Consider the following 72,089-nt stretch of genomic DNA (forward strand, 5'->3'; position numbering starts at 1 on the left):
CCTCCCGGTTGGTAGTAGAGATCCCAGTCCAAAACACTATAGAACAAATTGCTGTTTTCTATTTACATTTGGCTAGAGATTAAAAACAAAACACAAATAAAGACAAGGGCCACCCACTTGGTTTATACGATAGACAGTGAATAGCTGCGAAACCTCGCTGTACTTCGTACTGTGTAGACCCACTCTCTAGGCAGGTTGTAGTGAGGGAACTGTGAGGAAGCCAACCAAAGCTCCTCTTAACTTTGTTGTTGTCGTTGTGTGCCATAGAGTCGATTCCGACTCATGGCGACTGTGTAGGACAGAGTAGAGCCGTCCCATGGGATTTCCAAGGCCGTAAATCTTTACCAAAGCAGACTGCCACATCTAGTTCCCTCAGAGCGACTGATGGGTTCAGATAACAGAACTTTCAGTTAGCAGCCGACGACTTTAAGCACACTGCAACCGGGGCTCCTCTCTTAACTTTAGGTTTTCTTAACGTACATGGTTCATGGGGCTGGTTAAAGTATACAGGCGTGATGACTACAGGCATAATACGCTCATTCAACAATATAAAAAGTTGTCATTCTTAAAGTAGCTATTGCTTCTATATTCCCTACATTTTAGAAGGAATTAAAATATTCCATGAAGCCTGGATTAACTGAAAACCAACAAGCCAGGCCATCAATTTCTTGGAATTCTTACTACATTCTGCTTTTTTTTTTTTTTTAAATAGGTATATACATACTTTTTAATCTTTTTTTTATTGTACTTTGGATGAAGGGTCACAGAACAAACTAGCTTCTTGTTAAACAATTAGTACACACATTGTTTTGTGACATTGGTTGCCAACCCCACGACATGTCAACACTCTCCCCTTCTTGACCTTGGGTTCCCTGTTGCCAGCTTTCCTGTCCCCTCCTGCCTCCTCATCCTGGCCCCTTGGCTGGTGTGCCCATTTAGTCTTATTTTTTTTTTTACGGGTCTGTCTAATCTTTGGCTGAGGGGTGAACCTCAGGAAAGGCTTCATTAAAGAGTTAAAAGGGTATCGGGGGGCCATACTCCCGGGTTTTCTCCAGTTTCTGTCAGACCAGTAAGTCTGGTCTTTTTGTTTTGGGGAGTTAAATTTTGTTCTACATTTTTTTCCAGCTCTGTCCAGGACCCTCTACTGTGCTCCCTGTCAGAGCAGTCAGTGGTGGTAGCCGGGCACCATCTAGTCATGTTGGACTCAGTCTGGTGGAGGCTGTGGTAGTTGTGGTCCATTAGTCATTCAGACTAATCTTTCCCTTATGTCTTTGATTTTCTGCATTCACCCTTGCTCCGAATGGGGTGAGACCAGTAGAGTATCTTAGATGGCCGCTCACATGCATTTAAGACCCCAGATGCTACTCACCAAAGTAGAATGTAGAACGTTTTCTTCATAAACTACACTATGCCAATTGAGCTAGATGGTCCCCGAGACCATGGTCCCCACAGCCCTCAGCCCAGCAATTCGGTCTCTCAGAGAGTTCGGATGTGTCTATGGAGTTCCTGTAACCCTGCCTTGGACAAGTAGTGCTGGCTTCCCCAGTATTGTTTATACACTCTGCTTTTAAGTAAACAGCTGTGATAAGAAAGCTCTCATTTAGGGCAGTTGCGACTTCAGCATGTACCTGACAAAAAGGGTGACCATATTTCCTTCCCCTATGCTCTTTGAGTTTCTTTCTCACCAAGTACAAGGGAAAGAGGTCAGGGGTTGAAACCACGTAGATGTGAATTCAATTCCCAGTGATATCACTGCTGGTTGCACAAACTTGTTTCATATTTAATCTTACCAAGACTCCGTTTTTATGTGAAAGTACAATGCCTGCTTCCTAAAGTTACTTTGACAATTACAGTAGAGTTGCATTTTCAGTTGGAGTGGGGAAACTAGGTTATAAAGTCAGCACAATTAGTCATATTTTCCTTGAAAGTTCACTAAATTGTCCATAAAGTACACCGCAGACCACCACCATCTAACAGAAATATGAGAGGCACTTAGGTAATTTAGAATGTTCTATTTACCATGTTACCAACACAAAAAGAAAACAGGTGACATTAATTTTAATATTTTTTATTTAACCCAATATAGCCAAAATATTATTACTTGAGTATGTAACCAGCATAAAAAATCATTAATGAAATAGTATTATGGGTTGAATTGTGTCCCCAAATAGATATGTTGAAGTCCTAACCCCTGGTGCCTGTGAATATGACCTTATTTGGAAATAGGGTCTTTGCAGATGTAGTCAAATTAACGTGAGGTCATGATGGATTTGAGTGGGCCCTAAATCCAATATGACTGGTGCCCTTATAAGGAGGGAGAAGAGACACAGAGACAGAGAGAGGGAGAACGCCACGTGAAGAGAGACACAGAGACAGGAGTGATGCATCTACAAGGCAAGGAACGCCAAGGAAATATCCTCCCCTAGAGCCTTCAGAGAGAACACAGCCCTGCTGACACTTTGGTTTTAGATTTCCAGCCTCCGAAACTGTGAGACAATAAATTTCTTTGTTTTAAGCTACCAAGTTTGTGGTACTTTGTTATGTCACCCCTAGGAAACATACAGGTATTTTACTTTTGGTTGTCGTTGTTCTAAGTCTTCAAAATCCAGTGTGTCTTTTATACCTACAGCACATCTCACTGTGGACTGGTCACAGGTAGCAGGTGGCTGCAGTATCGGACAGTGCAGCTCTGGACCACCTTTGTACCTACAGGAGGCAGACATACCACGTCTCTATAAGGTGAACTACTTGGAATATCAAATCCTGCTTTTCACACCAAGTTGTGTGGAAATCAGAAAAAAAATATTTTCAGTTCTGCTCCCCGCAGTTCCACTTCAGTTCTGAAACCAGCTGCACAGGCAGTACTTCGTCCTCTGACCCAAACCACCCAGAGCTAGCTCAGACCTCATAAGCTAAAGAACATAGTCCTCCAGGCTGACAAGAAGCCCCCAAACACCCTCATTTATGAGCTGACTACAAATTTTGGAGTTTTCTCACTACCCCTTAAGGATGCCAGGTATAAGCTCAGGGGTCCCCTGGGCACTGCTCACTTCTGACCCGCTAACTACAAATTTTGGGCCTCCCTCTACCCCCTCGGGATAATTGCTGTAAATTTAGGCACCCCCATGGTTCCCCTACTTCTGATCTGCTGGCTACTACTACTCCTTTGGGTTCAGTAATTCACTACAACAGTTGATTCATGGAACTCAGGAAACCACCATACTTACGATTATAGTTTTATTATAGGAAAATGGATACAAATGCAGAGACAGATAGGGATGTCTGGAAGGGCTCCCAGTGTTTAACTTCTGTGTCCCAAAAAGGACCCTTACCCTCTCACGTCTATCACCAACCAGGAAGACCAGGGAGCTTCCATGTCCAGAAACTTTAATGGGGCCTCATTACTTAGGCATGATTGATTGAACTCAACTTTCAGCCCCACTTCCCTAAGGTCAGGATGATATCACCTGTTCTGGCCAGCCCCCACCCAAGAGGTACGTTATTCTTATAAGCCCTCAGGTGTGGTCTGAAGGCCTCATCAAAGATACTTCTACCACTGGGGACAAGGACAAAGCCTCAATTCTTTGGGTAAAGTTAAATCCTTTGCCACATCATGACTCAGCCAGATTTTCCTCCAGTGTTGAAACAGGTCCCCATTTCTTCAGATGAACACCTAGTTGAAGTAGATGGTTTGCATTATGGTCCAGTTTGAAAAATTATCTTTAAACACCAGTATTGTTCGTTGTAGCAAGTTGCATTCACTTTGGTGAGGTACGGCTGGATGTGACAGGGCAGGGCAAGGCAAAGTCTCCTGGTTGTCTCACCCACCTGCAGACCACTGGGACTTGAATGCTGGGATGCTTAGCAAGTGTTCTGAAATCATAAGTTAAATGCACCTATAACGTGACTCTGCTTTGGGTGTGGACAAAATTTCAATTCAAGAGACAATTTCTTGATCTCCTAAGATATGGCAAAAAACGTAAAGATGTCTGCCCAAGTTCAAACCCTGACATAGTTAGTTAGCTTGATTTCTCTAAGCCTCAGTTTCCTCGTCTGCAAAACAAAATAAGAATAGTTCTCCTTTCCCAGGCTTGTTTTTGAAAATTAAATAAGATAATCCTTACAAAGCACAGGGCAGAAAACACGCTTAATTCACTTTCCCATTCTCTTCACAGTGATTAGCACTGGGTAGCTCAGTAAATCCAGCACCCATCTGTCAGTTTGTTGTACTCCAATGGCTTGCATGCTGCTATGATGCCGGAAGCTTTGCTACCAGGATTTCAAATAACAACAGGGTCACCCATGATGGATAGGTTTCAGTGGGGCATCCAGACTAAAACAGACTGGGAAGAAAGGCTGGGTAATCTACTTCCACAAACTAGTTAATGAAAACCCTGTGTACCACAGAATATTGTTCAATATAGTGCTAGAAGATGAGTCCCCTAAGTTGGAAGACTCTCAAAATACACAACGGCCACAACAATGGACTTGAGCATACCAACGATCATGAAGATGGTTCAGGACTGGGCAACATTTCTCTTGTACATCAGGTAGCCATGAGTCAGAGCCCACCTGACTGCAACTAACGGCAACAGCGCAATAAATATTTGGTGCTAATGAGAGTGTTAAATAGGGTTGATCCAGCTTGGGTATTCTGAGGGGATGAAGTCGAGCTCTAGGGCCCATGACTTCTCACCTCATCCAACCACTACCACCACCGACTTTGAGCTCACATTGCTCTCTCTAGGCCTTTCAGTGAAAAAGCAGAGGAGGGAAGGTAGCTAAAGCCCTGAACATCTTCATATGAACGGGTTTCATTCACTGAAGTAGCCCCAAGAATCGGAGGCACTCAAGTGGTGGGATGGGGGCCCAGAGTCTGAGGAAAGGGCCAGCCTGGCTTATACATTTCTTCACCTGCCACTCTTAGCCCCAGAATACTTGGATATTTTGCCTTTCCAAAGAGGACAGGAGTAGTTTCATCCCTGTGGACAGGCTAAGAAAAATAGAAATATTCGTGTGTCAACAAGGTCCCAAATGGATGAGAGGTTATGGTGACTTTGGATGACTTTCTAATCTATTTGTCAAAGTGTTTTCCTTCCAAGAAATGAGAAGGCTTAAAGAATAATTCCTCACACACAAAACAAATTAACAACAAAGAGGAAGACATTTAACCTGGGGTGAAAGCATTTTATGGAGCATTTGACAAATAAAGGAAGAATAAAGTTCAGGCCTGTAGGTTCTTGCCAAGGACTTGCTGAGCTGAGCTGAGTGGGGCGAGGCTGAAATTCTGTGACACCGGCCGTGTGCACACCTGTGGGTTCCGCGAGTAGGCAGCTAGCTTATTGTTTCTTATTATTCTGGTGATCCCTTTAAGAGCAATCCCAAGAAATGAGATGCCAAACAAAGGGAACGTTTTGTCAGAAGAGACAGGATCTTCTTCCTGCCCTCTGCCTCTCCATGAGCAGCAGAATGGGAACCTTCACATCTGGTGTGAAGGAGTAATCCCTCTAGGTCAAGGCTTCTCCACCTTGACGCTATTGATTTGGGGCGGAATAATTCTTTGTTGTGGGGCTGTCCTGTGCATTGTAGGATGTTAAGCAGCATCCCCAGCCTCCACCCACTAGATGCCAGTGGTACCTCTGTCCTTTGCCTCTGATGACAACCGAAAATGTCTCCATATGTTGCCAAGTTTAACCTGGGAAGCAAAATCATCCTCAGATGGGAACCACTGGCCTAGGACTGGGCCACCCTCTGGAGCACCCTGCCATTTTGCCCTACTTCTGAACTGACCTGGTCAAGGAAAACTTTCTGCTTTCCCATCCAGATGGGAAAAATCACTTATCTAAACCCTGGATCTCCCCTACATCTCTTTTTTTTTTTTTCAGTTCCAACCAAAGGACAGTTCAATTTAGCAAAGCAATAAGAAGTATAAAATGTAGCCTGACAATGTGGTTTTAAAGCCAGATTTGGCCTTCCCAGCTTCAAAGATCATGAAACCTCTCATTTGTACCCCACAAAGCAGCAATTTCTCACAAGGATATGTTCCTCTGACTCTCTTTTAAAAGTCAAGTACAGCTTGGTAACCACAGAGTACAGAAAATATAGGCTTTCTGCAAGAAGCAATTATCAAAATCCAAAGACTAGAAAAATGAGCATGTCAAATCGTGTCAGTTACAACACATAAGACAACTGGATTTCTTCACTTGTAAGCAATGGAATGATCTGGGTTTCTTTTTTTGCTGTCTTTGATTATTTCTTAGAGGTATAACTCAAGGTTTCTAAAACTGTTGACTCTGGGTTAGTGATATTTTCATTTAAAAACAAAAAGGTCCAGGTTTAGCATTTGGGCTTTGGCTTTAAATTTTCACCAATCATTACATCCATAATTAGACTTTGTGCTGGAATGCACCAAAAGCTGTGTTCTGGATCAGTTACAGGGTCTGCAGAAGCCATGAGAATACAGAACACTTCAGCAATGGTAAGATTTTTCTGGGCTGGCACAGGAAAACTCAGTTCATGGAATATAAATCAGCAACCCTACATTCTCATTTCCAACCATCACTTGGAGCATGATGATACAAGTAAGCTGTAGGAACGTCAAGCCAAAAACCGAGGTTCGTTCACCAAAAGGAAGCTAAACCTTCAATTCTGTGGTCACTGCCACCTAGGGATAGAATTACACAAGCTAATGTCATCTTTCTACTAAAGAAGGAGAAAAAGAGATCATCATGGCCAAAGTCCATGTGAATTAACCATGTTAAGTTTAATGCCAAGGCTAATATCAAATTCCTAAGAGTGTTCATAGTCAGAAGTTTAAAAATGAAACATTAAGCAGCCGATAACATTAACATGTTTAAATTTATTAAACATCCGTTTCAAAAAGTATCTTCTCAAAACCATGCTTCCCGTGTTATCAAAGGAATTTTTGCTTAAATAGATCAACTGTATTATACTGCTCACACACAGCAATTTTTAAGAAGAGTTCAAACTATTTGGCAAACTATTGATTCTCCTCATTGGGCCTCAAGGAATCAACATTAGCATATTTAACTGAAGGCAGACACAAATTGTTTTATTAGAAAGATCAAACAAGATATGTATTCAGAAAGGTGGGTGGGGGTTGGTATGGGTTTTCCAATGTGAATACAAATTCCTAAAAAGTAAGTTAGACATTTAGAACTAGAGGAGGTCATAAACGGGTCATGTCAAGTCTTTCAGATCATTAATGTCCAGCTACAATTTCACTATGGCACAAATATGCTAAGAAGAGAAGAGAGTGCTGAAATGAACAGTTTATTACCAAAACCATCTATGTTAAAACATCCTTGGACTTGGGCGCTCTTCCCTCACTTTACTTTCTTACCCCTAACCAGGGTCATTCATTTCCTCTACCCAACCTGACATAAACTCGTGTTATGCTTATACGTAACTTCCATATGTGAACCACAAAAACATATGGGCAGTTTCTTAAAAGTTAAACATAAATTTGCCATATAACCCAGCAATTCCACTCCCAGGTATGTACCCAAGAAAAATTAAAACATATGTCCACCTAAGACACGTAAGTGAATGTTCATGGCAGCATTATTCTTAACAGCCAAAAAGTGGAAGCAATTCAAATGTCCATTTACTAATGGATAGGTAAATAAATATTGTCCAGCCATACGACGGAATATTATCCAACCATAAAAAGGGACAATGATACATGCTACCACATGGAATGAACCTTGTAATGAATTGAATTGTGTCCCCCAAAAGTATGTGTCAACTTGGTTAGGCCAGGGGTGGTTGTCCTCCATTTTGTGATTTTCCTGTGTGTTATAAATTATAATCTCTGCCTGTGGTTGAAAGAGGATTAGGGTGGCATGTAACACCCTTGTTCAGGTCACAACCCTCATCCAATGTAAAGGGAGTTTCCCTGAGGTGTGGCCTATACCATCTCTTATCTTACAAGAGATAAAAGGAAAGGGAAGCAAGCAGAGAGGTGAGGACCTCGCACCACCAAGAAAGAAGCACCAGGAGCAGGGCGTGTCTTTTGGACTCAGGGTTCCTGCATGGAGAAGATCTTAGTCGAGGGAAAGATTGATGAGAAAGGCCTTCCTCCAGAGCTGACAGAGAAAGAAAGCCTTCCCCTGGAGCTGACGCCCTGAATTTGGACTTCCATCTTACTGACTGTGAGAAAATAAATTTCTCTTTGTTAAAGCCATCCACTTGTGTTATTTGTGTTATAGCAGCACTAGATAACTAAGACAAACCTCAAAAACATAATGCTAAGTGAAAGAAGTCAGACACAAAAGGCACCATATTGTCTGATTCCATTTATATGAAATGTCCGAAAAATATTGGTTCAAGTATAAATGATTTTTCCCAAAATATAAATAATTCATTTCTGTATTTCCTTGTGGACCCCTGGTGGCGCAGTGATTAAGAGCTATGGCTCTAACCAAAAGGTCAGCAGTTCGAATCCACCAGCTCCTTCTTGGAATCCCTATGGGGCAGTTCTACTCTGTGCTAAAGGGTCACTATGAGTCGGAATCGACTTCCCAGCAACGGGTTTGGTTTTGATTTTATCTCTTCATGCTTAAGTTTAGCAGCATGCCAAACACCAATTTTTTTTTTACTTCTTAAAATAGATCATTTCCTTGTACCAAAATGAAAACTACAAATATATTTACCAGTATCTACCAAACAAAATAGAACTAACTATGCCACATTGAGGTCCAATATGAAACTCCAAATGTTGCAACAAAAAATACCAGTGAACTCTTTTTAAAGAGATAATGGGACCATTAACTGCTGCTTTCTAAAGTGTTTGCTCTGCATTCTCTAACTACCGCTCCTTGAACTTCTCAACTTGGGGCCTCTCTTCAATGGTGTTAAGAAGCAAGGGGAACTTAAACATTTCAAACTCTCCCTGAATTATCAAAGAGCCAAAAATAAATCCCAAATTGCTTTTTAAGTGTGAAAGGTGGTTTTTTTCCACTCAGGGTTTGAAAAATGGCTGCAGAGATTGTACTCAGATTTTCCAAACCATAAATCTCTTTCAAGTTCGGACTAGGCATGTACATTTTTAGCCCCAAAGAATATTTTTGTAGAAAAGATATGGCTGAAGGAATCAGGGAGTTATGAATACCATTTTCGTGTCACCTTGGTGGTAGAGCTGGTTGTTGGAAACCAGCAATGCTAATACAAGGTCGTTACCAAAGAAACAAACAATAACAACAACAATAAAAACTTAGAAAAATGTATACAATCCAATCAAAACAATATACTCTAAGAGCCATAAAAATGTTCATGTCCTTTGGAGTCAGTGATCCTGTTCTTAGGAATTTATCCTAAAGAAAAACAAACTACTGCCATATAAGATTTATAACAGTAAGAGACTGGAGGCAACCTAAATATGCAACCATAGGGGTTGGTTAATTAAATTAGGGTTCATCCTTCTGATGGAAAATTATGTTTCCAAAGAAACTAACAATGAAAGCTCTATAGACACAAAAATATATAATAATTATGTGAGCAAACGTATATATACGAAAAGCATATGAATAAGGACTAGGAAGGACTACACAAAAGTGCAAATCGTTATGCTAGCATGGTGGGCCTATCATTGTTTCTCTAAGTTCCACAAACAGTTAAGTGCTCGACTACCACCTGAAAGGTTGGCAGTTTGAAACCACCCAGAGGACCCTCGGAAGACAGGCCTAGTGATCTACTTCTGAAAGGTTACAGCCTTGAAAACCCTGTGGAGCGGTTCTATTCTACACAAGTGGGTTGCCGTGAGTTGGAATCGACTCAGCAGCAACTACAACAAACAGCCATCAGAGACTCTCCCTACCCCCAGTCCAAAGACAGGAAGAGGAAATGCTGTGCTTTAACTGAGAGTCAAAATAAGACTCCATTATAAATCTGTCGTCATTGCTGTTGTTAGCTGCTATCAGCTCAGCCTCAGATTCATGGCAATTCCACGCCCAACTGAATCAGGCTATTGTGATCCATTGGGTTTTCACTGGCTGATTTTTTGGAAGTAGATCTCCAGGCCTTTCTACCTAGTTTGTGATGGTTAAGGTTGTATGTCAGCTTGGCTGGGCCATGATTCTCGGTGGTTTGGCAGTTACGTAATGATACAGTTTGGCAGTTATATAATGAGGTATTTTTGGCAGTTATGTAATGATGTAGTTATCCTCCGTTTTGTGATATAGTGTAATCATCTCCATGATGTGATCTGATGTAATCAGTCAATCAGTTCTAAGAGGAGTTTCCTTGGGGGTGTGGCCTGCATCCAATACATATGGACGTTCTGGCAAAGCTCACTGGCTTTTGTTCTTAGCCATCTAGTGCTGCTGTAACAGAACTACCACGGATGGATGGCTTTAACAAACAGAAGTTTATTCTCCATCAGTCTTCCCCTGGACTAGGAGCTTCTCCATGCAGGAACCCTAGGTCAAAATGACACACTCAGCTGCCAGTACTGCTTTTGTGGTAGTATGAAGTCGCCCTGTCTCTCTGCCTGTTTCTCTCTTTCATATCCCAAAAGAAATTGGCTTGAGATACAATCCAATCCTATAGATTGAGTCCTGCCTCATTAACATAACTGCCTTCTATCCCGCCTCATTAACATCATAGAGGCAGGATTTACAACACATAGGAAAATCACAACAGATGACAAGATGGTGGACAATCACACAATACGGGGAATCATGGCCTAGCCAAATTGATACACATATTTTTTGGGGGACACAATTCAATCCATGACACTCACTCTGGATCCTGCATGTGGCCCACCATCATCTGACCTCTGGTTCTTGAGAACTGAGCCAGCAGCCTACCATCTCACTCACCAGTCTTGGATTCATCAGCCTCTGCAGCCCATGAGCCAGCAGCCTGCCATCTGACTTGCATATCTTGGGTTCATCAGCCCTTACAGCTACATGAGTCAGGAGAACCCTCTAGACTAAGCCTGACCCACAGACTTGGGACTTGCCAGACTCTACAACCACATGAGCCATTTCCTCGAGATAAACCTCACTCTCTGTCTATATACATATGTATGTATAAATGTGTACACATATATATACATGTATATACACATATACATATATACACATACACATATTTATACATGTACACACACACACACACACATACACGTGCTTCACTGGTTTTGCTTCTCTAGAGAACCCAGCCTAAGACAAAGTCCACCATAGCCTGGAAGCTTTGTCGAAAACTGTTCAGCATCATAACAACATGCCAGCTTCCACTGACACATGGGTGGTGGCTGCACGTGATGTGCATTGGCTGGGAATCAAACCCAAGTCTCCGGCATGGAAGGAGAGAATTCTACCACTGAGCCACAATTGCCCTAGCATTATAAACTTAGAGAATAATTTTCTCTCCTTTCCAAACTCCATGCTCGTAATGCTAATTTTTCTCATTAAATTTCCACTCTACATCTTGGGAAGAAATCGTATGGGGAGGAAGATCAGAAGCCCCTGGATGTGACACTCTTCCCTTGTCTGCTGAGCCTCACGTGTTAACTCACCCATTGCCAGGCCGACTGGTCTCGGAGGTATCACCAGGCACTCCCTAAGAACAACCTGTGAGTGGGTAAGCATGGACTGGCGTGGTGGGCAGAGAGTCCATCATGCAGAATCCGGAGACCTTTGTCCTACACAGAACAAGGAGGTCTACTTACATCTCTGTTCTGTGTGGTGTCACCTACCACAGAGTAGGTGTCCAGTGAATATTTGTTGAATGAGGTGGGGAGGGGAAAGAGGGAAGAAGAAAGGGAGTAAAGGCAAGAGGGGATGGAGGAGAGAGGGAAGGAGCAGTGACCCACCCTTGGGTCCTGGAACGGCATCCTCTCAGACCAGTTGCTCAGATCCCTCTGTGATGTTCATATAAATTAAAATAAAAGCAAAGTTATCAAAGTTCTCAATTCACAGAGCCCTGGCCTCTTTACATATGAATGTTTTATTCGTAGTTTAAATGCTCATTATAGACTGAATTGTGTTTCTCAAAAACATGTGTTGAAATTCTGGCCCCTGTACCTGTGGAGGTGATCCTATTTGGAAATGGAGTTTTTCTTCTGTTATGTTAATGAGGTCATAGCAGTGCAGGGTGAGTCCTACACCTCATCACTTCTGAGTTAGTAAAAGACCAGAATAGACACAGAGACACACACAGGGGGACAGACACCTACAAACACCAGAAATCTTCCAGAGACCAAAACCAAGAGAGAGGCTCACAGAAGGACTCGTTCTGAGCTTTCAGCCTCCAGAACTGTGAGAAATTAAATTTCTGTTCTTTAAAGCCACCCACTAGCAGTTATTTCTGCTATGGCAGCACTAGGTAAGTAGACATTTGTTAAGAAATAATTTTTGCCATTCCATTTCTCATCCCGGGCTCCCCTGAATTGCATACCTGAAGACATTGAAGATGTTGCTAGTTATGATCTCCAGCGAATTCCAAATTTTATACTTACAAGTGATTTACTGATTCAGTATAAAGTCACAGTAATTACTTTCTCCACTTTCCATATAAACATCTATCCCCCCAAAAAGAGGAAAACCCGTTCTTTGCCTTCAAGTCGATTCCTACTCATAGCGAACTTATAGGACAGAGTAGAACTGCCCCGCTGGGGTTTCCAAGATGCAGCTGGTGGATTTGAACTGCTGACCTTTTGGTTAGCAGCCAGGCTATTAACCACCACGCCACCAAGGCTCCCAAAACATCTATAGTAAAGTATAATATACCCTTAGTTTTCTCCAGCATGAGATTCATCTTTGCTCTCCAACAGACAAGACCACCTTCTCAGTGTCTTTTTGGCTGAACCCTTTGAATCAGTAATATCTTAAAGAATTCTCACATTTGAAGACATAGAATAGCTCATGTTTGACTTACTATTTAATTTTCCACCCCAAATTTTTGAGGATGCTAATCCTGTAATTCAGCCCCAGTTACAAATTTTTGGTATTTAAAAAACACACAAAATCATTGCCCTTATGAAGTCTGTTTATAACAGTAATAACAAAGGGCCTAATGTTAGCACAACGTTTTACATAATTGGTTTAAATCAGCAAAATGCATTCAAAGCATGCTGACCTATTGGTTTAACACATTTTTGCTGAAATGGATAATTTCTTAGATGATTAAACTGCCTGATTGTTTTACCATCCTATAGCCAGCCTACCAATAGGTACACACGAGTTGAGCCCCAGAAGGGCAGCATTCCTGGTGGGTCTGAGGAGAAAAGGAGGATAATTAAGCCCCCACTGGATGCTCAGATTTAAGCGCTTCCACAGGGGTAAAATAAATAAATAAAAACTCTGCATTTTTCATTCTCTGTATTTTCGCTCTCAGGGAAGACCGTATTCTGAGATTCAGACCTAAGAAAGAGAGCCAAGAGTCAGTCTCCTTTGCAGGAGACTAGTGTAGACCAAATTAGACTTGGTATTTTCTAAGGTCACATTGTTGTTAGTTATAGTTGAATCTGCTCCAGCTCATGGCGACCACATGTACAACAGAAGGAAGCTTTGCCCAGCCCTGTGCCATTTTCATGATCGTTGGTATGTTCAAGCCCATTGCTGTGGCCACTGTGTATTATGAATGCCTTTCAACCTAGAAGGCTTATCTTTCAGCACTATATTGTGATCCATTGGGTTTTCACTGACTAATTTTTGGAAGTGGATCACCGTATCTGTCTTCCTAGCCTGTCTTACTCTGGAAGTTCTACTGAAACCTGTCTACCATGGCTGACTATGCTTATATTTGAAATACTGGTGGCATAGCTCCCGGCATCACAGCACGCATTACATTTATGCTATGAGGAAGACAGTCTATGGACAAATGACAATGGGGAAACCACCAGTGCCTTATTTATCTCCCCAGGAGCACGTATCCTTCAGCACAGACCGACAGGACAGCACCACAGCAAAGCACCAAACATTGATTTGTAACCTCACAGTTGGTCTGGCATCACTTCCCTCTCCTGTAGCTTGAATTCCGCCCAGTCTCATCAGCCAGTACCACACCTGCTTTAAGCCCCATTTGCTACTACATCAGAGGTCCTGAGCCCTAACTGGACTCATCACATCGCAATCCTCTGGGGGAACTTTGAGCAAGTAATGCCTGGGACCCACCCAGACCAAACTAAATCAGAATTGATAGGAACAGGGCCTGGGCTGACTCTAATGTACAGCCAGGTAAGGAAATGTTAAGACCCTCAAGACTCAGCTGGGCTTTCTAAATAAGGACTCGACAATCAGCTGAAATAAACTTCCTTCTCTGAAAGCTGCCTCCCCAAACTATTGCCCTGGTAACTGGGAGGCCCTAAGCCCCAGAGGTGCATCCACCGTACCCTTAAGGAACTTTTCTAAAACGACAGACCTTCTAAAGAATTCTCCAGGGTTTCATGTGTGCAACAGTTGAAACTTAGTTGTGTTGTTTTATTTTCTTTCCCTGAAAACACATGTGTCCTTTTGTTTCACGGTCTCACTTGGCACCAAGTACCCAGTTCGTTTGCCCATCAGATTAGCTCGAATTACATGCTTTTACTGCTCCTACAAGCTAATGCAAGAGCCTGACAATTAACTGCGGGCTGGCTTAAGCCCTAAATGGAACTAATGTCTGCCCCCACCAAATGCTTCTGGACCCCCTTTCTTCTTCTTCTTCTTCTGTAAATTGCTGTTTTTTTAGGCTGTCTTCCAGAAGTTGAGCCCCAAAAGAAGTTGAAACTATAAGCCTCCTAGATTCCATTCACGATTATTTGTGAGTCCTTGCCACTTGCGCTGCCTCTGAAAGCTAGCAAAATGCACAATATTGTCCTTGCAACGAAAGACGGAATTGCCACTCCTAATGTAACATCCTTCAAGTTCATACGATAGCAGGAGTGAGAGAAAAGTCATCGATGTCCCTGCCTTCCCGTTGGTATTTATGTGTCAAGACAAAGGAAGACATCATATCATCTGTGCTATCGCTGAATTGAAGAGCTAATTCATTTCTAAAGAAAACAAAGTCTGTTTGGCACTCAAGTTGAAAATATCAGGAATGTTCAAAGATTCTAAAATGATGACAGAGGACAGGTTTGTTCTGGCTGGTTACATTTTTGCAAACTTCAGAAAGGGGGAAAGATGAATGGATAGCAAGCAAGAATCCTTCTCTGGGCCCCCATGGAAAAGTAGCATAATATCGGTATTACATTACCTTTCATTTCCATCAGCACTGAGATGCACTTTGTCAGTCCCTGAGAGGGACCATCAGATAAAACGCTACCAAGTTCCTGTGGAATGTGCTGCGCTCCTGGCACCTGCACAGAATGAGCAAGAGTGAACGAAACCCAAACACCAAACCCATTGCCGATGAGTCAAGTTCAACTCATAGCAACCCTATAGGACAGAGCAGAAATAAACTGGTGAATTCGACCTGCCCACCTTTTGGTTAGCAGCCAAATGCTTAGCTACTACGCCACCAGGGCCCCACTAAACGGAGCCCATTCTGCTTTTGCGGGTGGGCAGGAGGGGTTCAGAATGCATCTATGTGACTCTTCAGAATAGGTAAAGAGAGAGATCACATTCTCCTACTGCTATCACAAAGGAACCAAGGGAGGCTCTCAAGTATAGGAATTGGAAGTGGAATGAATACAAGATCCTGAACTTCTGGTGTGCCTGACTCTGAAGCCACTTCTTTGGGAATAATTTTGATGAAACAAGTCGCATCCATTACTTCACCTGGGAGTCAGACGCTTAATCTGACATCCTTAATAGTCAAATTAGACCATCATTTCCTTCCACGCAACTTTTATTCTTGACCGCATCGAGCTGGATGGATGGTGAATTGTTGGGCTATACAGAAGTCAAAAGAGGTCCATCTGGTACCTGAAAAGTATCCATTACTCACTCATTTTAGTTGAAACATATCTGGAGGTGTGGTTCCTAGCTTCTGGAGACATCGGAGTCCACATGCCCAGGAAGGAAGGTCTGTGTTCTTATAATCATCCTGTTTCCTCCATGTATGTGGGACTGTTTTCACATAGGTGCATATGATGTCAAAAGGATAACATACAAATTCATTTCAAAGTGCTTCTCAATTTACAGTAGTTTTTTTGTCATGCATTTCCTCAATATAAAACACTAAATATACAATCACAGCCTGTAAGAACCTGCAAAAATATTTAAGATGATAATATAGATTCGACATTATAATGTAGATTTGTCGTGCTTGGAATCACCGAACTAGACCATCAATTTCATTTATTGTCTGAAGTCACTTTCAAATCCCCATCAATATCCTTTGGAGGGTCTGAAAAACAAAACCTCAAATGCTACAACCTTAGTTTTCCTATTCCACATATTAGTAGCAATAAATAATAATGATGGCACAGTAACGATGACGATTTGCCCAGTGTCAAGGAGGCCCTGAGGTTCTTCCTCTCCAGTTCGCCTCCTACTTTCTCATATAGACTTCTGTTTGTCGTTTGGATAAGATCAAGCTCACCTTGGCGTAAGTGATAAGTAAGAAGGCAGGCTTTGGAGTCAGAATCTGTAGGTGTAAATCCCACCTCTACTTCTCATATAGCCTTAGAAAATTCACTTGCTCTCTCTCAGCCTCAGGATTCTCATCTGAAAAATGAGTCCCAAAAAGTTCCTTCTAGTGAGATGGGCCAAGGAAGACCACAGCCCCAAGCCCAGCCACGTGTTAGCATCCATACTGGCTGGTTTTCTTCCTGTAATTCCAATTAGTCAATTATTCAGTTAACTGTACGCTCTTCACAGATCATATCTGAAGCATCTTCTCCAAGCCAGGCAAGGACCCAGAACCCTGCTCTGAAGCTAGCCCTTCCAAAAACTCCCCCCATTTAAAATCTTGTTTTTCTTTGCATCTTCCACGTTGTCAAGCTTAGATGCAGATTTGTTCACAATACAATGCTTTAGGATTCTGGATCTTTACTTATAAGCCCATCCCCCTCCTGCTCAGGTATAGAATAGGCCCCCAAGTTACCTGTAAAGACAGGGTTAATCAAAACCCGCATGTGTGCAGGCACAGACACACACACCTATCCAGGTACACATTAGCGACCTGTCAGCAGGTAATTATCTTCCATGCCTAGGGCTCTGAATTGCTGGGTGCCTTCCAGCTCTGTCCACCCTTCAGACTTCGTTTCCCGTCCTCCTTGCAGCTGTTTCTGACTGGGGGAGCCCCAGGGCAGCAGGCCCACTCGACTCAGCCCTTTCAGTCTTGCCTCTTCTTGTCCCTGTCAAGTTTTCTGCCCTGAGCTATACACTTTCCAGAGCAAACACACTCCATGCTTTACAACATGGCCTAGGTCAGGAGCGGGAGCCACCTTCATATAAAGTCAGTCCAACCGTTGTCAGGTTAATTTGTATTTTATTGGCCAAGCTGTGCTTGTGCAGACACAGTGAGACTATTTTTACCCAGGCTGTCACTTCGCAGGTACCGTGTGGGTATGGCCGAGGTCTGTGTGGTGTCGCCCTATGCAGCGATTGAAGGAAAAACAGACAGGGGCTTGGTGAGCTCACTCGCCTATGGGAGCCACCGCCCCTCTTTTATCTGCTGTGTGTTGCCTGCCCCCCGTGGAGGAATGCTCCTGGTGGCTTGGCTGTGGAGTAAAGGAGGAGATGTATGGGGCTGGGATTCCTGGGAAGAGAGGGCCATTTCAACGTGCACTTCCTGAGGGGACAGTGGACTAAAAGCACGAGTTGGGGATGAGGGTTAAGTGGTTCTGCAGGGGGGCTCCTTGGGGTCTAGGGATGACTGTCCCACTGCTAGGCCAATTGGGGAGGTCTAGTCCCCTCCCCATTATTCTGCAGTCCCTCTGCATTTTCATGATGGTTTAATGCCTCCAAATTTGACCTTGTTATGGCCAAATTGTTCTCATTTGGCAATTCGGGGATAATGTGTAATTTCAAAGCCAGGGTGTGAGGGCATTGTAACTATTTTCTGATCCCATTTGGTACAATTCATTCAAAAACTTTGTGTGCCTGTATGACTCATTCTCTCCCTTCCCCTCTCATTCCCCAAATAACCAACCAAAAGGGCATTGTTCCCCCCCCCCAAGATTCTAGCATTCTTCCTTAAAAAGCTCAATGTGTGTTCAAGACAAATATACCCCTGTGGCTACTTGCAAGAGAAACAAACCCCAGCATGAAAATACCAAGACTTTCCCCTTTTCTTATGTAAATAAATCTCCAGATGGCTCATTTGTAAGACTGTGTTTACTAATTCTTGTTTTCTTTCTAGACAATCTGTTCCCAGTAACCATCCTATCATTGAAACTGGAGGTAATGCTTACAATTTCATTTAATAAAAGTCTATCAGCAGTCTGGGTCCACAGGGGCAGAGTGTTGATGGTGCCAACGCCACACACACTCATAAAACCCTCAGGCAACACTCACAGTCCTTGTGCTATTGCTATGTGGTTGGACAGAATATATTTTTAGAGTCAGAAGAGAATAATTAATTTCAGACTCATTAAAACATCTGAGCTGGAAGAGGCCATTAGGACTCATCAATCCAGGAATCAAGTCCACCTCTGGCCAGTGCCCACAGCAGATAGCTCTAGTTATTCATGGCCTCCTTGGAGCTCAGAGGTGATGTCAGAAATGTTTTCAACACATCTCTCCAAGTCACTGTCAAGCAACCACAGTTGACACGTAAAATGACACATGTTTGCCATCTCTGAGCCTCTGATTTTACAGATGGAGAGACTGAGACTCAGAGAGAGAGAAAAATATTATTCAAAGTCCTACAGCTAGTTAAGAGCACTAGTTAGTAGCCTGGGAAATTCAAACAGAGCTCTGTGACATTCAATGGGGAAAAATCTACATCTCCATTTTTCACAGTCTTTCTAACTGTAATTTAAAAGGAACCCTGGTTGAGCAATGGTCAGGCGCTTGGCTGCTAACAAAAAAGTCAGCAGTTCAATACCACTGGCTGCTCCTCAGTAGAAAAGACCTGGTGACCTGCTCCCATAAAGATTAAAAAATACATATATATTTACAGCCTAGGAAACCCTACTGGGCAATTCTACTCTGTCATGTAGGGTCGCTATGAGTCGGAATCGACACAAGGGCACAAAACAACAAACTATAATTTAGCATTTCCTTCATTTGTGAATGAAAGTGACATACCACAGTAATATTAGCATATCTGACTTTATCTCCAATAGCAATCACAGATGTTTTCATGAAACATTCAGTTATTACAGATTTCTTAAAATATCACTTATACTCATTACTGATTCTAAGTTATGGTAGGTATTAAACCTCAGCTAGGTCTTGCCATTTAATGAATTAAGAAGCACATATATTACTACATTACAAATATGTTTTCTTAATATTTTGAAAACTACATTTTAATATATCTGGCTTCCTATGTAATACCGTATATTTTGTTTTATGCTCTTAAAAGGCATTGTTCTAAGAAGAGATCCATAAACTTTATCAGGATGCCAAATAAGGGTCATGGCATACACACACACACAAACACACAAGATTAAAAACCCCTGGTTAAGAGAAGGGGCCCTGGTGGCACAGCGTTTAAGAGCTTGGCTGCTAACCAAAAGGTCAGCAGTTTGAATCCACCAGGCGCTCCTTGGAAACCCTCTGCGGCAGTTCTACTCTGTCCTATAGGGTCGCTATGAGTCAGAATTGACTCAACAACAATGGATTTGGTTAAGAGAAAGGTCACATCTCAAACACAAGTATCCTAAATTCTTATCCTTGTGTTCTCCCCATTAAAATAAGGAGCTCACCATGAGAGCCCTACCATCTTGGTCTGACCCAACATTTACCTCCACATCAATTAAAAAAAGAGTTTTAGTTAAAAAAAAAAAAGTTATTCATCCTCATTGCAGAGAATAAGAGAAATAACAGAGATATATAAAGTAAGAATTACAAGTTTCCAAGCCCCACTCTCCCAAGATAAATATTGTTAACAGTTTGATATACATACACTCATTATTTAGTAAAGATGGGATCAAATGGTCCCTGCTATGGTACAGCTGGGTTTTTTCACTTAACAAAGTAAAAGGATGAAGAATAATACTGTGGCCATCTCGCCTTTATATAGATCTCCCCCTTCTTTTCAGTGGCTGCAGGATATCCAACATATGAACGTACTCCATTTCATTTTACAAGCCCCAATAAAAAAGATTCATAACCCAAAGTTTTCTTGACAAAAGTTAACAAAGGAAGAGTTATCATTTGAACCTGAGAAGGTAGAAATTCAGCTTTAAAGGCTGCTCTGGTGCTCCTGTGCAATACCATCTATGGTGATGGAACCTATGGCAAGAGAGGTCACGGCCATGATAAGCCACGGGACGCAACTCTCTGGACGGAGGAAGGGCAACTTCCATGGGGAGGGCTGGTCACCTAAACAGATGGGGCTATTCCTGGAGCTCAAGCCTCTGCAGAAGGGTTGGAGCAGAGAGAGGGGAGGCCCAGTCACCCCACCCCAGACTGGGGACCCCTGGGTGAGAGTGGCCCAGTCTAGAGCATAAACCAGGCTCTGGGCCCTACATGGTCTTAGGGACACAGCTGTGGGCATGACCTCATCTATTTCATGGGTTGACAATGAAGTTCCCCCCGACTCTAGAGCCCAGCTTACTTGGACACCCACCCTTAACTCCTTCCCCTGATCCTATTCCTCCTCCATGACCTTGCATGATCCTTCCACAAACCCCTTCTACTACATTGTCACAACTGACCTGGAACCAGCCCACCTTGAAATCTGCAGGTTTGGGGAACTCCCATCATCACTGCTCTTGCTGTGGATGAAGGGAGAAGGGGGAAACTCTTCAGTCATCATCAGTGAAAACACGGCCTGGCTAACATTGCGGTGTTGAACACTACGGTTAAAATAAAACCAGGGAACTCAGGGAAAGCCAGTTTAAAATGAGAGACTTCAAATAAAGGAGGAAGACAGGTTCTCAGGAAGTGAAGTCACGAGGCGGCAGGCAGGTGACTGTGATGCACAGAGAAAGCAGCTCTCAGTTCTCGTGGTGGCCTCAGCTGCAGTGGGCACTGGCTGGGAGTTGGGGCGAAGTGTCCACTCTGCCCAGGTTCCCTGGGGCTTAGGAAGTCACCCCACTGGGCCTTCATTTCCCCAGCCGTGAAATTAAGGTTTGGGCATAAAAACACTTTCGTCTGAAGCCCATTCCTCTGGCCCTTGTCATTTGTCACCAACTGGCCCCAGAACCCAGGTGAAATAAGACCGAAGACGGCCTCCCTGCCTGATTCCTCAGCCTGAACCATCTTTTTTCTCCTTTGGGCTGCTATATTTCTCAAAATTGGACTGTTGCATCCTCCTCATTCGTAAATCAGGGTAAGAATGTCCTTTTAGCTTCTCAGTATGCTTTTTCCCTCCTGTCACATCTTGCTGTCTCCATTCTGCTTTGGGTTTCAGCAATTGTAAATTCCCTGGCATAGAGTAAGCCCTCCTAGCAGAACCAGTGTGGCTCCGGACTGTTCTATCCCCATTCGGCACAGGGAAGAAGACAAAGCTGGTCTTGTTCCCAGCCAGATAGGCTGCAGGTTTAGGACACAGGGACTTCAAATCTTTCCACGATTTTGTTTTGGCACCAGTACGTCTGTGTTTAATTCTGTGTCTCCTGCCAGACTTAGGAAGCCGAAGGGATAATATCAGCGTGTGGAGAGATGGAGCACACAGCATGCCATCGACGGGGTCGCCAGGGGTCGCCATCTTATTCTGCTCAGGGCTGGGGGATCACTCGAGCACACCCAGACACACACTCATAAGGACACACTCTTGTACATATGGATACACAAACATAGACTCACTCACACTCAACCACTCACACACACTCATCCGCTCACACACACACTCATCTACTCACACACACTCATCCGCTCACATACACCCATCCACTCACACATGCACTCATCCACTCACACATGCACTCATCCACTGACACACGCACTCATCCACTCACACACGCACTCATCCACTCACACACACTCATCCACTCATACACACACTCATCCACTCACGCAGTCATCTGCTCACACACACTCATCCGCTCACACTCATCCACTCACACACACACTCATCCGCTCACACTCATCCACTCACACACACACTCATCCGCTCACACACACACTCATCCACTCACACACACACTCATCCACTCACACACACTCATCCGCTCACATACTCATCCACTCACACACTCATCCACACACGCACTCATCCGCTCACACACGCACTCATCCGCTCACACACACTCATCCACACACACACTCATCCGCTCACACCCATTCATCCGCTCACACCCACTCATCTGCTCACACCCACTCATCCGCTCACACCCACACATCCACTCTCACACACTCATCCACACACACACTCATCCACTCACACACACTCATCCGCTCACACCCACACATCCGTTCACACACGCACTCATCCGCTGACACATGCACTCATCCACTCACACACACTCATCCGCTCACACTCATCCACTCACACACACACTCATCCGCTCACACACACCCATCCACTCACACACACACTCATCCACTCACACATGCACTCATCCGCTCACACACTCATCCGCTCACACCCACTCATCCGCTCACACCCATTCATCCGCTCACACACACTCATCCACTCTCACACTCATCCACACACCCACTCATCCGCTCACACCCACACATCCACTCTCACACACTCATCCACACACACACTCATCCACTCACACACACTCATCCGCTCACACCCACACATCCGTTCACACACGCACTCATCCGCTGACACATGCACTCATCCACTCACACACGCACTCATCCACTCACACACACTCATCCACTCATACACACACTCATCCACTCACGCACTCATCCGCTCACACACACTCATCCGCTCACACTCATCCACTCACACGCACACTCATCCGCTCACGCACACACTCATCCGCTCACATACTCATCCACTCCCATACACACTCATCTGCTCACACACACCCATCCACTCACACACACACCCATCCACTCACACACACACTCATCCACTCACGCACGCACTCATCCACTCACACACGCACTCATCCACTCACACACTCACCCACACACGCACTCATCCGCTCACACACACTCATCCACACACACACTCATCCGCTCACACCCACACATCCGCTCACACCCACTCATCCGCTCACACCCACACATCCACTCACACCCACTCATCTGCTCACACCCACTCATCCGCTCACACCCACACATCCACTCTCACACACTCATCCACACACACACTCATCCACTCACACACACTCATCCGCTCACACCCACTCATCCGCTCACATACACTCATCCGCTCACACCCACTCATCCGCTCACACCCACACATCCGCTCACCCACACTCATCCGCTCACACACTCATCCGCTCACACCCACACATCCGCTCACACACATTCATCCGCTCACACCCACTCATCCGCTCACACCCACACATCCGCTCACCCACACTCATCCGCTCACACACTCATCCGCTCACACCCACACATCCGCTCACCCACACTCATCCGCTCACACACTCATCCATTCACACACACACTCATCCATTCACACACGCACTCATCCATTCACACACACACTCACCCATTTACACACATACTCATCCACAGAAATGCACACACTCACACTCATCCACTCACACACACATACTCGCATTCATACATGCATACACACACTCAACATTTGCCCATGCACACAGACACACGTGCGCATATAAGACAAACACTGACACATCCTCACAAACACAGTCACACTCACACATAAAGACACAATCTCACACTCATGCATGGACACAGACACATATACTCACACCCAAATACACACACATACGGGCACACAACTGCACACGCTGATACATATTCACACATAATCACGCAAGCACACAGATACACACAGACATCCACCCATGTGGAGACACATGCTCACAGCTACACAGAGACACACATCTGCATACACTGATACAGTCACACACTCACACTCAACTACACATACATGCTCACCTATGTACACACACACATGCATAGACTAATACACTCTCATAGACACACAGTCACACTCACACACACAGACACGCAATCACAAACTCACCAGTGCAGAGACATCCCGCTGCATACACAGAACCATTCACATATACAGATGCCCACGTGTGCACACTGACATACATATTTCCAGAAACACACACCCTCGCACCCAACCACTCACACACTCATCCACATACAGTCAGAGACACACTCAACATGCAGGCACACATGTGCACTAACATACACACTCACAGACACAGAGCCTCACACACACACAGACACATTCACCCACCGCAAACACAGAGGCACAACTCAATATGCAGACACACTTGCACAAACTGACACACACTCGCACACACACAGACAGGAAAAGAAAGAAGTAGGGGCCCTGTGCTGTGCACAGCAAGAGGGCAGTAATATCCCAGGGTAGAGAAAGACCCCTACCCTCCAGACCTGAGAAAACAGCTCTGATCACAAGGCCTCTCCAGGAGGGCCCATTAGAAAGTTCAACCAATTAAGCAGACAGTTTCCATGGACACGTTCACTTTTCTCAGCTCTGAAGTTGAGCAGTGCCTCTGTCCTGGCACAAGCGCTGGTCATCTGTGGCAAACTGAGGGGCCACTAATCTCTTCAGATTACTCTCCACAGATAACCAAGTCTCCTTAAAGAGAGAGAGAAACATGGGCGTGAGATGGCATCACCTGACCTGCAGCACATGACAGCTGCCCAGATCCGATTAGCAAGGACCCCCAGGAAGGCTACTTCCCCAAATGTGAGGTCATCCTGAGGGCCTGCCCTGAGTCAGACATGCCCAGGCCCTAGGTGCCCCTCTGTGATCCAAAGACAGAATGCTTGTCCTTCTGGATCCTATATGCCCAAAGGAGGTGATTGTCAATCCAACAGTCACACAAGAGGATGTAAAAGGACAAGTGGGATAAGAGCTTCATTCCTGCACAGAGTAAGTTCAGATAACAACACCCTGCCTCATCCTACTGTGGGGAGGCTGGGCGTGAGGTGAGTGTGGACCAGAAGTATCTGCAGACAGCCTGGCCCACAACAGGGACTCCCTAAGTAAGCTTCGTTATTGTTGCTGCTGTTTTCTGGCCTCTGATACCAGGATCCTGGAGAGAAGGAGATTCAGACCATCTAAAAACTCATGCTCAACACATATGCCTACTTGGGGTGTGTGTGCACACGCATATGCATTCGTGTGTGTGTGCATACATGTCTGTGCATCTGTGTGTATGCACGTATGTGTTCATGTGCATGCATACGTGTGTGCATGTATCATGCCGGTATGTGTTCATGCATGCATATGTGTGCGTGCACGCATGCATGTGACTGTGTTCATGTGTGTGTGTGTGCTTATGTGTGCACACATATGCCTTCGTGTGTTCACGCATGTGTGCGTTCATGTGTGTGCATGTGCATGTATGTGTTGAGGGGGTGGGCAGTAGGAGAAAGGGATGGATAAATAAAGCCACCCCAGGTGTCCCACATGCTGATGACACAGGGCAGACCACCCCACAGCCCCTATGCTTGGTTCTAAGTTTCTCCTGTTCCAGTATCTGCAAGCTCAGGACACACCAGTTGTTGAGCAGGAATGCTATCTTTCTTACTGAACAGGTCAAACAGAAGTTTCTCCCAGGGTCACTTTTTTTTTCCTTAATAAACATATTCTATTCGATGCCGTACAATCAAAATGGAATTCAAATGATCTCTTGCAATGGTCATTTAAAACTTATTAATTGCTGTAAATTATTTTGACATCTAAGTGAAAAGTCCTCTGTAATGCTTTTAGAATCCCATTTTCATTAACGTTAATTAAAGGCCACTAACCGTTAAGTATTAATGACATCCAATTCCCAAAAAGTGGCTCCCAATGGACAGACTTCGGCTCTCAGCGAGTTATGAGACTCTGAGCAAAACACAGGCCATAATGAGATTTTAACCATGGAAATGTAATCAGCAAGATGACGATAAAGAGAGGGCATCTCACAGGAAGATAATAGGTAGTTTCAATAATGAATTTTATGATCATCATTAGCCTATGTCCAGAAGTCTGGGAGAATTATGGCTGTTTAGCAAAAGCGTTTCAAATCAAACAACTTTACGGGCACACTATATCATTGTTTAGTGGCTCTATATGATTATCCTGTAAGTGTCAGACCCAGGGTACATGCTGGGGGCCAAGGGTCCCAGCAGGGGTCCCTGGGTAGTGCAAATGATTAAGCTCTAAGCTACTAATTGAAAGGTTGGAAATTCAAACTGACCCAGAGACACCTCAGAAGAAAGACCTAGTGGTCTGCTTCCAAAAAATCAGCCATTGAAAACCCTATGGTTTACCCTGGTTCTACTCTGACACCCACAGGGCTGCCATGAGTGAGAATCAACTCCATGGCAACTGGCTTTTTAAAGCATGTCTAGTAAGGCGCTAAGTACGCAGTAAGCATTGATAGATGTTTGCTAGTATTGTGATTGTTACCCTTCCAAACTTCTCTTAAGACATGATTGGATCCCCTTTTACAAGGGATTACAAGCCTCAGTGAGTACAGGCTACCAGTCACCCAAATCATTTCCCATCTTATTTCCAGGAGCTACTGAGAGCACATTATGCAAATTAAGGAATACAACCACAGTCGTGCGTTAAAGTGGTAAAGAATAATGGCAAGGGATGCTTTTACCCAGTGTCTTCCAGAGCACAATGGAAATGACAAATCTTCTACTAAAGTCTGCCTAGCTATACCATGATAAAAAAAAAAAAAATTTAATGATAGCTGAGGGTAATCATCTGGCCTCGATTTCTTCATTTTACTGTGGCAGAAATAATGCTAGGTGCTCACCAAGCCTTTTTCTCTTCCTAGTCAGCACACAAAAGCTGCATTCCCAACATCCTTTGCAGCTTGGTTGGGACCACATAACTGCTGGTGCCATCTTCTGTGCTTCAGCTCTCTCTCTCTCTCTCTTCCTCTTCCAGGTTGGAAGCATAGACCCTAAGGTGAAATCATACAATGAAGGAAGCTTGGGTCACAGCCCGGAGAAGAGGCTGTCTTCCCAGTAGAGGCGCCAGACTAGGGACAATGATATTAGACTTTGTGTGTGCAAGCATTACAAGTTTCTTGTGCTAAGCCCCTGAAATTTGGGGGAGGGGGGTATGCTTATTAAAGCAACTAGTATGACATATACTAGTTAATACAGTTACCTTTTCTGCTAAATTTTAAGACAACTTCCAACTTGAAAGAAACCACTTCAGATATGAAAAACCCAGGTAGAGAGGTAGAGTTAGAGAAGACCCAGGCAAGGTCCCTGTCATGGATTAAATTGTGTCCCCCAGAATATGTGTCAACGTGGCTAGGCCATGATTCCCAGTATTGTGTGATTGTCCATCATTTTGTCATCTGATGTGATCTTCCCATGTGTTGCAAATTCTAGCTCTATGATGTTAATGAGGCGGGATTAGAGGCAGCTATGTTAACGAGGCAGGACTCAATCTACAAGATTAACTTTTGTTTTAAATCAATCTCTTTTAAGATATAAAAGAGAGAAGCGAGCAGAGAGACAGGTGGGGGGACCTCATACCACCAAGAAAGTAGTGCCAGGAGCAGAGCATATCCTTTGGACCCAGGGTCCCTGTGCTGAGAAGCTCCTAGTCCAGGGGAAGATTGATGACAAGAACCTTCCTCCAGAGCCCACAGAGAGAGAAAGCCCTCCCCTGGAGCTGACGCCCTGAATTTGCACTTCTAGCCTACCAGACTGTGAGAGAATAAACTTCTGTTTGTTAAAGCCATCCTCGTGCGGTATTTCTGTTACAGCAGCACCAGATAGCCGAGACAACCTGCGACGTTCACCCTCTAAAGCAACCAGGAGCTCTAAGGCAATTCTGCTTCTGGTCTGCTGAGAGGCGTTGGATGAGTAGAGAATGGTGGGTATCTCTGCAGCTGGGTATCCAAACCAGTTTCGCAAGTAGTTCAGGTAAAGATATCGATCCTAGAAACTTAATTTTAGAGCCAGGAATGAGCCTTAGAATCACCGGAAGCACGGAGATGGGGGCACTGAAGTCCAGCGAAATTGAAGTGACATATCTGAGGCCACTCACCAGTTAAGCCTGGGGGCGAGGACCTGGGCCTTCATCTCCCCATACAAATCAGTTCCGCCCTTTCCTTTATAGACTGAGGAACTAAAACCCAGACCCTTAAGTGAGGGAAAGAAGGTAGACTCAGATCTCTTCATTTCTACTTCAGGCCCCAGGTGGCTCCAGGGGATTCTTCATGAACCGAACACTTTCAAACTCATTTAATGCTTGATTCAGGACTGTCGGACCTTGACTTAAACCAAACAAAAGTCAATAAATAAAGTGATGACGGAAACAAACAAAAGGGAAAGCTTCTGCAAAGCAGCTGCCCACCTTGCATCTGGCGTATTAGGATTTCAGCGCTAAAATGACCCCGACTTGACACAGAACAAATAAGAACCACCTTTGCAAAAGAAAAGGATATTCTTTCCCACCACCTGTATGCCCGTTTGTCATACTGTGGTGGCTCGTGTGTTGCTATGATGCTGGAAGCTATGTCACCAGTATTTCAAATACCAGCAGGGTCACCTATGGTGGACAGGTTTCAGTGGAGCTTCCAGACTAAGACCGGGAAGAAAGGCCTGATAACTCACTTCTAAAAATTAGCCAGTGAAAACCTATGGATCATAACAGAATATTGTCTGATATAGACATGCCACCAGGAAAGACCAATTGCTAGAAAAGGACGTCATGTTTGGTAAAGCAGAGGGCCAGCAAAAACGAGGGAAAACCTCAGTGAAATGAATTGACGCCATACCTGCAACAATGGACATAAACATACCAACAATCGTGAAGATGGTGCAGAACCAGGCAACGCTTCTTTCTGTTATACATAAGTTCGTCACGAGTCAGAGCCAACTCAAAGGCAACTAACGAGAACAACCTCATTATTTGTTTTTTAATGCCTAGACTTTAGTTCACAGGCTGGCTTAAATAAAAAGGCATTTCCCAAACTGTCTGTATATAAATAATTAATACATTATTAAGTAATAAATTATTAAGTAAGGAGGCATTTTTTTCAGTTGCATATTCACAAGTAGTTAGCAACTAATGTGGATGTTTGCCTCTGTCCCTCAGGGAAAAGGCTCCATGTTAAAACAAGTAGCATAGACTGGAAACAAAAGGAAAAGTCAAAACCATGCTTCTCCTCTTTGTGAATGGGGAAGAGTGTGTGGGATGGGAGGGAAGGGGCCTGAGACAGTCCTGGTCCTTCACCACCAACTTGGCAGAACCAAATTCCTGTTCAACCAAAAGCCATAAACCTCAGAAAACCAGACTGCTTCTCTCAACCCAGCCACCTTCTGCAGAACTCAGGTTGGGGGAATGTCTTAGTTATCTAGTGCTGTTATGGCAGAAATACCACAAGCAGGTGGCTTTAAGGAACAGAAATTGTCTCACAGTTTAGGAGGCTAGAAGCCCAAATTCAGGACATCGGCTCTAGTGGAAGGCTTTCTCTCTCTGTGGGCTCAGGGGATGTTCCTTGTCGCTTTAGCTTCTGTTCTTTGGCTCCGTAGTGATCTTCATGTGGTGTGGTATCTCTCTTCCCCGTTTCTGCTTCCTAGCTTGCTTGTTTAATCTCTTTTCTATCTCAAAAGAGATTGACTCAAAATACTCTCCGCTAATCCTACCTCCTTAACATAACAAAGACAACTCATTCCTAAATGAGATTATAAGCACAGGCATAAAGGTTAGGATTTGCAACACATATTTTGGGAGGACATGGTTCAATCCATAACACTCCCCAAGAGCCTTCAGAGGGAGAACAGCCCTGCCAACATCTTGATTTCAGACTTCTGGCATCCAGGACTGTGAGAGAATACATTTCTGTTGTCTTAAGCCACCAAATGTGCGGTAATTTGTTACAGCAGTCACAGGAAATTAATACAGGGAGCTGCTGGGCGAGAAGGTCTGTTGAGTATCTCTCAACCTCCTCAACTCAAACCAGGAAGCCCCAGCTTCATCTCTTCGTACAGGCATTGGGAGACACGCATCAAAGATATGTTTATTTATTCATTCGACAATCATTTCCTGAGCACAATTAATAATGGCAAATGTTTTGGTACATGTATATTTGGCACAATTTTCTTTTAAAATCTGCTGATCAAGACATCTCTTTACCCTCAACTAGTTCGTAGTTTAGTGGGAGAGGCGGGCTTGTGAAGAAATACTGAGTAGAGTGAGGCAAACATCAAGAGTGATAGAAAATGTATGAAAGCCTGGAGTGGGGTTCTCAGTCTCCAAAAAATGGAGTGTTCACTTTTCTCATCTGAAATCCCACTAGGAACGGAGTTTTTCTGACCCAAGGATTCCAGTGTTGTGAGCAATATGCTTACTACGTCTTTTTACACCTTCTCTTCCCTCCCTCCCTAAATCTGGGTAGGGCAGGAGGGGTGAAGGATGGCAAGGCAGATTACAAGGTGGTCTCTGTAGGACAGGACAAGTCTTCGGTTCTCCCAAAATTCTCTCCCAAGTCTTGGGTTGCGACCACAACTCCGCTTGGCATGGTAAACCAAACAGAAACCAAATCAGTTGCCGTAAAGGCAACTCCAGCTTATGGCGACCCCGTGTGTGCAGAGTAGAACTGAGCTCCATAGGGTTTTCAAGGCTGTGACCTTTGGGAAGATCTTCTGAAGCACCTCTGAGTGGACGTCAACCTCCAACCTTCAGTTAGCAACCACTCACGTTAACCATTTGTACTACCAGGGACTCTGTTGCATGGTACACCCAGTGCCCAGTGCCATCGAGTCGAATCTGACTCATAGAGACCTGATAAGACAGAGTAGAACTGCCCCATAGAGTTTCCAAGGAGCGCCATTGTAGCCACTCCTAATACCTGTAATTTCACACGGTCAAAGAAGGATTCTGTCCAACAGTATTTAGAGCACGAGCACCTATACCAGCAAGGGCCACTATGAGCAAGCCTTCCATCTGAGCTCCATCTTTTCCAGCCCTAGATTAAACATGAGGGGCAAAAAGGAATAAAAATCCCCCAGAAAACCCACACTTTCCACTTGGTTTTCTTTGAATTAAAAAATGAAAGGCTAGTGATAATCTAGTAAAAATAAACTGTTGGGAGAATTTATAGATTCTGCGTGTGGAAGATCAAATGTTGCAATCGAAGGAAATGAGGATGTTTAATCTAAGCGGAAAAGAAAGCTCCACATTGCAAAAACACCCAGAATCCACTGAGTCTGTGCTTCTGGGACAGGAAACCACCAAGTTTAACATTAGAAATGTTCATTCCGAAACCCAAATTCTTGGTTTTTCATGGCTTGGGTCCTTCAAAAATAATGGCAGGGGCTGGACCAGTGCTGAGTGGAGGCTGCAGAGCTGAGAGCAGACGAGACAGAGATAGAATGCGGGCACATGCCCACATGACATCCAGAGTCAAATTCAAATAGGAGCTAGGGTAAGAGACCCCAGATGAAATCCTACAACTTGTCAGCAACCTTTGACTGAAATCAGTTCTGGGAAAGAGACAGTCCCCCTGGCAATGTTTATTAACACATACTGGCTCCATCCTTCTCTGCTCTCCAAGAAGGACTGAATCCATTCTGCTCAACGCAGCATTTTTTAGACAATGTGGGTTTTATGGTTTTCGTGAAACAGAGGGAGGAATGAATTGCAAAACCAAATATAGCTGGAAATGTCTTTGTAATTTCTAAACAAAATAAATGAAAACAGTTCAGACCAAGGATTGCCCTCCAAGAGTGGAAACCCAAACACAATCATTTTCTGCTGAAATATGGGGGAAGGAGTAGAAGTGAACCCAAAGGGACTGAGATCCAAAACTTAAACCCAATAATTTCAGTGGTAGGAATTACATACAAATTATTAAAATCTTACCAGCCCTAGTGGCTAGGGGTAACACAAAAAAATCTACTGTCTGTTCAAATTTTTATGAGCGAGCATCAAATTTAGATTTTAAAGGTTTCCTGCTGTGGTGAGACTACAGATGTTTACGTTGTGAGAAGCAGTTCTATCCCAGCAATCCTGTGTCCACTAACAAAAGAACCGAATGAACTGCAAACGGTTTGTAAATTCACCACCAAGACAAGTCTCAGAGTTATCCAAATTGTTTCCCACAGCTGCAAATAAGTCTTCTTCTAGCAGGACAAGTGTAGGTATAAAATCTGGGGATCCTATATGTTCTCAACCTGTCTAAATGTCCACAAAGAGAATAGCCAGGTAAATATAAAATTGCCGCATAATAAGATCATATGCAGCCCTTTAGGGGATGGTTATCAAGCCTGTATTACCCATATAAAAAATAAAGGCCTGCTTATTATATAAAGTTAAATGAAAAGCAAGCTTACATATACACTATTATTGATTAAAAGTGTATAAACAATATTATTAATAAAAAAAAAAAAAAACACATTAAAATCTGTAAGAAAGGAGCCACACCAAAATAACAGGATTTGTCTTTGGGTGTTAGGATCAGGTATGTTTTTTTATTCTCTATTTTGCAAATTTACTAATGTGATTATAATGAAGCAACATGAAACATGATGGATGGACGGATGGATGGATGGTTGTACAGATGGACAGATAATTACACAGACAGATAGAGTAAAGCTTTATAGAAACTCCTAGAAAAATGTGATCCTAAATTATTCTGTTAGATGTCGTCTTTCTCCTAAAGATGTCAGATGACAATTTAAAAAAATTGATTTTGCTATATGCTCACTTGTCTTTTGAGTGCTATTTCATATCTTTGCTTATAGATGTATAATCATTCGAGGAGGTCAAAAAATAAGCATCAACTTAACTGAGTTCTATTAGCATAATCATTTTGTGGATCTACTTTTTCCTTTAAAGGTTTTATCTGCAAGTCTTCCATGCAGTGACTATGTATTATCTTCAATTTGATGTAATTGTTTAAGCGTAATGAGTTGCAACCACAAAACAAAATAAATGTAGAAAAAGACGGGGAAACAGGAAATAAAAGTGAAGACTCAGAACAATAAAATAACTTGAATGAAATGAAAAATAAATACAGATGCCAGGTGAGAAGTGTAACAGAGTTAAAATGAGGAGTTATTTCTTACTCTGAACTCTCTTCTGTTCGGCTCCCTGGGGACCAAGTTTGGAGGAAACTGGGAGTCTTGTTTTAGACACTTTGAGTCTGGGGTGTCCATGAGACAAGCAAGTGGCAACGCCAATTGAGTAGCTGAGTCCATAAATCTACAATGAAGATAATTCTTTTTACTTAAAATATTACAACCAGGTGACTATCCAAGGGGAGAAAAATGTCTTCAATCTTCAGTTAATGCTTCTTTTGATCATTGTTAGTATATATGCAATTATAATACAATAAAAGAACCTGGGCAACCTTTCAGATCTCACTATAATGCATCTTGAGTTTATCTTTAAGGTTCCATCCAACTGAAATGCTAATGATTCTAAGACAAACATAAATAAACATCCTGAGACAGAATTGTTGTTTGCAAGTAGTCAAAGCCAACAAGAGGTAAGTTAAGCAAAAAGAGACATCATTGGGAAGATAAAGGTGAGCACACAGAAGTGAAGAAAGGGGTGAAATACCAGGCATCAGAGAATAAAGAACCAGAGAAACTTCAAAAGTCAGATTAGCAGGAAATAATGACAATGTCTTTAGGGGCAACTGTCAAGAAGAATCAGCTCCAAGTGCTTCCATCCTGGTAGTCAACACGCAGAATCCAGGAGAAAGAATTCTGATTGTCTATGCTTGATCATGTGCCCATATCTTGGCCAAGAGAGGTCAGGGCATCTCAATTGGCAGTGCCACCAAGACTGCACAGAAGGTAGGAAGGGTGTCACCAAAGCTGGAGAAACAGATGCCAGGCAGGAAGGTAACCAACGTCCCTCTCACATTCCAAGCCTGAGAGCATGGACTTTATGCATGGTGTTTAACGTCGATGTCGTACGGAAAGAAAACATGAGCGACACTTACCATTGGATCAGTGGAAGCTTCTCTGGGCTACGGCCCATGTGTGCAACCACTGACACATGGATCACCTCGACTGGCGACTTCAAGTACACATACCGCGCACCAAATCCATGACTCAGAGCTATAGAAAAATAAACATGGAATTAATGACAAAGACAGTGACTTTTCCAGTTACATTTATAAGCAAATAGTTCAAAAATAAATAAGCCAAATAGTGGTGGTGGGCGGTGGTGGGGGGTTCTTTTGAGCTAAATGCCTTGAACAGTAAAATTAACAACAGAAAAGATCTCATTGTACCATTAGGCTGTTTTATTGACTTGTTTTCTAACTCTGCTTTGAACACAATGAAAGTTGTGTGTTCTTTAAAGAAAGCAAATATTTATTTTCCTTTCCCAATACTGCATAGAAACCTCCAGGGCAAAGTAAAATAAAACCTCATTATTTCAGATTCCACTCATTCCAGAATTATAATAATTTGGTTTGGGCTTCATTGAAGCCTGCCTTTGTACTCTCTTTGAGTAATGGTTTTACTAAACAAATCAATAATATAAACAAGATTGCTGGGAGTCCTGTTTAACCAGCTCAAGAGGCGCTTCAGCACGCAGTTTACATGGCCGCTTGTTATAAAGGCATCTTTATCATTCATGAAATCAAAACTGGCAGGGCTTCTTAGCAACTAGTTCACATTGCTGCAGTTGGTGCAAACGGTTATCACTAGCTCTACTACTAACCAAAAGGTTGCAGGCTTGAGTCCCCCCAGAGGCACCTTGAAAGAAAGTCCTGGCAATCTATTTCTAAAAGATGACAGCCACTGAAAACCCTAGGGAGAGTGGTTCTACTCTGACACACGTAGGGTCATCATGAATCGGAGTCGAATCAACAGCAACCCATTACAGTTGAATTCTACCACTCCTTCCAACGTGTTTTCACTCTTAGTCTGATCAAATGGCGTTTGACCCCACCGTTTAGGCACAAAAGGTAGAAACGGAAGAACCTGTCCACCATCCAGCCTTGGAAAAAAGTCGCAGCCACTATGTCTACTTCAAATTGAAACCAAAAACCAAACCCGTTGCCGTCGAGTCAATTTCAGCTCATAGTGACCCTATAGGGCAGAGTAGAACTGCCCCATAGGGTTTCCAAGGAGTGACTTATGGATTTGAACTGCCAGCCTTTTGGTTAGCAGCCAAGCTCTTAACCACTGTGCCTCACTTCAAAGTGAGGCAACAGTATAAAACGATCTTTAAGTACAAACGCCCACAAACATATTTAAATCAGCACATCTTGCATATAAAGAACCTTGAAAACCTGAATTGTATAAAATGGAAACCTGTCAGAGAAGGAAAACTCAATTATTTTCCTCCACTAAAACAAGTGATAGAAAAGTGGTAAGACTGCACCCTGTCAAAGGTGGGAAACTTGTGACACCAGGAAAAGCAAGGCAGTCCCGCTGAGTTCTGGCTCTGTTGGCTTTCACAGTATAAAGTAATATAATCCTGTTATAAACAACATATTAGAAGGCGCTTTAATCTGTTACCTCATTTGAGCATTAGGAAATATGCGTGAGCCACACATGGCAAAGACAGAAAGTCCTTGCCAATACTTCATGTGATCCCCGTGTTCCCAGCCTTGCAAGAGACACATGACTCCTGTGGACGGTGAGCAGAGATGCTGAGGGTCAGTTCCAGGTCAGGGCTGTAAAGATCCAGTGTGCCTCCTCCTCACCTTCTCTTCCCCTATCGTGATAATTTTGGAAGGCCCTGATTGAGATGGCAAGGATAAGATGAAGAGACCTTGGAACCTGGAGCACCAGGTAGAAGAGACCCAGAAGACCAGCACCAGGCGTTCTAGAATTAAATTTTGGTTAGATTAAGCCACAAAGATCAGGGGTTGTATTGGCTACTGCAACATAGGTTAGCCTGTTCTGACTGACACACTAGGTAATATTGTTTCCATCCTGCAGTCAAGAAAACAGAGACTCAAAAAGGACATATGACATGCCAAAAATGATATTGACTATAAGGTCCAGGGCCCAGAATCTAACACAAACCTTCTAATTCCAACTTCGGTGCTCTTTCCCCTAAGACCCGCGTGTTGGCATGTTTCCTGAATGCCTAAATTCATGACCAGCTGGTATTCAACGACAATCTCCGCAATTCATATGCAATGCCACTCCTGACTTGTTCGTTGAATCCAGCGTCTCTGCACCTTCTTCACTTACAGGCTTTGGAGAGGAGAGAAGTGCTATCCTCAATGATGCTTAGAATATGCCATGGACCTCGGTCACATTTTGTGCTTTTTTGAAAGGGCAGCTTAATAAAATCAAAAGAGTACTGTTGGGGACAAATACTCAGAATGGCCTTGGGAACAAAAAAGGTAAACATAAGTCCAATTTTTCATTCTGCCACATTCAAATGAACACCATTTTAATGACCTGGCAGCCCCCACAAAGTCAGCAGCCACCAGTTAAATAAAAAGCCCATTCATTTAAGAGAAGTGTCAACACAGGCATTTAGCATAAGTCAGGTCAATAGCAGAGTGACCCTGTGTAGGTCAACAGGCACAAGTGGGCTGGGATTAGCTAAACAGCATCACTTGAAATAAATGCAAGGAACCTCCTTTCTATTCTGGATCCAACTCATACACCATCCCAGGGACAGATGCCCTTATAACTATGGGGAACTTAGTTGGGATTTTCGAAGGTCTCCAAAATTTATCAATCTGGGAGGTCATGCCTCCACCAGTGTCCATGAGATAATAAAAAGAACTGACTACCACCTTTTCTTGGTAAGAAATATAAATTGGCACAGACTATCTCGAACAATCCAGAGTAGATCTCATAAAACTACAAAGCTCCTAACAGAAATCTGAGGAGTATACCTTCAGGACATTGGGGTAGGCAAAGATTATTTAGAGAGTATACAGGAAGCACTAAACATTAAAAAAAAAAAAAAAAAAAAAAAAGGAAAGGGAAAAGAAAGGAAGGAAGGAGGAATTATTGAACAAAGTCAAAATTAAAAAAGATGCTGTTGAGAAAATGCATAGGCAAGCCACAGACTGGGAGAAAACATTTGCAACACATAATATCTGACAAAGAGCTTGATTCTGAAATATGTAAAGAACTTTTATAACTCAATAATAAAAAGACAACCCAATAAAAATGGGGAAAAGATATCACAAAAGAATACATTCCAGTGGCCAACAGACACATAAAGAAGAGCTCAACATCATTAGTCACCAGGTAAAAGCAAATTAAAACTATAATGAAATCCTATTGAAAAACCACCAGAATGGCTAAAGTGATAAAAACTGGAAACACCAAAGATTGGCAAGGATACCAGAACTCCCATACGCTGCTGGTGGAACTGAAAAATGTTACAACCCCTTTTGTTATATAGTTATATATACTTCTATCCTATGACCCAGCAATTCATCTGCTAGGTATTTATCCAAGAGAAATAAAAACATGTGTCTACATAAAGTCTTATTCATAGCAGCTTTATTCATGATAGCTAAACATTGGAACCCACCCAGATACCCATCGACAGGAGAATGGATAAAGAAAACTGTAGTAGATTCATACAACGGAATACTAAACAGCAATAAAAAAGGGACAAACTGAATACACTTGCAAAAATACGGGTGAATTTAAAAAATATGCTGAGTGGAAGAAGCCAGACACAAAATAATACCTAGTGTATGATTCCATCAACGTGGCATTTTTAGAGCTGAAAAAATTAATATGCAGTGTTAGAAATCAGAGCAGTGATTGTTTCCAGGCTGTGGGGTAATGACTAAGAAGGGGCACAAGGATCCTTTCTGGGGTGATGAAAATATTCTGTTTCTTGATAAAGGTGTGGGTTATTCAAATATACGCATTTTTTTTTTCAAAATTGAAAGAAAAAAACACTTAATATGTGTGCATTTTACTATTTGTAAATTATACTTCAATTTTTTTAAAACCACTGAAAAAATAGTATCCTTTCTATTTCAGGCCACAACCAAGGATGGACCTCTAAAAAAGCTCTCAAAACATTAGAGGACAAAATCCCACCAGAGAACAAGGACCTCATCTAAACCACAGGATGCAGCAGGGTGGTTCTCTTCTCCTATCGACCCATTTGCAGTCTTGGACCAAGATAGGATATAAGGGTGGAATTAACCAACACACAAATCTACGGTAAACGTAGACCTTAAATGGCATTAGTTAGACTAAGGCTGGTATCAAACACCTCCTGGGTACTGTCTTAAACCTTCTTGGCCAACCTTTTGCTCCTGGCACTGCTGTGGTGACGAGCTCAACACAGGCTTTGTCCAGCTTCACTCTAGAACAGCTTAAGGGTACCTACTTTGCCCTGTACCTCACATCTCTCACTTTCTGCCCTAAAGCTTCTCTGATGCCTTGGGGTGGGACCTGGGATGGCCATGTGCATCCAGGGGATACAGTGATATAGAGCCCTCGGGGTTAGCCATGGCCAGTTTCAGGCGGGAGCTGGGGGCCAATGCGTCTTTCTGCATTGCTTGGACAGCCGTTTCTGAGATGCACATCCTAAGGCTCCTTAGAAGGTCCCTTGGGATGCAGCACTCCTTGGCCACCAAAAAAAACCAAAAACCCATTGCCATAGCTTTTGGTTAGCAGCCGGAGCTCTTAACCACTACGCCACCAGGGTTTCCTCCTTGCCCACACAGTGTTCAATTCTACAACACATCCTTATACCACCACCTTGTGCTCCTTTCTTCTTTCCCTTTCTCCATTCCTCACTCTTGCTCCCTGGGAACACTCCCAAGTAAACCCCCTGCACACAAGCCTTTGTCTCAGGCTCTGTTTTCAGAGGAACTGAGACTACGAAAAGGTTTGTGAATATGTATGTACGGGAATACACGTCTCCATACACCAGTGCTCCCCTGGGTGCCAAAACCTTGTATAACACAGACCCCCATTCCCCTGGCTTCTTGCCTGGAATGCTGTCCCTCGTATAAACTGGGAAGAGATCGATGGCTGCCTGCTAACAGAGTCAGCTCATGCTAAGATACACACCTTGATAGGAAACATAACCAGAATCATTACCCAGCACCCAGAACCTCTGCCTTTCTACGTAAATAACAAATCTGTCCCTGGGCTGTATTCAGCCCACGAGTATTTCATCACTGGCACTGTCCGTTGAGTCTACCACCAATGACCAAAAACCGGGTGATGGGTGGGATAACATCACTTCCAAACCAAAAAATCCAAACCCACTGTCGTCGAGTTGATTCCAACTCATAGCAACTCTATAGGACAGAATAGAACCATGCGGCTTCAGAAAAACACTCTCAAACCAGGAATTTTGCGTTTTGTATTTCTGTCTTTCTCCTGGGCAATAACTCACCTTTTTGGCTTAGAAAGATACTAGTTAGCGAAAGACATAGTGTCAATCCGAGAAAACTCCTTCAGTGAGGATAGTTCATTAAAATCACATGGCTTGTTACAACAGGTTTTCAACTGAATTGCTTAGTGTATGTTTTATAAAACTTTACAAGGCATCTGCCAACGTTTAACCGGAGTGGCGGGTTGGTGTGTTGGTTTTTCTCTGCAGGGAAGATTCAAGAAAACGGTAATGGGATGTGAACACAATACTTAGAAGCATGCTGATGAAGATGGGAAAAATAAATGAGGAGCTATTAAATCTGCTGGAATCGTGGCCAGGCTCTATACTCAAAGACAGGCAGGATTGGGCTCCGTCAAGGCATGTTGAGATCAAGGCTGTGAAGAATTTGTCAGCTTCCATCATAATTACAGCCACTGCTAAGAGTTCCACATAGCTTTCCCCCAACCCCAGCCCCAAATACAGGCAGAAACAGAAACCCAGAGCATCCTGACAGAACTTTTGGGGTTCGTATTTTGGAATTCTCGTGTGTTTGGAGGGGGGAGAATGAAACGTATCCTGACTTTGATTGTGTTTTCTCTAGTTTACACAACAGCCTAAAGGAGACTCTGGGCTTCGTTACAGGCAAAAGGAGTACAACTCTCTGCTGGGAGGAAAACCTGCCATGCAGGACTTGCTATTGTTGTTGTTAGCTGCTGTCGAGTTAGCCCCTGACTCATGGCGACCCCATGCACAACAGAAGAAAACGCTGCCCGGTCCTGAGCTATACCCATGATGGGGTGCAGATTGGTACCTTTGTGACCCATAGTGTTTCCACTGGCTGATTTTCAGAAGAAGAACGCCAGGCCTTTCTTCTAGTCCATCTTAGTCTGGAAGCTCTGCTGAAACCTGTTCAGCATCAGAGCAACACACAAGGGTCCAGTGACAGACAAGTGGTAGCTGCGCATGAGATGCGCCGGCTGGGAATAGAACCTGGGTCTCCTGTATGGAAGACGAGAATTCTACCACCGAACCACTACTGCGCCTCCATTCATGCCTTAAGCCACCCAAATTTAAATAGTAAGAAATGTTGGTGAGTGTGGCCTCTGAGGCCATTCACTGTCTGGTCCCTGCTACCTCTCCAGCCACCTTCACCAAAATAAGCATGCATGCCAGTCTTTCGGAGCCACCTGCTGCTCCCTGAACACACCAGGTGGCTCATGCGCCCATGTTTTTCTCGTCCTGCCATTACACTCCGCAATTCCACTTCTTGTCTCCAGGTTGACAGCAAAGCATCTCTCATGACACAGCTCTGGGTCGGCTTCTCTGGGAAACCCAAGGTTTTCCACTTTAAACTAGACTTGTCTCCTTCCTCTTTGCCATTCCCACTAAACTAAGCCCATCCTTCCATCTTTGATCCCAGAATTTTGGAGAGCAAATTCTTTGGGGGCAGGTGCTATGGCTGATTCACTCGTGTATCTTCACTGCTTAACTCAGTATTGAACACATAGCATGTTTTATGGCTAAAGGAATTAATATTCTATAAGACAAGCTGATCGCCTTACTCGAGAGAGTGAGAAAATGTTGGAAGCTTGCTGCCTTGAAAAACATTTGGGAGTATTCAGGGCTGAGTCCAACTATAGACTCCAGAATACTACATGCAAAGCCCTGATAAAGCCATAGAGAAAACACAGTCTGCGAAATCACAAAGGCCTCCCTACGCAGCCAGCCAATGTTGATGCAGCCTTAATCCACAAGCTTCAGCTATGCCACTTCTCATTTCCCTGACTAAAATGCACACCGCATTTCAAAAAGGAAAAACACGTTGGGACGGAGGAGTGAGGAAGATGAGGGGATAGCACACAACGAAGGCTCTCGGAGCTTGGACTTCTCCAACTTGTTGTGAACGTATTTCTTCTGGAAGGGCCTTTCCAAGAGAAGTGCACTTTGATCCTAAGCACAACCTCATTTGGAACCCAAAGGGTGGTGTTTGAAACCTCAGAGTTCCTAATAACCCACAATCCACAGAACCCTTACTGATATTTCCACTTCCTCCTGTCATCTTCTGAACCAGACAACCATGATGCAACAAGGCTTATTCAAAGCACAAAAAATGTACTGTGAGCAAAATTCAGGGGTAAAGTAGGGAAGAATCTAGCACAGAGAAGAGAATGTAATTCAGAAAAACTTTTCTCCTACCGATTATTTCACCACATAAAAACAATCGTTTCTTGCAATGCATCAAGGAGAGAAATCTGGACACTCCAGCTCTTCATTACATCCCTGCTCTGATAAACCTCGAAGGACAATGGCAGCCAAATTTCTGAGCAGGCAAAGGGATTTGGGCTGTGGACTCCACGGAGGAGGGAAGGCTAATCACCCGGGAAAGGTGAAGCCAGACCGCTGGGTAAGCAGAGTGCAGATGAGCGTGGGTAATTCGAACTCCCAATACAGCTGGACCAACCACTGAACTGTCACCTCATATCCAGCTTGTAACTGAGAAACCACAATTACCCATTTGAGCACATTTACGAGGAAAAGCAGGGAGCCGAAGGCATTATGGGGAGACTGTTTAGAGCAGAAGAATTGGGGCAATGAGCAGGGATGATCACATGTGCTTCCCTGCGGGAGCTTGGAAGGGAAGCCAGAAGGCCAGCTCCGGGGTAGCCCTTCGTATGAAAGGCACAGAGAAGAGGAGAGGCAGGACTGAAAAGGAGAGGGAAAAAAAATCAGGATGGAGGGAGGCAAGCCACAACCACTGATTTATTTAGAAGCAACAACTCCCAAACTCTAATACTGATAAGGCTTTGAGGTCAAAGAGGTGTTCCTACAGGGATAGAAAAGCCTTGTGTTTATTTTTTGGTTTTTGTCGTTTGTTTTTATTTTCTTTTTTCCTTGCACAGGAAAAATTAGAAAAAAAAAAAAAGAACCTGTTGCCTTCTAAATCAATTCTGACTCATAGCTACCTTACAGGACAGAGTAGAACTGCCCCACAGGGTTTCCAAGGCTGTAATCTTTGGAGAAGCAGACCGCCACATCTTTCTTCTGCGGAGAAGCTGGTGGGCTTAAATCACTGACCTTTTAGTTAGCAGCCAAGTGCTTAGCCACTCTGCAATCAGGGCTCCTTACAGAAGAAGCACCCCCAACTAAATCTGACTCTCCCCCCTCCTTTCCATTTCTAAGCCTCAGGCAGCAACACATGCAGTTTTATTTACAGCGCCATTCAATATTCAAACCCAAGCTCAGAATCTGATATGGATTCCTGACACTTGCTGACATGTTTTGGATCATTAAGGCAATACATCCTTTACATTCTGCAAATTCCTTCAAAACTTTTCCAAAGAAATAATTCCTGCACACTACCCCCCAGTTCTGGAAGCACACACAGGTCCTGTCTCAACTTGTCTCCAAGTCCTTCGATTCCACTTTTGACCGCTAATCAAGCAGTGAAAATCTCTGCTGCTTTCACCACAGTGGGCTTTCCTTGCAGTGACTCTACTGTGCCTGCTTAGAAACGCCGGTCCGGGAGGATCCCACAGGTTTCACTTGGATCTTAAATACTTTTTGGGGGGAGGGGGCAACACTGAACTTGGGAGATTGACACACCAGGCCTCTGGTTCATTTTACAGAACCTGAGGCCTCAAATGCAGGGCATTTTGGGGGCATGGCAAAAGAATTGGGTGCCAGATTCTACAAATGAAATCAGACATTAAATATTTACAAATGTCAGCTATTAAAAAACTCAGGTGATGGGGGTTGGGGGACCATGGTTTCAGGGGACATCTAATTCAATTGGCATAATAAAATCTGTTAAGAAAACATTCTGCGTCCCACTTTGGAGAGTGGCGTCGGGGTCTTAAATGCTAGCAAGCAGCCATCCAAGATACATCAATTGGTCTCAACCCACCTGGATCAAAGGAGAATGAAGAACACCAAGGACACAAGGTAATTATGAGCCCAAGAGACAGAAAGGGCCACATAAACCAGAGACTACATCAGCCTGAGACCAGAAGAACTAGATGGTGCCGGCTACAACCAATGACTGCCCTGACAGGGAACACAACAGAGAACCCCTGAGGGAGCAGGAGAGCAGTGGGATGCAGACCCCACAGTCTCGTAAAAAGACCAGACTTAATAGTCTGACTGAGACTAGAAGGACCCCAGTGGTCATGGCCCCCAGAACTTCTGTTAGCCCAGGACAGAAACCATTCCCAAAGCTAACTCATCAGAGAGGGATTGGACTGGACAATGGGATAGAAAAAGATGCCGGTGAATAATGAGCTTCTTGGATCAAGTAGACAGTTGAGACTATGTTGGCAACTCCTAACTGGAGGGGAGATGAGAAGGCAGAGGGGGTTAAAAGCTGGCGGAATGGACATGAAAAGAGAGAGTGGAGGGAGGGAGCCAGTCGTCTCATTAGGGGGAGAGCAATTAGGAGTATATAGCAAGGTGTATATAAATGTTTATATGAGAGACTGACTTGATTTGTAAACTTTCACTTAAAGCACAATAAAAATTTTTTTAAAAATAAAGAAAAAAAAAAATCAGGTGACAGGAGGAGAGTTAAGTTCTAAGAGTGTGTCACAGAATCAGCCAACCACAGGGACAGGAGAAATTTCTATTGATTGGTGAATGCTGACCCTCAAGGCAGAATAACAAGGTACAAAGAAGGCAGGAAGAAGAGATCATAGAATTAAGAAAATGGTGCAGTACCAACCCCAGGACCCTACCCCCAGAGAGCCATGAGTGTGACATTGAACCTCTTCCTTGTCCAAGTGTTCTTACTTAGCTCTTCTGGGAAATTTCGTTTTTAAGGTAATTCTGTCTCTGACTTGACAGTGGAGATCAGCCAGCAAATAGGATTCATTTTTACAGAGATTGCTTTGTTGGAATGCATCTATTCCATGAAGCCGGGAATGTCTGTTTTCACATTTCAAACAACAACAGAGGATTTTCCTTTAATAAGATGGCTCCCCCTTTAAATGGGACAAGAGAATTGAAATATTACGTCCAGCATGTTTGGCCCCCTTCCTGCATCATCTAGGTCCCTGGGTAGCATGAACAGTTTGTGCTCGACTACTGACCTAAAGGTTGGCAGTTCAAACCCACCCAGCAGCATTATGGAAGAAGGGCCTGGCGATCTGCTTCCGTGAAGATTATAAACAAAAAAACCCCGTGAAGCAGCTCTACTCTATAACACATGGGGTTGCCATGAGTCAGAATCAACTCTTCAGCAACACGTTTGGCTTGGTTTTTCCTTTTATCTGTATCAGTGGTTTTCACGATGTGATCCTTGGACCCACAGTATCAGTATCATCTGAGAACTTACTAGAAATCCAAATTTTCAGGGCCCACCCAGGCCTTCTGAGGGTGTTCGGCAACACTTCAATAAACCTTCCCAACGATTCTGGTGCTTACTAAGGAATGGTCACGACTCCTTCTTTCAAATTTCCCTGTCTACTACCTGTAAGCTAATTCTTGCTGTAATGGGGCAAACTGGGATATCTCTCCATAATACAGGGAAACCTGCGAAAGCCGGAAACTGTGTAAGGCAGAAACCTGTCAGAGAAGGAAAGCTCAAATCTTTTCCACTGATAGAGAGCGATAGAAAAGTGGTAAGACTGTACTCTGTCAAAGGCGGGAAACTTGGGAGACCCAGAAAAACGAGGCAGTCCCGCCCAGTTCCAGCTCTCACAGGTTTCACACTGTTAGGCAAATGCTAACAACTGGGTTTCCCTCTTGGTCTGTTACAGGTTGGCTTTATTCTTCCCATTTCTTTGATGTGTATATGTTTAACCTAGAACGATATTTCTCTATAAACAACATCAGCAACTTGCACTTACTTTGAAAAAACTTTTAGCCATTTCAGGTAACAATCCCCCACGTGGCTTATAGCACCCAGAACTCTGGTGAATGTTATGAGTATTTTGCAGCCAGGAAGTGAGTGCAACATTAACACTGTCCAGAAGTGACTGGTGATAAACTCCGGCGCTGCTACACAAAGGAAAAACCAGGCTCCGAGATGCAGGCACTCGCAGGATACATTCTGCAGTTGAGAGGAAAAACCCACACAAACTCCAAACAAAACCAGTTCAAATAAACCTTGTTCCTTGCCATCTATAAACAGAGTCAAGTTCAAGAGAGAATCTTTTGGCCCCAGCAAGAGCTATGGAATGAGATAAGATGTTTTCGCCTTGATTTCAGTGTGTGGACTGCATCGACGCCCCATTATAGAGGCATTTCAAATATCCATTAATGATTTAATTGACTAAGTCTCATTCTTCCCGGGCTACCATATTGGGCTTATCTGTACAGAACTTCCTGCTATTATCTTAAGTCTCTGGCAGCTTAATGAAGGCTGTATGTCAGCAAACACTATTTTTTTTTTAATTGGAGGATAAACTTACAAGGAGTAAATGCTCCCTTAGATGCTGAGAGGTCATACTTGCCCCAACTTGACGTGAATGTCTGACAGCTGCTTCAAGGAGTCCACGTGGCCCTGGGCAATGGAGCTGTTTAATCGTGTTCACGTAGGACATTCTTCTTAGGGCTGGAAAGACAAGTCAGTTAATGAATTTACCTTCTTCACATCCCAGGTACCTACCGGTCAGAAGACGGAACGTGAAAATCTTCACACTGTCTATTTTCAAGTCCATGTCATACTGAACGTCTACAGGGAAGTCAGTGCTTTGTTTTGTTGCTTTTAAAAAGGAATGCTAGCTTTCCAGTTTGTGGTGACATCTCTGAACTGCGAGACCTGGTGGTGTTTTTCAGGAGCAGTCATTGAAATTCGCTCTAACCCAACCAAACTCCTTTTAACGAGTTCAGGGGAATCGGGGTGTTTGTGTTGGCTTGCTGGGCCTTCGAGACTCCCAGATTTAGCCGGCTGAGGCACAAACCAGCAGCCGGAGAAGGCATTAGTCTCCCCCCACACCCACATATCTACCCTGTAAGCCAATGGCCAAGAGCAATGCCAAGGAGTTCAAGCAATTTCTTATTTTAGGGAAACAAAAGCCAACAACCCAAAAATCAACGTCCCCGGGAAAAGGTCAATAGACCTCAGTACTTTAATGGATGTAACAAATATTTAAATAAGGATAATATAAAAATGCATTTGGTCATTTTGATTTATTTCCAGTGACTTGGCTCCTACTCCACTGAGCGGTTCCCAAAATCAGGCTGGATTTCTGCTGACATATTCAGCCATGCCACTTCTGTTTTCTCTCCTTCTGCGTGCCTTTCAATCGTACGTGAGACTCTTCCAAAAGGACCGCAAAGTACAACACCAAAGAGATCCTCAGTCTATCAACTGACTACTACATACTAAGTGGCTTTATAAAGCAGGGCACCCCACCAAGCTTCCCTCACAATGCTCTAGAAGATTGGTCTGGGCCACAGTGGCACCCAGGTCCTGATCAATCCCAACCATCAGAGCAACCTTTTCCCTTTTCAAAGCTAGAGCCCCACAGGGATGAAGACAACCTTCCCTGAATTCTAAATTCAAGACCCAGTCAACCTCCAATCTATAGGAAGAATATTAGGTTCATCAGAAAAACTACTGTTGTTGTTAGGTGCCTTTGAGTCAGTTCCCACTCATAGTGACACCATGTACAACAGAACAAAACACTGCCTGCTTGTGCACCATCTTCACAATCATTTTTATGCTTGAGCCCATTGTTGCAGCCACTGTGTCAATCTACCTCATTGAGAGTCTTCCTCTTTTTCTCTGACCCTCTACGCCACCAAGCATGACATCCTTCTTCAGGGACTGATCCCTCCTAATAACCTGTCCAAAGTATGTGAGACGAAGTCTCGCCATCCTTGCTTCTAAGGAGCATTCCGGGTGTACTTCTTCCAAGGTAAACTATAAAAAACTATAGCTATGACAAATTCCACTTGTGCCTATAATAACAAAATGGGCTGTTGTTAGGAAATCTGCTAAACACCTAGAGTCACAACCTTCCATGGTGACACCATCATCAGAAATGTGGCTATCACAGAAATTGATTAGGGAGAGAAATGAGGACTACTTGGGGAACTATTAACAGGTTTTAGGTTCATGAGCATTTATTGAACAAAGAATATTCTCCAGATGCTGTGTCTAATAACTAAAGCCAAAATCTGTGGCGTGAAGGAAGTGAGATTGCTATAAAATGGGAACTCCCTGATGAAGGAGCCAAATAGAGATGGGAGAAATATGATGACCAAGGGTTTTCTGGACATAAGCCCAATACCACCAGGACAACTTAGATAAAACCTAAGCTCAAGGCATGGGTTAGATGAGCTGGCCTACCTGGAGCCCTATCATTATTTATTTGTTACCGTAGAAGGGGAAAATAGCCCCCTCAAAAAAGAGAGTCCCTGACATTCAATTAATCTGCTCCGTACCATGTTACAAATAAAATTTAAGGAATCTAACACCTCTTAATGAAAAAAATAAATCTTCAGAAGTTATTGTCTGGGAAACCTGGACATTGTCTGAGGACCTGGTTGCCTGTGACAACCTACATTTGCCTGGTGGGATTGCCAGGGGATCAAATACCAGCCCATAAAGTTGCTAATATAATTGATGCCGGTGATGGGAGGAAAAGCATTCATCAGTTAGAAAGCCTGTGTAGGCAAAACAGAGGCGGGGGTGGGGTGCCTTTTCTGAAGACTTGATTCTGAAAACAGAAGGTCTCTGAGGAATTTTCTCTAGGCTACAACTGGAGGCCAAGTAAAACCAGGTGTGCAGAACAGGTGATGAGCCCTAGACTAGACCTTCCTCAATTACAGATGGAGACCACTCGTTTCCTCCAAATCACAGCAACCGGAAATTTAGTTCTTCCTTTCAATGGTGACCTCAAAGTTTAAAACCACTCATGTTAAGTTGACTGTGTTTGGTGGCAAACAAGAAAATAAAGCCCCAACACATGGACAGCATCGTATAAATATGAAGTTATTTTGCCTTTTTTTCTGAATCTCAGGAGCAGATAGTTGAGTTAACCTTATGCCTCGGTTCCTGGCCTGTGATCGTCATCAGCCCAAGCAAGACTTCTCTTTAGTTTATTTTGTTTTATTTTATTGACTTCTTTCTTTCTTTTTCTTCTCATTCCCACTCCTGCCCCCATCCCATCACAGACAGCAGTTCTAATGCATTTAATATACATCCTCGAATTTGTAAGTATCCCTGTAAAATGTAGTATTGTATGTTTATACCAGGGCTTCAGACAGGTTTGTTCTGCTTCGAACCCCTGCTGAGAATTTACATTTTCTAACAAGTTTCCAACGATGTTTATGCTGCTGGTTAGGGACTAATTCTGAGGACAGCAGTGGTTCTCAAAATTTATTATTCATAAGAGTTGACTGGGGATCTCATTAAACTGTAGATTCTGATTCATTATATCTGGGGTGGAAATGCAGATTCTCAGCAGGGGCACAAACTAGAATGAACTGGTTTGAAGCCCTGATACATACATTTCAATGTACATAAGGGGTATTAAGGAATGGACCTTTTTTTTTTAACCCAGCAATGTTTTAAAGATCTATCCCACAATCATGAGAATGTAATCAGTCACTAATTATGCATGTAGAAATGTGTATGTTGACAATACTCAGTACACAGAAGGTCAGCTCAACTGGACTGGACCAAAAGCAAAGAAGTTTCCGGGATAAACGGAATGCTTCATAGATCAGCGGAGCAAGGGCGGGGGTTTGGGGACTAGGGCTTAAGGGGACTTCTAAGTCAATTGGCAAAATAATTCTATTATGAAAACATTCTGCATCCCACTTTGAAATGTGGCGTCTGGGGTCTTAAATGCTAACAAGCGACCATCTAAAATGCATCAATTGGTCTCAACCCACCTGGATCAAAGGAGAATGAAGAACACCAAGGTCCCATGATAACTATGAGCCCAAGAGACAGAAGGGGCCACGTGAACCAGAGACTTACATTGTCCTGAGACCAAAAGAACTAGATTGTGCCCGGCCACAACCGATGACTGCCCTGACAAGGAGCACAACAGAGAACCCCTGAGGGAGCAGGAGAACAGTGGGATGCAGACCCCAAATTCTCATAAAAAGACCAGACTTAATGGTGTCTGACTGAGACTAGAGGAATCCCGGCAGTCATGGTCCCCAAACCTTCTGTTGGCCCAGGACAGGAACCATTCCTGGAGACAACTCATCAGACATGGAAGGGACTGGACAATGGGAGAGAGATGCTGACGAAGAGTGAGCTACTTGTATCAGGTGGGCACTTGAGACTGTGTTGGCATCTTCTGTCTGGAGGGGAGATAGGAGGGTAGAGAGGGTTAGAAACTGGCAAAATTGACACAAAAGGAGAGACCGGAAGGAGGGAGCAGGCTGACTCATTAGGGGGAGAGTAAGTGGGAATATGGAGTAAGGTGTATATAAGCTTATATGTGACAGACTGACTTGATTTGTAAACTTTTGCTTAAAGCACAATAAAAATTATTAAAAAAAAAAAAAGAAATTGTGTATGTTGAGTTTCAGCAGATATGTAGAATTGTCATGTTTTGTATATTTTCACCACAGTAATAATGATGATAAAATCTATCCCTGTCACAACCTGCATTATGCAGATGACACAACATCGCTTGCCGAAAGTGAAGAGAACTTGAAGCACTTACTGATGAAGATCAAAAACCACAGCCTTCAATGTGGATTGCAGCTCAACATAAAGAAAACAAAAATCCTCACAACTGGACCAATATGCAACATTATGATAAAAGGAGAAAAGATTGACTTTTGTCAAGGATTGCATTTTACCTGGATCCACAATCAACACCCATGGAAGCAGCAGTCAAGAAATCAAAAGATACATTGCATTGAGCAAATTTGCTGCAAAAGACCTCTTTAAAGAGTTGAAAAGCAATAAAGTCACCTTGAAGACTAAGGTGCACCTAACCCAAGGCATGGTGTTTTCAATTACCTCATATGCATGCGAAAGGTGGAAGATGAATAAGGAGACCGAAGAAGAATTGATGCATTTGAACTGTGCTGTTGGGGAAGAATATAGAATATACCATGGACTGTTAAAAGAAGGAACAAATCTGTCTTGAAAGAAGTTCAACCAGAACTCTCCTGAGAAGCAAGGATGGCGGGACTATATGTCACATACTGTGATGGTTAAGATTGTGTGTCAACTTGATTGGACCATGATCCTCAGTGTTTATTTGTGATCACTCCAATGATTGAATCTGCTGTGAGTAGCCAATCAGTTGAAAGGGAGTTTCCTTGGGGGTGTGGCCTGCATCTGAATATAAGCAGACTTTCCAGTTTTTTTGCGCACTCTGGGTCCTGTGGCTGCCTCCTATTCGTCTGACCTCCAGCTCTTGGGACTTGAGATCTTAGAATTCATTGATCTTCACAGACTGAGAGCAGGAACCCTGTTGTCTGACCTACTAATTCTGGGCTCGCCAGCCCCTGAGGCTACATGAATGGAGAGAAGCCTCTATCCCAATCCACGGACTTGGGATATTCCAGCCTCTACAATCACGTGAGCCGTTTCCTTGGTATAAATATGTATGTATTTATTTATATGCTTTACTTCTCTAGAGAACCCAGCCTAAGACACATATTTTGGACATGTTATCAGGAGGGATCAGTCCCTGGAGAAGGACATGATGCTTGGTAAAGTAGAGAGTCAGTGAAAAAGAAGAAGACTCTCAACAAGATGGGTTGACACAGTGGCTTCATGAATGGGCTTAAGCATAACAAAGATTGTGAAAACAGAGCAGGACCAAGCGGTGTTTCATTTTGTTGTACATAGGGTCACTATGGGTCAGAACCAACTTGACGGCACCCAGCAACATCCCTGTAACTATGAGCATGCCAAATCTGTGGCCTCTAACTACTGCACAGTGTCCCATGATGCCCATCCACCACATTTCACTGCATATGTCCCCTGCAATTGACACTCAGGTTGCCTCTGTTTCCCTCACAACACAAACTGCAAGCAGCAAACATTTGTATCTATGCCTTCCTCTGGGTTCACGCAAAAACATTTTTCTGAGATTACCAATGAGTGGGATTCTGCACCCCTGTGTAAACACATGCTTTGTCTGGGTAAGCCCTACCCCAATTTCTCTCCTGGGTGTCTGATTAGTTCATATTCCCTCCAGGAGAACACAGGGGTTCCTGTTATTCCACCTCCTGCCAACCCATGCATTATCCAAGTCTCTAATTTTTGCCAATAAAGATAAGTAAGAAAAAATGAATAAGGAAGACTGAAGAAGAATTGATGCATTTGAATTATGGTGTTTGCGAAGAATATTAAATATACTATGGACTGCCAGAAGAACAAACAAGTCTGTCTTGGAAGAAGTAAAGCCAGAACGCTCTTTAGAAGTGAGGATGGTGAGACTTAGTCTCGAGTACTTTGGACACGTTATCAGGAGGGATCAGTTGCTGGAGAAGGACATCACACTTGGCAAAGTAAAGGGTCAGTGAAAAAGAGGAAGACTCTCAACAAGATGGATTGACACAGTGGCTGCAACAATGGGCTCGAACTTAGCAACGATCATGAGGATGGCGCAGTACTGGGGATTCGTTCTGTCGTGCATGTGGTTGCTATCAGTCAGAACCTACTCAACAGCACATAACAACAACGACAAGGTGCAAACGGCTAAGGGCATTACAGCTAGCCGAAAAGTTGGCGGTTCAAGCTCACCCACCGGCTCTGCAGGAGGAAGACCTGGCGATCTGCTTCCATAAAGATTACAGCCAACAAAATCCTATGGGGCAGTTGTATTCTGTCACATGGGATCACTACAGTCAGAATCGACTTGAAGGCACCTAACAACAAAGTGCTATCCCATTCTTATTTTAATTTGCAGTTCTCTGAATATTACTGATTTTGAGCATTTTTCATCTATCTGTTAGCCATTCAGGTTTCCTCTTCTGTGACTTGCTAATCATGTCCTGCATCCATTTTTTTTCCATGGAGTTGTCTGACTTTTTCTTGTTAATCCAGAGTTCCTTGTCTTAGATATTGCAAATATGTTTTCCTAATCTCTCATTTGTCTGTTTAGTTTGCCTATGTTGTTTTCGTTAAGCATAAAAAAGCATAGCTCTTTAATTTTTACATAATCAGAACCATCAATTATTCACCTAATGATTTATCCATTTGAGGTCATGTTTAAGAAGTCCTTCCTCTCTCCTGTCAACGCTCTCCTTTTATTTTCACGTTTAGTTTTCCTTCCATCCAGAGTCCACCTTGCATATGGTGTAAGGTAGGGATCTAGCTTTGTGTTTCTCTGTATACTTGTTACCGTCAAGCTGGTGCCAACTCATGGAGACCCTATATGGCAAGGTAGAACTACCCCACAGAGTTTCCAAAGCTGTAATCTTTACAGAAGCAGACTGCCACATAGTCTGCTTCCGTAAAGTTTATAGCCTTGGAAGCTCTATGGGGCAGTTCTGCCAGTATATTTTCTTTTGTTTAGTTCTAAGTATTTCATAATTTCCCTTATGTTTTCTCATTTTATTAATCCTGTTCAGTTGGTGTATTTGTCTGTTCTTGTTCAAATAGCATGGTTTTGTTTCTATTGCTTTGTAATATATCTTAATATCTAGTAGTGGATGTCTGTCTTCTTTTTTAGAAGTAACTTAGCTATTCATGGACCTACACTCTTCACTACATAAAATAAATCAGAAATATTCTGGAAAAAAAAATCCAAAGGGAATTTTGTTTTGGATCACACTGAAATTATGGATTAGTTTGGAGAGAATTAATATCTTCATAATTTTAAACCATCCCATTCATAAGCACGGAGTCGTTGTTAGGTGTCATCGAGGCAGTTCCCACTATACTGACTCTACGAATGGAGTAGCTTTCCTTTTATCCATATTTTCTTAAAATGTTATCCATAGGTATTATATTTTTATTAATTCCTGGATAATTTATAGTTTTTTTTGTTGCCATAATGAAGGCATATGGTCTTCCATTTTATTTTCTGATTGCTTACTGCTGGTATGGAGAAACTATCGATTTTCCTGAGTTGATCTGTGTCTTGAAAATTTCCTGAACTCTGTAATCGTTTTCTGTTGATTCCGATAGTTTTCTGTTTAGACCATATCATGGGCAAATGACAGTTTAATATCCTCCCTCCCTATCGTCACACTGGCTCTGTTTTGTTTTCTTTTACCGCATAGAGCTGGCCAGGATCTTTGATACTATATTAAAGAGCAGTTATGTTTCTAACCTGAAACGGAATGAGTCCAAAGTTTCTGCGAAGCATATTGTCTTCTGTAGGCCTGGGGCATAAACCTTCATCACAATAAGGAAGTTCTTTTCTATACGTAGTTTGCTAAGAGGTTTTATCAAAAATGGATGTCAAACTTTATATAAAAATGCTTTCTGTATATATATTGAGATGATCGAGTGTTTTTCTCCTTTAGATTAATGTAATAACACATTTTCTGAGGTTGAACCATCTTTGCTTTTCTGGGCTAAACCCTCTGTGTCTTTTGATTTTTATGTCCATATATTCGAAGGAGCCCTGGTGGCATAGTGATTAAGAGTTAGATATTCAAAAGTCAAATGAGGCGCAAGGGCGGGGGTCTGGGGACCATGGTTTGAGGGGACTTCTAAGTCAATTGGCTAAATCATTCTATTATGAAAACATTCTGCATCCCACTTTGAAATGTGGCGTCTGGGGTCTTAAATGCTAACAAGCGGCCATCTAAGATGCATCAATTGGTCTCAACCCTCCTGGAGCAAAGGAAAATGAAGAACACCAAGGTCACACGACTACTAAGAGCCCAAGAGACAGAAAGGGCCACATGAACCAGAGACCTACATCATCCTGAGACCAGAAGAACTAGATGGTGCCCAGCCACAATCGATAACTGCCCTGACAGGGAGCACAACAGAGAACTCCTGAGGGAGCAGGAGATCAGTGGGATGCAGACCCCAAATTCTCATAAAAAGACCATCCTTAATGGTCTGACTGAGACTAGAGGAATCCCGGCGGCCATGGTCCCCAGACCTTCCGTTGGCACAGGACAGGAACCATCCCCGAAGACAACTCATCAGACATGAAAGGGACTGGTCAGTGGGTGGGAGAGAGATGCTGATGAAGAGTGAGCTAATTATATCAGGTGGACACTTGAGATTGTGTTGGCATCCCTTGTCTGGAGGGGGGATGGGAGGATAGAGAGAGAGGGAAGCTGGCAAAATTGTCACGAAAGGAGAGACTGAAAGGGCTAACTCATTAGGGGGAGAGCAAGTGGGAGTACGGAGTAAGATGTATGTAAAATTATATGTGACAGACTGATTGGCTTTGTAAACGTTCACTTGAAGCTTAATAAAAGTTAATAAAAAATAAAATAAAAAAAGACAAGCTAAAGACTGGGAGAAAATATCTACACACCACAAACTGAGCAAAGGACTAGTATCTAGAATACATAAAGAACTCTCAAAACTCAACTGTAGAATAAACAATTCAATTAGAAATGAACAAAAGATACAACAGGCATCTCACAGAAGAGAATATACAGATGGCAAACAAGCACAGAAAAAAGATGTTCAACATCATTAGCCATTAGCAAAACACAAATTAAAACCACGGTGAGATATCAAGATATCACTACACACTTATCAGAATGGCTAAAATAAAAAATAATGACAACACCAAAGGCTGGTGAGAATACAGAGAAACTGGATCACTCAGACATTGTTGGTAGGAATGTAAAATGGAAAACACTTTGGCAGTTTCTTAAAAAAATAAACATGCAGCTACCGTATGATGCAGCAATTGTGCTCTTGGGTATTTATCCCAAAGAAATGAAAGCTTACTGTTCACGCAAAAACCCATACACAAATTTTTGTAGCAACTTTATTCATCAGAGGCAAAAACTGGAAACAATCCAGATATCCTTCAATGGGTGAATGGTTAAACAAACCATGGTACATCCACACTATGGAATACTACTCAGCAATAAAAAGGAACGAACTACCGGTACCTGCAACAATGCAGATGACTCTCCAGAGAATTTCGCTGACTGAAGAAAGCCAATTCTAAAAGGCTATGTACTGTATGATTCCATTTATATAAGATTTTTGAAATGACAACATTATAGAAATAGAGAACAGACTAGTGGTTGCCACAGGTTAAGAAGGGGGTGGAGGTGGGAGGGAAGTAGGTGGCTATAAAAAGGCAACATGAGTGATCCTTGTGGCACTAGACATGTTCTGTATCTCGACTGTATCAATGTTGATACCCTGATTGTGATATTATACTATAGGTTTGCAAGAAGTTACCATTGGGAGTAAGTGGTTAAAGGGGATACAGGATCTGTAGGTATTATTTCTTACAAATGCATGTGAAATTTACAATGATCTCAAAATAAAAAGTTTATTTAAACTTCCATAAAAAAAAAAAAAAAGTCAAATGATCCTTTTGTCCTGCCTTCCATTGTTGGAATCAAGAATACACTAGTCTCATAAGATGACTTCTAATAGTTTCACTCTTTTTTCTATTTCCCAGAATTTTCTATTTCTTAAAGTGTTGGTAGAACTTACCTATGAAACCATTGGACCTGGGACATTTACAGAAGAAGAAAGCTTGATTACCATTTTAATTTCGTTACTGCTTATTGGTCTATTTAATGTTTTCATTTCTTCTTATGCCAATTTGGACATTTTATATTTTTCCAGAAATGTACCCATTTCATGTAAATTTTCAAATCTATTAATGGATAGTTGTTCTTAATATTCTTTCACAATTTTTTTCTAAGTGTCTATTTTATTTCCGTCTTTCCTTCTATACATTTGTTCTTTGTTTAGTCCCTTTTTCCCCTGATCAGTCTTGCCAATTGGTGTTTTCCAATTACCACATTTTGGGTTTAATCTTCTCTATTATTTTTAGTTTCTCTTAAATTTCTTATCTTAAAAATGTATTGTTTCCCTCCTTCTTGTTTCTTTGGGTTGTTCTTTTTCCAACTTCTTGATTTGAACCCTTAGAACATTTGTTTTCAAAGGAATGTGTCTAAAGCTGTAATTTCCCTCTGAGTGCTAAGTTAGGTGTGTCTTGTAGCTTAAGGAAAACGTGGGTAGTGTATTTACTTTTGTTTAGTTCTAAGTATTTCATAATTTCCCTTATGTTTTCTCATTTTATTGCATTTTGATCAGAGAACATATCCTGTATTCAATGGGATTCTTTGGAATACAGAAGCTTCCTCTGTGATCTAATAAATGGTCATTCTCAAAAATAATGTGGTTTTATTTTTGCTGGTTATAGAATTCTATATGTATTTATTAATTTTTTAACTTAATGTATTATTCAGACCTTTTATATCTTTTCCTACCTTTAGTCTGCTCAACCTATCACTTCACGACAACTGTTTTAAAATTCCTGACCACAATTGTTGACTTATCCATTTCTTCCCATACAAAAAACCAGACCAAACCCGTTGCTGTAAAGCCGATTCCCACTCATAGCAACCCTTAAGGCAGAGCAGAACTGCTGCATAGGGTTTCCACGGAGCGCCTAGAGGATTTGAACTGCCGGCCTTTTGGTTAACAGCCATAGCTCTTGCCCACTACACTACCAGGGTTTCCATTTCTTTCTATAGTGCTGCCAATTATTGTTTTATCCATTTTGAAGATGAAATTAGCAGATAAATTTATGTTCATTATGACTATGTATGTGTTTGTATGTATTTTTGCCTTTAATTCTATTTTTCCATATATTAATATTGCTATTCCAGCTTTTTTTTTTTTTTTTTTTTTTTGGCTCACATGTGCCTAACCAAAAAACCAGCCTAGTACAGATATTTTCATCCTCTTGCTGTTAACCTAACCAAATTCTTTTCTTTCACTACTCTTTTATTCACAAAATATTGCAGGATGTTATATTCTGTATCCAATCTGAGTACTTTTGTCTTTGGTGAGTTTCTATGTATTATAATTACTATTACATTTGGGTTCATTTCTGCCATCTCATTTTCTTTTTTTTCCACTATTTACTGTATTTTTTCTTCTCCTTTCCTGCCTTCCATTGGATAGATCAAATTCTTCAACTGTTTAAAGGCTATGTATTCTATTTTTGTGTTCCGATAGTTGCTCCTAACTTATTAACTTGGTACCTTGTGCTCATGAAACCACCTGAGGAAGGTATGCCAGCAGGGTCCATAATTGTTCCCCCCTCCTCCCCATGCATTTCTTAAATATAGCAACACTTACATCTTGCAATGAACAAGCCAAGGGCATTGGCACACCTTCACCTGCTTCTAGTCTCCCCTGCACCCCCTTGTCCATCATCACTGGGTTCATTATGGCTCCAATTTGAGTTCTGAATTGTTCTGGATGTCAACACTGGTAGTATTGGGGACATGCATAAGTCTCTCTTCTGGAGGTTGATGGCTTCAGCAACACTTCTCTGGGCACTTCTTTCTCTACAGAAAGAAATGTTAAAGTGCGTTCTTTGGAGAATGAGCTGCCTTCTCCTGGTAGAGTATGCTGTGGTGGTTGACTCCCAGGCAATTAACAAAAATAAACTTTACCACATGGATGAACATCACATTACCACAAACAGCACTTCAGCCTTGGAAACCTCATGAGTGAGAAGGGAATATTTCACCATTGTCCCACAGACAAGCAATCCCACCTCATTGCTTGAGAATAGCTAAGAGTGTTGTTTGCCCAAAGTTCCAGGCCACCCTTTTCAGAACCTATGCTTATAAAGGCACCTATGTTTATAAAGGGCTGTAAATAGAAGGTGCGTCTAAAGCGAGTATACATAAACCAAGTCATGCCCATAGCACATGAGTTCGCACATGTATATAAACCATTGCAATCAAATCAATTCCAACTCTTAGAAACCCTATCGGACAGAGTAGAATATAGGGTTTCCAAGGAGCAGCTGGTGGATTCAAACCGCCGACCTTTTGGTTAGCAGCTGAGTTCTTAACCAGTGTGCCCCCGGGGCTCCTCACATATGTATACTATAGTATAAAACAAAAACTAATCCCGTTGCCATTGAGTTGGATCCAGTACTATAAAACAAAAAAAATAGATATACCTAAATGGTAATTATCTGCGTGTTTCCACACACACACGTTTTAAGCTATACCTTTGCTGCAGAATACAGCAGTTAAACCAAACCATCCTAGCTTCATGTCTTAATGTAACGTTGAACGGTACTGCTAACACTGAGATTTAATAGCGAATGAAAGCTGCCCTGCCCAAGGGAGTACCAACTCCTAACCTTAAGAACCCTCTTCCTGAGGTGCTGCTGCACAGATCTTCAAGTCAGCCCACCTGTCTACCCCCATTCTGCCCTTCCGTGTGTCCTTTGAATCCTTCCTTACGTCCTCCTGCAACTGCAATTTCCCCAGGCTTCAGAAGCCTTTGGATATAAAGGAGGTCTTATCAAATTAAGGCCCAAATTATGGTGGCTCTTCAACTGTTACCTGCTTATCTGCAAGAAACCAGCCCTTTGCTTGGTCTTCCCTGGTTATTTCCGGGAGACCCTAGGGTCATGTCACCTGCTTCCTACTCTAGTCTTCCACTGATACCTTCTGCCTACTAAGCCACCTGAGGAAGACGCGCCAACGTGGCCATTCCTCCTCCTTCACAGCCAGGATGCTGTTATTTGGTGCTGTAAAACCCTCAAGGAGCCACACCCGCTTTGATAGGATCACACTGTGTATCTGAGGAGGAATGAGGAAGCGGCTACTCATCTTCACTCCATGGTGCTCTATCCTCCTCTAGGCATCCAAGCTACCCTACTTAGATGCAGAATTGTACAAAGTACTTTGTTGAAAAAACTCCTTCAGCCCTTCATTTATAAATTTCTCCCTCCTCAGTGCTCAGGCCCCTTGGTCCACAGGGACAGGTGACTATAGGTTCCATCTCTCCTCCCAGGGCCATACATACAAAAGTCTTCGTACCGTTTCCACCCCACTGGCTTCTCTGATACAGAGAGATATTATAGATACACGAACACTTATTACATGTAATGTGTCCCAGAAGGGGCTCAAAATAAATGTGGATCACAAGAAGATGGTAATACACTCAAAGACACAAGAGGCACATGTGATATGATGGAACAAGGCTAGGTAGCATCTGAGACAATAGGGCAATCAAAGGTTTTCATACTGCATTCTGTTAAACCCAAGCAGCCCATGAAAGTCTGGTCTAGATTTATTTAAATGTATTTTAACTATTTTTAAAACTGTCATAAAAAGCAACACAATCCCTCAGATGTCTTCCATAACCCGGCACGCGGGGGATCAATAACGCACGGGTTTACATTGGGTTCTAGGAACAAAGCTTCTTCTGCCATCCCTGAATATGTATTTGAGCGTCTTATAGAGTGGCATTAATTAGGAGGGTGGAGCTTCATGCTCATCTCTTTTAAAACAGAGTGTTTTCCTGCATATAATTGTACAAGTTGAGGTTCTGAAGCCTAGGGGGCAGTGGTTTACGTTAATGGTGGTGAAATAATTTGGAAAAGGCTAGTGAGAATGGTTGTCAAACTTGAAGAATGCAACCAATGTCACTAAATTGTACACGTGGAATTTCCCGAGTTGGTGTATGTTTTGCTATGTATATCTTCACCAAAAAAACAAAAGTATGTATACATACTTTTTAAAAGATTCTGTACAACATTGGACAAAATCCTTTCCCTCACTCTCAGGTTCCTCACCAGTAAAACTGGAGGAAAAAATCATAGGATTGTTGGGAGGATTAAATGGCCTACCATTGTTACTATTAGGTGCTGTCAAGTTAGTTCCAACTCATAGTCGGTCCCTACGTATAAACAGAAAAAAATGCTGCCATTCTCACAATCATTGTTACGTTTGAGCCCATTGTTGCAGCCACTGTGTCAATCCATCTCGTCGAGGGTCTTCCTCATTTTCACTGACCCTCTACTTTACCAAGCATGAAGTCCTTCTCCAGGGACTGATCCCTCCTGGTAATATGTCCCAAGTATGTGAGATGCAGTCTCGCCATCCTTGCTTCTAAGGAGCATTCTTCCAAGACAGAACTGTTGGTTCTTCTGGCAGTCCATGGTACATCCAATATTCTTTGCCAACACCATAATTCAAAGGCGTCAATTCTTCCTTGGCCTTCCTTATCCATTGTCCAGCTTTTACACGCATATGAGGCTTATTGAAAACGATATGGATTGGGTCAGGTGCACCGTAGTCCTTAAAGTGACATCTTTGCTTTTTAACACTTTAAAGAGGTCTTTTGCAGCAGATTTGCCCCAGGCAATTTGCCCGTGGGTGTTGATTGTGGATTCAGGTGAAATGAAATCCTTGACAACTTCAATCTTTTCTCCATTTATCATGATGTTGCTTATTGGTCCAGTTGTGAGGATTTTTGTTTTCATTATTTTGAGCTGTAATCCATACTGAAGGCTGTGGTCTTTGATCTTCACCAGTAAGTGCTTCAAAGTGCTCCTCTTCACCTTCTTAAGCAAGTTTTGTCATCTGCATATTGCAGGTTGTTAATGAGTCGTCCTCCAATCCTGACTCCCCATTCTTCTTCATATAGTCCATCTCCTAGGACGATTTGCTCAGCATACAGATTGAATAGGTATGGTGAAAGGATACAACCCTGACGCACACCTTTTCTGACTTTAAACCACGCAGTCTCCCCTTGCTCTGTTCGAATGACTGCCTCTTGTACAGGTTCCCCATGAGCACAACTAAGCGTTCTGGAATTCACATGCTTAGCAATGTTATCCATAATTTAGCGTGCTGACTGGCACATAGTTAAAAATAATAATAATAAAACTAAACGGTTGACATCCAGTCAATTCTGACTCACGGCAACCCCATTTGTGTCAGAAAAGAACTGCTCCATGGGGTTTTCGACGACTGATTTTTCTAAAGCAGATCACCAGGACCTTCTTCCAAGGTGTCTCTGGGTAAACGCAAACCAACCTTTCAGTTAGCAACCAAGACTGTTAACCACTTGCACTGCCCAGGGACTCCTGGCACAGTAAGAGCTCAATAAACATTAGTTTGCTGTTTTTTGTTTTTTTTTTTAATTACACTGTCTCCAGCCTATCCTACTCACTCAACCTTGTAGGAAGATTCATACCCCCAAAACAAACCAAGCTTTTTCACATTTCCATACTCTTACCTGGGTTGCTCCCGCTACCTGGAACACACTCCCTTCTTCTTCAATATCCTGCATGAGTGAGGCCACCTCCTTGGAGAATCATATTCTCCCCATTTCTTGCAGACAGGGCAGTCTCTCCCCGGCATGTCCTCCCAGTGCTGGGACGCCCCTCTCCATTTCTTACAGGCCTTATAAAGTGCAGAACGGTAATGGGCTTTCATATCGACCTTCCTCTCCAGACTGTGAGCTTCTCATCAGTGGGGTGCACCCCTCCTTCTCTGGACCTTCAGTGCAAAGGGCAGCCCCTGGTAAAGGGCAGACACTCCAGAAAAAAACAAAAAAAAAAAAAGCCCTACTGTTTTAAAAACAGACTGAATGAAGGAAAGGCTTTAAGGACATGAGTAAAGAAAAACCCAAACGATTCTCACAGATCATAGGAGCTGTGAGAAAGCCAGGTGCCGTTGAGTTGGCTCGAACTTGCGGAGATCTGTGTATGTCAGAGTCAGCCTGTGCTTCATAGGGTTTTCAGTAGCTGATTTCTTTTCTTTTTTTTTTTTTTTTTTGATACCTTGGATGACTGGGACTTTCTTGCTAGGTGCCTCTGGGTGAGCTTGAACCTCAACCTTCCAGTTAGCAGCTGAGAATGTCAACTGTTTGCAGTACCCAGGGACTCCGGAAACTGCAAGAACCAGGATGGAAAGGACGAGTCAGGTGGAAAGACTGTACGGATGAGGTGAGAGTTAGGATGGGACTTGAAGAATGAGCAGAATTTGATTCTAGGTCCCCGTGTCCTCATTTTGTCTCCATCCATCTGTTCATTCACCCATGCAGAAACAGGAACTGAGTGTGATTACGTCGTGTTAGGAGCTCTCCTGGGCCCCCATATGTTTGAGATGGGGGTGTCTGCCCGAGAGACCTCACATCTGCCTTTGGTCCTCGCCCTCCTGCAACCCCCTCCCAGTGTCCTGGTCTATAGCTGCTCCTCATCAACAGATGCTTCTCTCCCCATGGAGGGAGCTGTTTATCATCCCAAGCTGATGGGCCTGTAATACGTGGAAATGAGAACAATATGAGGGTCTCAAAGTACTTTGTTGGCTTACGGGGTTCAAAGCCACATCAGATCTAAAGCTGTTGTAGATTTGTTCTCATCTTAGTTTTCGTGCCTTTGGTCACAATCTGCTTCCCACCATCTTCCAAACACACTCCCCAAGAGTGGGAGCTGAAAAATTAGCCCCGGCATTTTTTCTTTGATTAGTCAATTAAATACCCCTAGGAATTTTCAAGGATGTTAAAATTCTTATTTCCTGAGTCTTTATAACTACAGCTCTCAATAATGATCCTCAGCTCATCATTGTCATCAATAAGAGTTAGAATAAAAAAAAATTTGCAAACACTTTTGAGTGTGCAAATTCCTTTTGAAAACATGATCTCTTTCGATCTTCTCAAAAACCTGTGAGTTGTACACTATTACTCCCAGTTTGCAGCCAAGTAAACTAAGGCCCAGAGAAGTAAAATGGCTTGCCCAAGCTCAGATGTTCATAATTTATGGAGTCAAGATTATATCTTAGCCCTTTTATTTCCCAAGCTTCTGATATTTCTACTCATCTGTAAGAGCTTTACCAAAATCATAGGAACAAGTTATATATTATTAATGTGATTGAATTACTCAACAATATTATTCGCCAACAGGTTAGTAATGGTTAAAATTTGGTGAGCAGAGCCCCCTGCCCTGGTTTCTAATTCTCTTTTAACTTTTTTCATATTTAATTTCTTGGACGCCAACTACTTGGCAAGCGATCCAAACAAAATTTCAAACCAAAGCTGTACCCTTGATGAAATGACTCTTTTCCCAAAATAGCACACGGGCAAACTGTTACACGTTGTGCTCAATGACCAGGGACACAGCTGGTGAAAAGCTCCATATAAAGTTCTTCTATTTGCTGAGATGTTTTTGTGATTGGTCCTTGTGGATTGCGCTTAATAATTTAGTCACGCAATCTTAGGCAGTATATTGCTTCCACAATGCTAATTTAAACCATGTCGGTGTGCTTGCAATATGACTGACAATAGCCAAAATTTAAAAAACAAACAAAAAAAAAAGAATCCATTCTTCAAATTAAATGTACTATCCATCTGTGAACATCATGCTTGAGTTGCTAGTTAAAAGTTTTCTCTCTCCCTGTCTCCGTTTCTCTCTTCTCAGTCTCTCTCTCTCTCACCATCTTTCTCCTCCTTCCTTCCTCTCTCCATTTCTCTCTCCTCTCTCCCTCCCTCACTATCTCCCTCTTCCTTTTCCTCCTGTCTCTCCCTCTTCTCTCTCCCCCTCTTTCACACGCACACACAATGCCTGCTGGATAACTTCCAAGCGTCTAACATACACTTTACTGAAACAGGCTGGATTGGACCACACACACAATAGCAAATTGCCTAAATAAGTCAGATGCATAAGCAACAGCCACTCAAGTGCAGAGAATGTTTAAACTTCAGAGGGGGAAAAAAAAAAACAATAAATTGAGGCACAACCTTCCTTCCTAAGTGATTCCTTATTGAGGCTTCTGCTCTGAGTTAGGAGAGGGATGTCGGAGGGCCGTACATAACTGGGGCCCATCCTGAATTCTCCCTTTCTCCAGGACAACTACAGTGGCTCCCTGGGAAGGTCAGCCCTGGGTGACAGAGAGGTCATACTCTGCACCAGGGGAAGGGCCAGAAGCTGGGTTACATCGTCCTTCAACGTACTAGAGTATCCTTGAGACCCCTGAGAAAGACCTGCCTCCAGGTTTCAAGGCTATTCTCATGCCCTCCCATTTGTTCTTCATTACCTGCCAGGCAACAGATATCAGACACAGCCAGAGACAGGCGGCCCCACTCTTGTTCCTTCTCTTTATTGGAATCTAGACTTGAATGGCACCTACTCTAGGTGTTTCCCAAGCTCTCTGTGGAGGACCAGACTGTGGTTCCCAATGCTCTGTTCCCTGGTAGTAGGATCTCCCATCCACACCCTCGCCAGGTGACATCCTCTACCTTCTGATGTCAGCCTGGGGACTTGCTATGGTCAGTGGAATGGAGACATAAGTGAGAGTGGGCCAGTTCCAAGCTCAGCTCCTGAGCTAGTACATGTTTATTCTCACCCTCTTGCTTCACTGTGAGCCACCACAAGAAGAACATGCCCAGATTATCCCTGGTCCAAGGTGAATGAAGAGCCCTATTGGTAGCCTGGAGCCTGGCCAGGTTAATCCTATAAGTGAAAAAACTCATTCTTTTTTCGTTGTAAGTCACTGAGATTTTACAGTTGCTTGTTATAGAGCCAAAAAAAAAAAAAAAAAAACTAATACACTAATCTAAAATAGCCCATCAGGCTTTCTATTACAGAATGAAAACTTTTGTATTTGTAGAATGTTTTTTCTGATTTACTTATCTATTGCCCACTTTCTTCCACTATGATATAAGCTCCATGAGGGCACTGTATTCCCTGCTCTTAACAGTTCCTGACACATAGCAGACACTCAAAAATTTTTCCTAAGTGAATTAATGGAATCCCCTTTCTTAACATTTGAAAGGATTTGTATGTTCTGCAACCTGAAGGCTCAAATCCTCTGAGGTCTGACACAAAAGCCCTATATTTTCTTTTGTTGTTTTTTTGGTTTAAAAATCAGCCAGCGGTATTTCGGGCAAACTCATCAGAAATATAGACGCTCCCATGAAACCAATAACCAAATGGTTATGTACTATAATAGGAAAATATCAACTGGTCTTATTGTGACACCAGGGTTAAGATTATCATGATGATGATGATGGTAGCGATGGTGATGATGGTGGTGATACTGATGATTGTGATGGCAGTGATAGTGTTGATGGTGATGGTGGTGGTGGTGGTGATGGAAAAAACCATGACAAGTACAATAGATGGTGGTTACTGTGGTTGCTGATACTCAGAGAAATGGGCTGCGGGACCTGTTTCAGACCCAGGCTGGGCACAGCAGCTCAGTGTGAATTAAGACCTCAATCCCAACTCCTTTTAGCAGCCATGGAATTCCAGAAAAACACTGAAGTTACGTCAACATGTACACAGCAAAGTGTCACATTAAAGCAATTAACTGGGTGATGTAGGCATTAATTCTCAATTCTCTGATATGTCACTCAAACGAGGCAGATAATTTATTTGAACTATGTGGCCTCATGAAAAAAAATGACTGTCGAACCAGAAAGAAGGGCTTTGATTTCTAGTCCTGCCTCTTCCTAGCACTATAGCCATGGGCAAGTCACTCAACTTCTGGGACCCTCGGAGTTCTTAGAAGTAAAGTGGAGATAACTGACTGGAAAAAGTAGTTCCCTCTAGTCACTATTTATTGCTGTGTCTTCCTTGTTAGTGCTTCTCACTGCTTAAACCTATCTTATTCCTTTCACTTGTTTTTAACTGAACACCTTCCCCAACAAGACCGAAGTTTCTTGAAGGCAGGAAAACCTCAAGGGTCCTACTCATGGATATATCTCCAGGGCCTGGTACATAGCAGAGATGCAATGAGTATTTGTGGGACAAATGAGCAAAGGACTGAATAAATCTCATTAAACGCATTAATCCTATTTTGTAGCTGCAGTATCCAAGGCCCACAGAGATGAAAGACTTGTTTACTGTCACGCTTGGTAGGAGGTGGAGGAGATTCAAACCAAGGTCTGTTTGATTCTGAAGCCCATGATTTTTTGAGGACACCACTCGGTCTACCAGGAGAAATCAGTAGCCTATGTGTCTGTGAAAGGCACAGCATCGCTCAGGGAAAAAAGAAAAAAAAAAAAAAGCAGGATCCTATAAGGCCTAGAAGGTCCTGCCTGCTTTAGCCCTGCTTCTTTTTTCACCTCTTCTCATACCACGCTCCTCACTCATTAACTTCCGGGTACATCAGCCTTCTCTCTGTCCCTTAAACACACAGAACTTGTTCCTACCTCTGGGCCTTTGCCCTGGCTTTTGTCTATACCTGGAATATTCTTGTCCCAGGTCTTCCCAGGTGTGGCATTTTCTTATCATTTGATTTTCAGTTCAAATAGCAGGTTCTCAAAAAGGCATTCCCTGATGACATCACCTACAGGAGCCTCTTACCTCCACCTGTCCCCTCACGTATTTTCTGGCTCTCACCTGTTTTAATTTCTTCACAGCATTTTCAATACCTGAACTGATCTGATGTGTTCTTACACGTATATTGTCTGAGCTTGCCTTGCCAGCAGAATAAAAGACTCGCGAGAGACAGATGCATCTGCAGCACTGGGGGCCTCACCCAGCACATAGTAGGTGCTCAGTTACCACTTACTGTGTGACTAGTACTATACCACAAATCTACTGCAAGCCAATTTCTGCTCTAGATTTTAAAGAGAAAAAGTCCTTCCTCACAAGCAGTTGCTGTATGTTGAAACCATAAAAAATGGATTTAAAAGGCTGCCGTCAAGTCAATTTTCAACTCATGGCAACCCCTCGTGACACAGCAGAACTGCCCTCATAGGGTTTTCTAGGCTTTTTTTTTAATCTTTATGGAACCAGATTACCAGGTCTTTCCCCTACAGAGTTGCTGGGTGGGTTCGAACTATCAACCTTTTAGCCAGCAGCTAAGCACTTAACCATTGTGTCACAAGGGCTCCTTCAAAAAGTTGTTACTAAGGCCCAAATGAAACAGCACTTCCTTATAATTTTTATCCAAAATCCAGATTACCACAGTGACATCATTCATTCTTTTGTCTATCCAAAAAAGATTGACTGCACACTTACTGTGTCCTGGGGCAGAAGTTATGGCAATGAAAAGATAGTTACTGCCCTCATAGAACTTGGAGCCAAAGGCAGAGGTGGGACCACGTGATTATGAGAAAATGGGGCATGGCCGTGACGGGAAAAGCTGTGGCAGCACAGAGCAGGGCCACCTAATCTGACACAGGAGTCAGGGAAAGTCAGAGGTGGAGGATGACATTGAAGCTGAGAACTCACAGAAGTCATAAGGAGGTTTACTTCAGGTAGAGGGGACATGCGTGTGAAGATGACAAACAATGAATCCAGCGGCCCTAGGAGCACTGCAAATGAGCCTGGGCGTCAGGTGTCCGCATTCGAAACACAGAGCCATGTTCTTCACTCCACACTTTTGTTACGTATACAGCCATCTGGGTAATTTTCTATATTTCCATTTTTGATAAAGACATGACTGCAGAGATAGTTCTCTCCTCTAAGAAAAACAGCAGCAATATGACACATTACAAATGGACACGCAGTCTCGGGGCAGGGAGGACCATAGGGAGTGGTGTGGACTGTGGATTCGGGTGAGCACGGGCTCTGTCTAAAGGCAGCATCTGATTATTGCCATGTGGGGATGCAAGCCCAGTGTTGCCAGAGCTTTTGAGTTTTCAAGAGAATCTAGAAATCCAGACTCTTATGTGAAAATCTCTTTTTTATGTTAACTCAGAAAGTATTTAAACAGTATATACAAACCAAACAAATCACATTTATAGGCAGCGTCAGGCCTGTGGACCCATAAAATGGGATACAAAATTAAAAAATTCGGAACACGCTCATTTTGAATTTGATAGGATTGATAATGTTTGAAACTACCATTCCCCACCTTGAAAATGTCTACCAATTACCAGTTGCTACTGAGTTGACTCCAACTCGTGGTGACCGCATGTGTGTCAGAGTCGAACTCTGCTCCACAGGGTTTTCAATGGCTGATATTTTGGAAGTAGATCACCAGACCTTTCATCCGAGGCACCCCTGGGTAGACTCAGACCTCAACCTCTCAGCAGCAGAGGATGTTAACCTTTTGCACCACCCTGAAAGTGCCTACCGGACAGTAACAACAATAACCTACTCTACAATAGAAAGTAGGTAATAAGGATTTTACCACAAGCTTAAATAATGGCATAATACTGATAACATATTTTTTTCAGAATTACTATAATTATTATTATTACTATAATTATTACTTAGGTATGAACTAAGTTGAATGGACAATTGCTAGGGTTCTAAGTGCAAAAACGTGTTCATTTTTTAAATTTATGATTGCAAAAATGTAGATTTACAGGAAACCTGATGAGGTTAATGTGAAATGTATCAGCCTAGCATCACAAATTTAAATGTGATACGGAATGCCGCAAGAAAAAAATGTAAACCCCTCCCTGCCTTCTTAGCCTGGGGGTGGTCTTTTCTTATATATTTTCCCCCATTTTGCAAGTAAGAAATCCACTGAGCAAATGGTTTTCGTTCAACTGTCCAACTCAAACACCCTTGTCATTCTTCAGCAAGAGCTTTATTTAGAAGTTCCCAGAGAAATGAAAGTGAGAAAACCCAGTTCAGAAAGGGACTGGATAGAAAGAGCTCCATTAACACAGCTGCTGGGCCTGGAAAGTCAACAAAGCCTGAGAATGTGTTTTATTTGGACCTACCCTCTACTGCGCGCGGGTGATAAGGAGGCACTCGAAGCTCAGACGCTCCCTGTACTACCCGCATCCAGCCCCTTGGTGACTCTGAAACAATGCTCCCTTTCAGATCACACAAGCTTAAGTGAATAATAATGAGGCAATACAGGGCGAAGACGGGATGTACTTCAAGCACAAGGAGGGAAGACAGTAGGGCTTTATTTCAGGTACTGCTCACTGCCCTTGTTGAGTTATTTCGGTGAACTCATTAAACCTCACTGTACCCTTGTTTCCCTCTTTGGAAAGTGGGTCTGGAGCAGTTGCTTGCAGCCATGAGACTTCTATACATCTGCCTGAGGACCTCTGTTAGATTGGAGTTGTTGTCATATGGAAAGTTTGGTGGCCAGTCTTCATACAGCCCATGCAGGCAACAGCCAGTTTCAGAATCAGATTTGGAAGGATATCAACAGTCACGCAGTCCTGCCTTGGGTATCATAACCAGAATTTGCTCCAGGATCCCTCCAATGGCTTCCATGACCTGACCCCAGTCTGCAAAGACCATGACTCCACTGCCATCATCTCTGCAGTTCACGTCTCACTGTTTCTGCAGCCGCTCTGGGCTTTGGCAATCTCATTCCTGCCTCTGCACTTTGCACTTGCTATTCCCTGTGCCTGGAACACTCTTCCCACAGAGTGTCACAGGGCTCAGCTCAAGGTCACCCTCACAGTGACCTTCCCTCACCATCCTGTGCAATGTCCTTCCCCAGTCATCCGCTACTACAATGCTGTAGTGTAGGTGCCATCGAGTCAGTTCTGACTTATAGTGACCCTATGTACAACAGAAGGAAACTCTGTCCAGTCCTTCACCAGCCTTACAATCCTGGTTTTGCTTGAGCCCATTGTTGCAGCCACTGTGTCAACCCATCTCATTGACAGTCTCCCTCCTTTTTGCTGACCCCACATTAAAAAAGAAAAAACAAAAAACAAACATGGCCATTGAGTTGATTCTGACACATAGCAACCCTGTAGGACAGAGTAGAACTTTCCTATAGGTTTCCAAGGAGGAGCCGGTAGAGTCCAACTACCGACCTTTCAGTTAGCAGGTGAGCTCTTAAGCACTGTGCCACCAGGGCTTTTCTATCACATTGCCCTCTATTCTTTTCTATAGAGCATACATCACTATCAGAAACCATCTTGCAGATTATTTGTTGGGCTGTTGAGTTTCCATCTCTTCTCCTAGCTTCATGAGGGCAGGGGTCTTGTCTGTCTTACTCACTTTTATGTGTCCCCAGTGCCTGGAACTATGTCTGGTAGAAACACAAACGGCTTCAGACGTCAGGCAAGCAGCATCAAGGACGGATGACAACCAGGTGTGAGGCAAAGGAAGGAGCGTGGACTTGTGTGAACCGGTGAGTCTATGATGGACTAAAACCACCCAGTATTTAAACCCAGTGTTTAAATCATGGTGCAGGTGACAATAGAACACACAAGAGGTGGAACGCCATCTCTGCCAGCAGCTCCAGCTGGGCAAAGGTTATCTTCAAACACAGGTCCCAGTATGGTACCTGACACATTAGACGATGTCTGACAAACCTGGAACAGACTGGCACTCTTTCTCCTTGGGATCCAGAGCCCTCCTGGTTTTTTGGGCTTTCTTTATCGTTGACTGTGTCTCACCATTACCAAATATTATATTCAGTGAAAGACCCAGTGGGGTTTGCTTCCAAACTTGCCCCCAAAACACAACTACTTCCATTCAGAAAATAAAATACAACTAGAATTTTAAATCAAATTTTAATTAAGAGAGCTCAAGAATGAGAACAGAAAGAAGTCAAGAATAGCAGCTGGGAGGGGGCAGAATGTATTCCCTGGTTATTTTTCAGCATAATTTCTCCTCTGAATCCCATCTGGTTTAAGCTAGCCGTGGAAAGAAATTTCTTTCCTTGCATCTTGGAGTGCATGCTGGCTGACACACGCCACCCAGCAGCAGACAATCCATGTCAACTGGGAGTCAGCGTTTTGCTGTAAGTAACCTGCAATCAGTGTAGCCCCATGGAGACCTCTGCAATAAACTTCTATAATCACCAGGAGCAGCAAAACCCCCAGAGATAAGAAATTCTTGGCTCTCAAGCAAATTTCAAGCAGGTCTGAATTATTCTTTTTGAGGTTGGAAAATTCAGGCATTTCTCTAGCTGGGGAAAAAAAATAATAATTGAGAAGTAGAAGTATATGCCTGCAGAAAGACTGTTTATTCTGGGCGTTCTGTTCGATCCAAACCAAAAAGCTATGGAAACACATCAGAAAGAGGGCTATATGTTTCATCCCAATTTCCAATGCGGTTGGGTACTTTCAGCCTTTCAAGTCCCAGGATCGACTTCTCCAAAGAAAGCGAGACCTCTGTGGCTCTCCCATCACTAACCGTTAGAATACATGAATGGAATTCATCGGAAACTTCAGTTCTCCACATTTCTCAAATCAGAAATGGATGCGAAGGGAGAAAAGCTAAACTTGCTGAAAATCAAAACACTGACTACCCAACAGCGTACCCCATCGCTCCCAAATACTTTGGTTCGGAGAACTTGGGAGAGTCAGCTCTTTAACAGGAACGATTTGGGTACTACCTAGCCCTCTTGTAATTTCCCCAACGTAGAGTGATGACTAAAAGTATTTGTGATGTGCAGACTTCAGTCACCTTCAAAGCAATACCCTTAGTAGCCTGGGACGGCCAATGGGGCACAGCCAGCCATCTCCAAGTCTTTCAGAGAAAATCAGAAACTCCTGAGATCATGACGCCGCTCACTGACAAAAGTATCAACCCATTTCAAGTGGTCCAACGGTGTTACTCTATCTACACTGAGACCCCCTCCCTTCGACCCCGTTCTTCGATCTGGAACCAAGACTTCCAGCAGAAATGTAACAGCCCTGGCGAAGCTGCGGGGATTTGGGCATTCCCACAACTTCATTGTTTGGCCCAATTGGGGAAGTCAGAAGAGGAGAGCTGGGGGGGAGGGGGGGCGGGGTTCTGAGTGAGGAAGCCACAGCCCATTGTTCCCAGTGCTGGCTCAGTCTCTCCTCCTCTCTGAAGTGGCAGTCCCCAAGGCCCCCTGCCCACCCTCAGCTCTGTTTCACATAATGCCGTAGGGGGAGCGTTTAGGCTCCGGAGACAAACAGCTCCACGCCCTCTCTCCAGGACTGAACATCAAAC

At 43.1% G+C, this 72,089-nt stretch overlaps 1 long non-coding RNA gene across 2 annotated transcripts; it reads right to left on the reverse strand.

Moving 5' to 3' along the window:
* Nucleotides 1-24,645: 24,645 nt before the first annotated feature.
* LOC126059340 (uncharacterized) lies at nucleotides 24,646-34,143 on the reverse strand. Of its 2 annotated transcripts, none has more exons than XR_007513424.1 (3): nucleotides 34,079-34,143; nucleotides 33,195-33,330; nucleotides 24,646-24,732 (listed from the first exon to the last, which is right to left on the reverse strand). It is a non-coding gene; the product is annotated as an uncharacterized LOC126059340 (long non-coding RNA). The 2 variants fall into 2 exon arrangements; XR_007513423.1 differs by lacking the exon at nucleotides 24,646-24,732 and adding an exon at nucleotides 27,026-27,064.
* Between the last annotated feature and the right edge of the window lie 37,946 nt (nucleotides 34,144-72,089).

This window comes from Elephas maximus, chromosome 16 (assembly GCF_024166365.1).
Source record: "Elephas maximus indicus isolate mEleMax1 chromosome 16, mEleMax1 primary haplotype, whole genome shotgun sequence".
In the NCBI taxonomy this organism is placed as follows: Eukaryota; Metazoa; Chordata; class Mammalia; order Proboscidea; family Elephantidae; genus Elephas; species Elephas maximus.